The 72,089-nt window shown below is 36.1% G+C and overlaps 1 protein-coding gene across 1 annotated transcript; it reads left to right on the top strand.

The window, feature by feature from the left end:
- The first annotated feature begins 45,773 nt into the window (after positions 1 to 45,773).
- LOC131837868 (olfactory receptor 6C6-like) lies at positions 45,774 to 46,745 on the top strand. The gene has a single exon (XM_059183531.1). It carries the CDS (start codon positions 45,807 to 45,809, stop codon positions 46,743 to 46,745), a length of 939 nt encoding a protein of 312 aa, XP_059039514.1. The 5' UTR covers positions 45,774 to 45,806.
- The last annotated feature ends 25,344 nt before the right edge of the window (positions 46,746 to 72,089 follow it).

The raw sequence follows: 72,089 nt of genomic DNA, 5'->3' as shown, positions 1-72,089 counted from the left end.
AAGGATTATATTGAATCTGTGGGTCAGTTTAGAAACTGTTATCATCTTAATTAACAAGTTAAGGTCTTCTATCAAATAATATGAGGTTTTTTAAAATTTATTTAGGACATCTTTAATTTCTTTTCAGTTTTGTTATATTCTTGGATAGAATGTGGTACTTCAACAGTTAAATTCACATAAAATAGCTCCTACAACTGAGCAATTAAAAAAAACCCACTCAACACAATATAGACAAAGGACTTAAAGAAGATATACACATGGGTAAAAGCACATGGAAAAAATGTTCAAGAATAGTAGTATTGGGGCGCCTGGGTGGAACAGTGGGTTAAAGCCTCTGCCTTTGGCTCAGGTCATGATCTCAGGGTACTAGGATCGATCCCCACATCAGGCTCCCTGCTCCGGAGGGAGTCTGCTTCTCCCTCTCTCTGTCTCTGCCTGCCTCTCTGCCCACTTGTGATCTCTGTCTCCCAGATAAATAAATAAGATCTTAAAAAAAAAAATGAATAGTAGTATTTAGGAAAATGTAAGTCAAAACCACAGTGACATACCACTTTACAATCACTAGGACAGTTACATATGTGTATATTTATGTGTATGTGTGTGAGCCTGCACATATATGAGTACATATATGTTGGTTATATATATATATATATATATATCAAAAAAACCTAAGAAGTGCTATTGTACAGAATAACAAGTGATGATGGACAGAATTTGGAATCCTCATACACTGCAGGTGGGAATGTAAAATGTGTAGCCATTTGGAAAAGTCTGGTATCTCATCAAGAAGGTAAATATAGAGTTACCATATAACCCAGAAATTCTACTTCTAGGAATTGAAAAGAAGTTCACACAAAAATTTCAACACACATTTTCATAAACACATCATGCATGAGTCAAAGAGTAGGAAAAACATAAGTAACTTTCAAGTGACGAATGGATAAACAAAATGTGGTACAGGTGTATTTTATTCATTCTCATTTTATTGTGCTTTGCTTTGTTGCACTTTGCATAACTGTATTTCCTACAAGTTGAAGGTTTATGACATCCTGCATCAATCAAGCCTACTGGCGCCATTTTTGCTACATTTGTTCATCTCTGTATTGCACTGTAGTAATTTTCACAATATTTCAAGTTTTTTCATCATTATATTTGTTATGGTTATCTGTGACCTTTGATGTTACTATTGTAATTGTTTTGGAACACCATGAACACTGCCCATATAAGACAGCAACTACAATCAGCAAATGCTATGTGTGTTCTGACGGCTCCGCTGACCAGCTCTCCCCCCTTCTCTCTCCCTCTCTTTTGGCCTCTCTATTCCTTGGAATACACAAATATTGAAATTAGGCTAAATAATCACCCTAAAGTGACCTGGAAGTGTTCATGTAAAAGAAAGAACCATGTTTCTCATTTTAAGCCAAGCTAGAAATGATCAAGCTTAATGAGGAAGACACAGTAAAAAGCCAGGATAGACCAACAGCTATTTCTCTTGTACCACTTAGCCAGGTTGTGAATGCAAAGAAAATCTCTTGAAGGAAATTAAAGTGCTACTTCACTAAAAGACATGAATGATAAGAAAGTGAAGCATCCTTATTGCTGATAGGGAGAAATTTTTATTGGTCTGGATAGGTCAAATCAAGCACAATATTCCTTAAGCCAAATCCTAATCTAGAGCAAGGCCCTAATTCTCTTCAATTCTATGAAGACTGAGAGAGGTGAAGAAGCTACAGAAAAAAAAAAAAAAATCTGAAGTAAGCACACGTCATGAGGTTTAAGGAAAGAAGCCATCTACATAACACAAAGTACAAGGTAAGCAGGACTGATGTAGTAGCTGAAGTAAGTTATCCAGAAGATCTAGCTAAAGTAATTAATGAAGGTGACTACACTAAACCATACACTCAATGCAAATGAAAATGACTTACAGTGGATGAAGATGCATCTAGGACTTATAGATAAAGAGTAGCTAATGCCTTGCTCTAAAACTTCAAAGGCTAGGCTGACACTTGTTAAGGCTATTGCAGATTGTGGTTCTAAATTGAAGCCAATGTTCACTGACCATTCTAAAAGTTCTAGGCCTCTTAAAAATTATGCTTAATGTAGTCTTCCTGTGATTTATTAATGGAATAACAAAGCCTGAATGACATTACCTCTGTTTATAAATAAACATGGCTTATGAATATTTTAAGTTCACTGTTGAGACCTACTTTTCAGTAAAAGATTCCTTTCAAAATATTGTTGTTCATTGACAAGCACCTGACCGTTCCAGAGCTCTAATGGAGATGTACATCACAATTAATATTGTTTTCATGACTGTTAATACCACCATTCAGCAGTATGTGGATTAAGGGTTAATTCTGGTTTTCAAGTCTTAGAGTCTTAGAAATACATTTCATAAAGCTAGAGATGCTATGGATACTGATTTCTCTGATGGATCTGGGCAAAGTAAATTAAAAATTTTCTCATAAGGATTTACCACTCTAGATGTCACTGAGAACATTTTTTGAAACATAGGAAGGAGTAAAAAAGGGTCAATATGAACAGGACTTTGGAAGAAGTTGATTGAGATATATAATATTTATAAATTTTATCAGTTGTTCTGTGTAGAAATAATTAAAGCTCAGACTTTGATCAAAATCACTTATATTATACAAATGTTAGTGAATCTTGGAAGAAATTCAAGGTATGATATATTTATGTCTGTGTTTGGAGGTCTTCCCATACTTTAAACCATCTATAAATTAAATATTATTGATTCATTATAGTTATGTCAATGTAATGAAATACATTAATGTACATTATACCTTACATAAAAACATGTGCAATAATTTTAATCCAATATATTCAGACAACTACTGACAAAGCATATTTAGAATATCCACATCATATTAAATAATCCCCTTTGTGTCTTCAGAGCCATTCCCTGTACTCCCCATGCCAGCCATTGGATTCAGGTATCCATTGATGTCCTTCGGCCATACACATTACTTTTGCTTTTACTGGAATTTTTATAAAAGAAATTAGAAATTGTGAGATTTAAAATATGGTTTCTCTTGTTCAGCCATATTTTGGAGGCCCACCCAATTTATTGAGTGCATTCTTAATCTCTTTCATTTTTTTTCATGCATAATATAAGTGATTTTGATCAAATTCTGAGCTTTAATTATTTCTACACAGAACAACTGATAAAATTTATAAATATTATATATATTATATATCGCAATCAACTTCTTCCATGCAAATCTAAATTTGACATATTTGATTTAGGAAATTTAGAATCTTTAGCATCCTTTGTCATAACCAGCTGCCCCTCCCCCATTCCCATGTTCTGGTGTTTTTATTCTCTGAAGAATCTCTCCACAAGACTGAATCATTTGATTTGATCAGTGTAATATCAAGTACACACCATATTCTGAAATGCTAATCCCTAAAAGCCTGTATCCTCCCAAATTATCCTTCTGAAATAAGTGTCTGCCAAGGGAAAATTAACTGGAGCAGGGAGGTTAGTCCCCTATGCCTTGGTGACTCTACTCCTCAATTCCCATTCTCCATGGCAGTCAGAATTACAGAATTACAAGAACTGTCTTGAGAGAAAAGTAAGAATGATGCACGAAGAGGAACACCATTCACCATTTTGTTGCTCTTTTTGGCATCTAATCCTAGCTTCCTTTATTTTAAATTAAATTTATTTTTTTTCAGTGTTCCAAGATTCATTGTTTATGCACTACACCCAGTGCTCCATATAATAAGCATTCTCCTTAATAGCCACAACAAGGCTCACCCAAACCCCTACCCTCCTCCTTCCTAATTAAAATCTTCTACTCTCCTTTTGGATGTAGCATGTTGCAAGACAACCTACTTTTCTCCTTTGTGCTAGTAGCTACTGTCTGATCTTTTGGGGTTTATACCTGCAAAAAGTTAGTGAGGAATAATACACTGACCTCCTATCTTTGCCAACCTCTCATGAATCAGCATATTTGGATAAGGCTATACTGTCATTTATATATGGAATCACAAAATTTTGTAATTATAAGAAATCATAAATTTGCAAATTCTTACAGCATGGGTCTTACATCACTCAGGGTTCAAGCGAAGGCAGGATTTCTGTAAGGACTCTGGAAAGAAAGGAGATAATAGAGGAATTATAGCTTTTAAAAATAATAAAAGGCATAAGGAAGGAAAAGGTTGAGGACCAGAGAGAATGTTGAGGAAACAAACACCAAAGATCTCATGGTGAAGCTCTGGAGAATGGTTCAAGAATGTTTAAGACATGTGTTGTAGTGGCAGGGAGAGAGCCTGCTTACAGAGGTACCAAGCAATTGTAAGGATACAAACTGGGCTTGAAAAAAGCTCAGAAGACACTAGAGAATCCCTAACTACAGAGATAGAATAACTAAAATGTAGTCAGGCCAAAATTAATAATATAATAACCGCAATATAAGCACAAATGGAGGGCATGGAAAGGAGAATTGATGAAGCAGAGGAGCAATTCAGTGGTATAGAAGATAAAAGTATGGAAAATAATGAAACAAAAAAGAAGAGGGAAAGAAAGATACAGGACTATGAAGGTAGACTTAGGGAATACAGTGATTTAGTGAAACATAATAACATTCATATCATAGGACTCACAGAAGATGAAGAGAGAGAGAAAGGGGCAGAAGCTTTTTTTTTGAAGAAATTATTGCTGAAAACCTCAATAATCTGGGGAAGGACACAGACATCAAAATCCAAGTACAGATGAATTCCATTAAGCTCAACAAAAGCCAGCCATCATCAAGGCATATCATAATCAAATTCACAAAATACATAGATAAGGAAAGAAACCTGGAAAGGACAAGGAGAAAAATGTCCTTATCCTACAATGGGAGACAGACCAGGTTCTCAGCAGATCTGTCCACAGACATTTGGCAGGCCAGAAAACAATGGAAGGAAATATGCAATGTGCTAAATGGGAAAAACCTGCAGCTAAGAATTCTTTATACAGCAAGGCTTTCATTCAGAATAGAAGGATAAATAAAGAGTTTTCCAAGCAAAAACTAAAGGCATTCTTAAACACTTATCTATCTTGCAATATATTTTAAGGGAAATTCTTTGAATGGAGAAAAAAATACCAAAAGCAACAAAGACTAGAAAGGACTTAAAAACATCACCAGGAATACCAATTTTACAGGTTACACAATGGTACTAAATTCACATCTCTCAATAATCACTCTGAATGTAAATGGACTAAATGCTCCAATCAAAAGACATAGGGTATAAGAATGGATTAAAAAAATCCATTTTTATACTTCCTACAACAGATTCATTTTAGACCTAAAGGCACCTGCAAATTGAAAGTGAGGGGATGGAAAACCACCTATAATGCAGATGATTGTCAGGAGATAGCTGGAGTAACCATGCTTATATCAGACAAACTAGATTTTAAAATAAAACCATAATAATAGAAGAAGAAGGGCATTATATCCAAATTAAGGGGTTTAACCATCAAAAAGATCTCACAATTGTAAATATTCATGCTCCCAGCTTGGAAGCACCTGAATACATTAATAACAAACATAAAGAACCTCATTGATGATAATACAAAAATAATAGGGGACTTCAATACCCCACTTAAAATAAGAGATGGATTGTGTAAGCAGCAAATCAACATGGAAACAATGGCTTTGAATGACACACTGGACGAAATGGATTTAATAGATATATTAAGAACGTTTCATCTTAAAGTAGCAGAGTACACATTCTTCTTGAATCCATATAGAACATTCTCCAGAATACATCACATACTGGCTGATAAATCTGCCCTCAACAAGAACAGAAAGAATGAGATCTTACCATAAATATTTTCAGATTACAGCACTATGAAACTGGAAATCAACCACAAGAAAAAATTCAAGAAGAACTCAATTACATGGAAATTAAAGAATACCCTACCAAAAAATAAATGGGTTAACCAGGAAATTAAAGATGAATTAACAAAATATACAAGGGACACCTGAATGGTTCAGTCAGTTGAGCATTCAACTCTTGATTTTGGCTCAGACCATAATCTCAGGATCCTGGAATCAAAACCTAAATCAGATTCCACAGTCAGCAGGGAATCGCTTGAGGATTCCCTCCCTCTCACTCTGCCTGACCCCCCTTGAAATAAACAAATGAATCTTAAAAAAAAATATGGAAGGAAATGAAATTAAAGGTATGAAAGCCCAAAACCTTTAGGATGTATTAAAATCAGTTCTTAGAGGGAAGTGTATTACAGTATAGACTTACCTTGAGAAGCAAGAAAAGTCTCAAATATATGAAGGAACCTTACACCTAAAGGAACTAAAAAAAGCAACAGCAAATAGTGCCTAACAGTAGCAGAATGGACATAAAGATTAGAGCAGAAATAAATGGTATAAAAACAAATAAATGAAACTAAGAGCTGGTTCTTGGAAAGAATTGATAAACTGCTAGCCAGACTTACCAAAAAGAAAAGAGAAAGGATCCAAATAGATAAAATCATGAATAATAAAGGAGAGATCGCAACCAACACCACAGAAAAAACAATTAGAACACCATGAAAAATTATGTGCCAACAAACTGGGTATCCTGGAAGAAATGGACAAAGTCATGAAAGTGGCTGAGTTGTGTTTTCCTTTAAAACTGTCAGTTTCATGTTAGTGACCTATAATAGTGAATATAAAACAAGTGGTTTTGGAACACAAATCACTTTGCTTACCATTGTAAAAAATAAAAATATTTTATCAAAAACACTATTCCAAAAGATATATGCACCCACCCCTACATTTTTTACGCCGTTATTTGTAACATCCAAGGTATGGAAGCAATCCAAGTGTATGTTGATGGATTAATAAAGAAGAAGATATGTGTGTGTGTGTGTGTGTGTGTGTGTGTGTGTGTGTGTGTGTTATACGCACACACACAATGGAATACTACTTGGCTATAGAAAGGGTGAGATCTTGCCATTTACAACTTTGATGAACATAGAGGACACTATGCCAAGTGAAATATACCAGATAGAGAAAGGCAAATACCATATGCTTTCATTTATAGTAGAATCAAAAAAGCAAAATGATCAAGTAAACCAGCAAACAAAGCAGAAACAGACCCATCAATACAGAGAAGTAATTGATGGTTGCCAGATGGGAGCTTTTGGGGCAATGGGCAAAATGGGTGAAGAGGATTGGGAAGTACAGACTTCTACTTATGGAATAAAAAGTCAGGGGAATAAAGGGTACAGCAGAGGGAATGTAGTCAATGCTATTGTAATCCTGCTGTGTAGTGACAGATGGAGTTTACTCTCATGGTGAACACAGCACAATGTATGTATAGACTTACTGAGTTGCAATGTTGTACACCTGTAGCATTGTGTGTCAGCAATATTCAACAAAAACAAACAAACAAACAAAGTGTTATGGATGAATGAGTAGAAATGAATTGAATTGCCAAAGGGAAAAGACCATATGTGACTATGAACACCCTAAAGGAGAAGAAAAAGTTTGATTATTAAAACAAATAAGGAAAGAAAACCACAGGTATTCTGGAATGGAAAGGGTGAGGGTGGATGGGGTGAAGTAAAATTGCAGAAAAGGGTCAAATACTACTGTGCTTTGGCTAAAATTAGACTCTTATATTGAGGATACTAAGAAACCTTTTTTCTTTTTCCTGAAAAATAAGAAGTATTAATTTCTCAGACCCATGTTCTCTGAGCTAAAAACATTACTTGCAGGGGATACCATGGCTTTGATGCTCTAAGTGACTTAGTGTCCAAACTCTCATGTTGTCTCTAGCCTAATGATATTAGAGAAGTTGATTATTTATTTAAAATAAACAAAAACAAATTCATATCTTATATAAGAAAAAATTCTGGGTGGATTAAAGAAGCAAATGGGAAGAACAAAACCATATAAATAGTAAACATGAATGAATATTTACATGATTTTGAAGTTGGTGTAAAAAAGTGCTTTAAAAAGAATAGGTCACCATGAACTCATGATACAATTTTTTGAGTGGAAGCACCTCATAAATAAGGTAAGGAGAGGTTCTAAAAACTTGATTCAACAAAAGAAATTCACCATGAGTTTATATTCAAATGCATAAATATCTCCAACTAGTAAATGAGAAGGCATAACCCCCCAAAGTGAACAAGAGTTATGAATAAGCCATTCATGGATGCGAAATACAATTATTAAAATGTTGAATCTCTCTAAGTATTACGCAAACAGAAATAAGTGTGTCAGAGAAAGAAAAATACCATATAATTTTACTCATGTGTGAAATTTAAGGGAAAAAATGAGCAAAGGGGAAAAAAAAAGAGGGAGAAAGAAACAAAGCAAGGAACAGACTCTTATAATACGGAACAAACATGGCTACCAGATGAGAGGTGAGTGGGTAGGGGGACGAGGTGAATAGGTGATGTGGATTAAGGAGTGCACTTGTGAAGAGCTCTGGGTTTTGTACAGAAGTTTTAAATCACTATAGTGTACACCTAAAACTAACACTACACTGTGTGTTAACTAACTGGAATTGAACTAAAAAACTATTTTGGAAAGACAAAAGTGTTGTAAACTTAAGTATAGAAGTACATGAGAATATTGCTGTGCTTAACTCATTGAAACTCCACTGTTCATAATCTTTCTTTCAAGCAACATCTTCTTTTATTAAGCTATAAGTGTATGTAAATGTAAGTGTAGAAGCATATTTTGCCTTGTGCTTAAGTCATTGAAATGAACACTGTTTGATCCACCAGTCAAGTAAAATCTTCTTTTGTTACAATATATGTGTTTCTAAACATATGTATTGGAGCATATGGAATAGCCCTGTGCTTAACTCATTAAAACTACATTAGGTTAAAAAAAAACAAAACAACAAAAAAAAAAACCTCTCTAACAATTGGAGAATATGAAATATAAAGGAGTCCATAACATTCATCTACTAAGAACTTCCTGTATCCTAACTAGTCTTTAAGTGCTTTCATTCATTATCTCCTTTAATCTTTACCATATCCTAGGAGGGAGGACGGTTGGTCTTCTCATTTTATGAGAAGAGTAATTGATGCTAAGACAGGTTGGATAAGTTTTGCAAGTTTACAAAGTTACTGGATCTCTTTAACCTCAAAATCTAGGCAATGTGATCTGTTCTTTATAATAGTGTCTTTATTATTAGGTGAGCTATGACATCATTTTTGCTTTTCCATTTTAAAAATGTGCAAATGATCTTTAATATCCATGATGGTTAGCATGCAAGGAAATGTCTTTATTCTTGTCTGTGGAAGAGAAATTCTAAAATATCTATCAAAATTTAGTACTCACTGGGATACCTGCGTGGCTTAGTGATTAAGCATCTGACTTTTAGCTAAGGTCATGATTACATCATGGTGGGATTCAGGCTCCTTGCGCAGGGGGAACCTGCTTCTCCATCTGTGAGCTGCTCCCCCTGTTTGTACTCTCACTCTCTCATTCTTTCTCTGAAAATAAATAAATAATATAATTTTAAAAAATTCAGTCCTCACATAAATGCTGTACACATACTTATATACTTGCAAATGAATGCATACAAATGACTTTAGCACTGCAGCTAATAATGTGCATTGGTACCAACCTGATTTCCTCAAATATAACCAACAATGAAACCACTTAATTATACAGAAATCTCCTCTGTTATTCTATGCAATTATAAATGGATGATAATTTGACCATGAATGATATCTACTGCACTTTGTTAACTAAAAAAAGGAAACTTACAGAATATTTTCTATAGTAAATATGTATTACCATATTATATAAGGAAAAAGACAAGTCTGAGTGTATGAATGTGACTGTGTGAGGGAATATATATATATATATATAAACATCTGACAGAAAGAAAACTCTGGTAGAATATACCATAAATATTTAATCCCAGTTATACTGAAAATGTGAGTGAGGATTGGTCAAAAATCAAAGGGCCATTCTATATTTCCCAAATACTACTGATTTGATACTTCAGTCTTTGACATTATTTTCTCATTACATTAGGCATATATTATCCTTAAATTTAAAATGAAATGCTAAAGTTTCAAGTACTCTTGAGGCTTTTCAAGATGTTAAAATGTTCTTTTGAATGGAGAAGATGATGAGATAGGAAGACCCTGAACACACCTCCTCCATAGATCACACCAAATTACACCTATTAGCAGTACAATTCCTCCTGAAGAAGAGCTAGGGTTGACTGAACAGCTTCTGAACAACCAAAGACAAAGAAAAAGGCAAGAGCACAGAATAAACAGGGAGACACAGTAAAAAAGGGAGCTCCCCCCACTCCTTTACTGGAAAAATAAGTGAGGAGGGATAGTACTGAGGGACTGGGAATAGATTCCTCTTTCCTTGGGCACAGAAAAAAAGCCACAGTTTTAAAAAACTGAAGAGTTGCAGGCACACTCTCTCCCCATCTATCCAAGAAGCAAAGACTAGAGTAGGATCTGGGTCCAGTGGCTTGAGACCTCAATGAGCAGTCCTTATGAAAATACCAAAGCATTGTTCACAAAAACAAATAATCCTAATATGTGTAGGGACCTACAGAAGACCCAAATAGCCAAAGAAATCCTGAGAAAAAAACAAAGCTGGAAGCATCCCAATCTGAGATTTCAAGATACACTACAAAGGTATAGTAATCAAAACAGTATGGTACTGGCACAAAACTAGAAACATAGATCAATACAAGAGAATAGAGACCTCAGAAGTAGAAGCTATGATTCTAAGGTCAATTAATCTATGACAATGGTGACAAGAAAATACAATGGGGAAAAAACAATATTTTCAAACAGCAGTGCTAGGAACCTGGACAGTTATATGTAAAACAATGAAGTTGGACCACTAACACCTCACATTCAATCTAAAAAAACATGATAAAATCAAAACAAAAAGGCAAACTCAAAATGGATTAAAAACCTAAATGTGTGACCTGGAACCATGAATACTCCTAGAAGAAATCACAGACAGTAATTTGTCTGACATCAACTATAGCAACATTTACTAGATATGTACCCTAAGGCAAGACAAACAAAAGCAAAAATAAATTATTGGGACTACATGAAAATAAAAAGTTGTTGCACAACAAAACAAAAATAATATGTACTGAAAGGGGGAAGATATTTGCAAATGATATACCTGATAAGGGGTTAATATCCCAAATACATGAAGAACTTACACAACTGAACACCAAAAAACCCAATCTCATTGAATGGACAGAGGATCTGATAGACATCACTCCAAAGAAGACATATAGATGGCCAACAGACATATGAAAAAATGCTCATCATCACTCATTATCAGGGAAATAAAAATCAAAACCATGCTGGGATATCACCTTATACCAGTTAGAATGACTAAAATCAAAATGTCAAAAAGCAACACACGTTGACAAGCATGTGGAGAAAAAGGACCCAAATGTACTTGGTGAGAATCTAAATTGGTACAGCCATTGTGTAAAACATTATGGAATTTCCTCAAAAAATTAAGAATAGGAATGCATTATGATCTAATGATTCCATACTGGGTATTTAGACACACCCCCTGGGAAAAAAAACAAACAAATAAACAGTAAATTGAAAAGATATTTGCACCACTATGTTTACTGCAGCATTATTTATAATAGAAGCCAACATTATTATAATAGAAATCAATATTACTAGAAAGATAGAAAGAGAAGAGGTGAGATATAGATGGATACATGAATTGTATGCAGCAATAAAAAAGGATGAGAGGTTTTTTTTGTTTGTTTGTTTTGTTTTGTTTTGTTTTGCAAAATGTGACAACATGGGAATACAAAGAGGGTATTATTCTATGTGAAATAACTCTGAGAAGGACAAATACTATATGATTCTCCTTATAAGTGATTTCTTTAAAAAAAGATAATAAATAAACAGAAAGCAGAATCAGATGTGTAAATATGGAGAACAAACTGATGGTTACCAGAGGAGAGGTGGGTGAGGGGTTGGGTAAAATGGGTGAAGGGAGAGGAAGATATAGGCTTTCAGTTATGGAATGAATAAGTCATAGGAGTAAAACACACAACAGAAGGAATACTATCTATGATACTATAATACCAGTGTAACGGGATAGATGTAGTTACACTTGTGGTGAACATAGCATAATGTATAAACTTGTCAAATCATTAAGTGGTACACCTTAAGCTAACATAACATTGTGTGACAACTATACTCCCTTTTTTTTTTTTTTTTTTTAATAGTAACTTAAAAAAGAAAGCATAGGAAAATAAAAAAAGAAAAAGAAAGCAAAGTTTGTTGAGCACAGAACAGGTATTTTTCAAGGGAATAATGATATTCAGATTGGTCACATGGAGTGTGGATATACTAAGTAGGTTGGGGCTGAGAGTTGACAAGATAAAGGATTTTTGATGAGACTTTTAGTTCTGGCAGAGGATTTAATCTTGAATGGTTTTTTGAAAGAAAGTGGACAACAGGTCTAATGTGGTTTTCATTTGAAGCTCCCTGATGGCTAGTGATGATTAACAATTTTCCATGCATCTGTTAGCCATTTGACACCACTTAGAATGGCCAAAATTAACAAGATAGGAAACAACATATGTTGGAGAGGATGTGGAGAAAGTGCAGCCACTTGGAAAACAGCATGGAGATTCCTTAAGAAATTAAAAATAGAGCTTTCCTATGACCCTGCAATTGCGCTACTGGGTATTTACCCAAAGATACTGATGTAGTGAAAAGAAGGGCCATCTGTACCCCAATGTTCATAACAGCAATGGCCATAGTCTCCTGTGGAAAGAACCAAGATGCCCTTCAACAGATGAATGGATAAAGAAGATGTGGCCCATATATACTATGGAGTATCATGCCTCCATCAGAAAGGATGAATACCCAACTTTTGTATCAACATGGAAAGGACTGGAAGAGATTTTGCCAAGTGAAATAAGTCAAGCAGAGAGAGTCAATTATCATATGGTTTCACCTCTTTGTGGAGTATAAGGAATAACATGGAGGAAATGGAGAGATAGAAAGAAGGGAGTTGGGGTAAATTGGAGGGGAAGGAGAACCATGAGAGACCATGGACTCTGAGGAACTGAGGGTTTTGTAGGGGAGGGGGTGGGAGGTTGGGTGACCCTGGTGGTGGGTATTGTGGAAGGCACATATTGTATGGAGCACTGGGTGTGGTGCATAAACAATGAGTTCTGGAACACTGAAAAGAAATTTTAAAAATAAATAAATTTTTTTTTAAAAGAAAGAAAAGAAAAATTACCACAAAAAAAAGGAAAGAAAGAAAGAAAGAAAGAAAGAAAGAAAGAAAGAACGAACAACAGCCTAACACTGAAGTTTGAAAATGTTTTTTTTTTTTTTTGTTTTTTGGGGCAATAAATTTGGTAACTGTTTGGAACATTTTCATTTCAAAGATCTGTTTTCACTTTAAAGATAATACTAAAAATACACAACAAAAATGAATTGTTTATTTGTTCACTCTATTTTATAATGATGGAGATGTATAAATTTAAAAAGCTTGGGCACCTCCTTTGGTGGAGGGTCCACTACTGTGCAGCTCAGCCCTGTATTTAACCAGTCCCAAAGGAACTGAGAATAACCTGTCTCCTGAGTGTAGACTGAACTCCATGGTCATATCAGGAAAAATAAGTACAGACAAAGGGAAACCGTGTTGATTGGGTTGCTGGTAAATACACTTCTGCTTTTACTTCACTATATTTTAGCTGTCTGGAAAGATACCTGTTATGGCATCACTATGCTTCTTGAGTTTATCTCTCTTTGCACTTTTTCCTTTCTTACTCTGGTCTTTTCTCTCAGGGATTTATACCATGACAAGAGAAGGTAAAATTATTTTGTCTTTGAATAGTATTCAATCTTTGTCTTATTCAGGGAGCTGTGAAGTGTTTTACCTTCCAGTCATAGGGTTTTAACCCTGGCAAATCTCTTAGAATTCACAGGTTTACAAAAGTACTTCTTGGAGTTTAGTTCAGAACAATGTTTATGGTAATATGGAAAGATAAGAGTGATGAAAAGAAATTCCTTTGCTTAGAGCAGAGGCTATAGAAAGCTCCTGTGCAATCAAGCCTGCATTTTCTCAGTGTGAGAGGCTTTTACATGACAGAGGCAAGGGTAAACTCATGACAAAAGCCTCCTGAAATAGATTATGAGTGAACTGCCTCTCACATTTTAAGTAAATTAAGAAAATTTGGGGTTATATATATATATAACTTGAATCATTAAAATAGCAAAAAGAAAGTATGCTTCATATTGTCAATGAATGTGTTTATCTCTCCTCCGTTCCAAAGGTTATTTTGCTGAAATAAATTACAGAGGTCTCCAAGTTATCACATCAGTATATTTAGGATCACTAATTTTATAATTTAACATTTCAGTCATTGTTTAGATACACTGATAATCTGCCTTTTGATCTGCCATTTTACTGGTGTCTAATAACAAATATGTGTCTATTCCTAACTGAAAAGAATGCTAATCAGAAAAATACAGAAGAAAAAAAAAAATAGTCACAATGCAAGTTTGACACTTAGCCCCTACTTACTTGCCAAGTTCGTCCCACAGGAAGAAAAAAATACAGCAAATATTATTAAGAACTTAGAGCATAGACAAAATGCTGTTGCTAAGAATGAAGAAAGAACATGACAGATAAATGTCATATAGATTACATTTTAACAATTTGTGGTTTTTACACAGTTAATTTTAGAGAGATTTTTTTATTGATTCTATGTTTTAGTATCTTAGAAAGAAGATATTGAAATATTTTGTCATCAAAAACTCCCTTATTATAGGGCATCTAGATGGCTCAGGTGGTTAAACATCTGTTTTCAGCTCTGGTCATGATCCCAGGGTCCTGAGATCTAGCCTTGGGTGGGGCTTTCAGCTCCTCAAGGAGTCAGCTTCTCCCTCCCCCTACTTCCCCTGTTCTCTCTCTCTATGTCTGTCTCTTTGTCTCAAGTAAAAAAGTAAAATCTTTTTTTTTAAGGTTTTATTTATTTGAGATAGAGAGAAAGCGAGAGATCACAGAGCAAGAGGGAGAAGCAGGCTCCCCGCCCATCCAACGTGGGGCTTGATCCCAGGACCCTGAGATCATGACCTGAGCGGAAGGCAGAAGCTTCACCCACTGAGCTACCCAGGCACCCCTAAAAGTAAAATCTTAAAAAAAAATCTCCTTCATGAATTTCTTGTCTTCAGGGAAATTTGAGAGTAAAAAGGCAAGATAAACATAGTAGAAAAAAGAAAGAAAAAACAAAAAAAAAGGCAATTGTTATTTTAAATAAGAAATATAAAAATGATATAAATGGACCAGCATGCTGTACAAATTATATATTGATATAGATCTATCTATGTGAATATTCGTATCTCTGGCTTCTGTTTTCTTTCCCACAAAACAAGAACTTTGTATTTATTTATAACCAAGGCAATTCTAGTCTTATATTTCGAAGACAGGAAACACGTTTATTTCTTCTGGTCACATTTAAAAGAATATATATTAAGAATAGCAATAATCATAGCTCTTACTAAGCTCATGAATAGTGACTGGGTCATCAGCTTCCACCAAAATCTAGGAGGAAAATGAAGTCTGTAAATAGCATCAAACTTAAAACTCAGAATTAGGCATTTCAGCCCTAAGAGCACACAATCCTGGAAACTGGAGAGCAGTGTCTGAATGTCTAAATTATAGACATGATAACAATTGTTGCGGAAAAATATTTCCTTTGCTTCTGGAGACATATCTAGAAAAATGTTGCTTTGGTCAGTTTCAGAGAGATTACTGCCTGTGCTCTCTTCTAGGATTTTTATGCTTTCAGGTCTCACATATATATTTTAATCTATTTTGAGTTTAATTTTGTGTGTGGTATAATTTCATTCTTCTGCAAATAGCTGACCAGTTTTCCCAACATCAGTTTTTGAAGAGACAAAAATATATACAGTTATAACTACCCCAGTAAAACCAAAATAGTAGAATTAAAATGAATATTTACTTATAGATTTTTGAACCATAGATCATAATCTAGGATTTCAATCTAGGATTTTCAGAAACTTTCTATGTCATGAGCAGAGTGTTATAATTGTTGGGTTGGGGGCTCCCGGAATGCAGGAGGAACAATGGAAATGACCATTGGGGCCCGCTATCTTCCAGCCACCCTCCCCCTTCCTTAACCCTTGACTCTCCTGCCAAAAGGATGTATGCCCAGGTCATGTCTCCATAGGTAACCTGATACCTATGCAGGAAACAGGAGCATCAGGATGCCCCCACCCATACCCTCTGATCACCAAATACCTTTCCATGTATGGATGTGAACCCATGCCCTGCCTTGGCCTGATAAAAGACCCCACCCACTCCCTCCCAGCACAAACTTCCCTGGCTCCCCTTTCCAGAGTCCAGGAACCTTGCCTGAGAGTGCCAACCTCCTCCCAGAGCGACTTTCTTGGCTCCCCTTCTCCTGACCACCAAAACTTCATAGGAGAGTGCCCTTAATAAATTTTGCCTTGCGCCTACCTCCTCTGGTGTTGTGTTTACCTCGCCTGTAAAACTTTATGATAATATTAAGTATAATAAAAAACATCTTCATACATCTATATCATATTTCATTTTAAATAAAAATATATGTATATTTGGCCATTTTAAATTTCTCTTTATCTTAACTATGGGTCTTGATTTGAATATGCTTGAAAATGATTATCTAAATACTCTGTATAGAGTTCATTAGTGGACTAGATCTTAAAAGATATTTGAATCATGAATGATTTCAGGAATAACAGATAAACCATTGATTACATTTTTCCATGATCCTTTATATGTGTAGTTTTTATATTTTGAGAAAATAAATCTAATGATCCAGGAACATTATCTAATTTTAGAAATTTTTTTAAAAAGCACAGAAAAGAATACAAGATTCATATATTGAGACAATTTAATAAGATTTAAACCTAAGGCTCTCAAAGTATTTTTTGTTGTTGTTGTTGTTTTTGTTTTTATTTTTGTTTTTTCAACCCTGCTATGGGTCAACCCAAATGACTTTGCTTTAAGCATACTTCCAAGTTAAGCTATTATTTTATCATGAAGCAATCCAAAGATGCTTTAGTGTCACCATCCCTCAGAACAAAGTACTGCTTAAAATATAAACTGTGAGAAATTATACTAGTTACCAAGCATGCTTAGATACATCCTTAAGAAAAACATGTACTGGCAACAGGCCTCTGGGAGAGAGGTCTATATCCATCCTTGAAGCCCAGCAGCTGGGATGCATGGCTCACTCAGGACAGATTAAGGCCTGCTTCATGGAAGCCTAGCAGCTGGGAATGCCTGGCCCCTCAAGGCAGAATGCCACCTGCTTCATTTTTCTGTTATGTCCCCTGCCCCAGAGAGCATCAGCAGTTAGACAATCCTTTCATTTGGGCTTGCTCACTATAGGTCATGTACTATGTAACCAGACATATTTTGCCTTTCTTCTAATGTATTTACAAGACTGATGATCAATGTGTAATCTACTCTGGCTTTGTTGGTTATTACCCACATTATAATAAATATGAGACTGAGGAGTTGTTTGGGGTGACAGTCTTTTCTACTGTAATCCCCTGCTCTCATTCTCTTGCAGCTGACTTGTTTGTGCCCCATTCTTCTCTTTTGTGCCATCAGGAAGAAGCACTTTAGTTATATAACTACTAGTAGTTATTTACCATAGAAGATTTTTTTTTGTTCAAGTTATTTTATTTTTTTTTTACCATAGAAGATATTAATATTATTATTCATTATAGTTATTTACCATAGAAGATATTAATATTATTCATTCAGTAGAAGAGCTAGAACAATGAAGCTAAAATCAGTTTGAGAGATGTATAGCTCAAAAGATTAGTGAAAATGTAAACTCAGGAATGATTAGTATTCATTACTCCAATGAGTAATCTTAGTATCTTCTAAACCTATGTTTTAAGCCTAATCTGGACAATCCTGGGATGTGGGTTACATTTTGAGCACTCTGAATACAAAGTAAGAGTACTAACAGTACTATTTTACCCCTGCTTGTAGACATCCTTACCTAAAGTTCCTGTAATCTTCTGGTTTTTTTAATACCTTTTTTGGCTTACAATTACTAAGGTTGTGCCAAACTTACTAGTTGGTTTGCCCATGAGTTTAGTAGGTTTAAATTAATTTTTCCAAAATAAATTATAATAGTATGGACTTCTTGTTCTTATTATAGTCTTAGTCTTACTTGTGTTCATTTATCAATTTAGTCTTCCAGAATATAAGTAAAATTCCCATGACTGGAAAGTTTTTATTTGTTATTCAAAAGAATCCATGGAAACTCCCATGCTTTATCTCAAGAAACATCTCAAATTTTGGTCAATTAAAAAATGGTATAAAATCCTTTCTCCAATAAAAATGTTTATCATTGCTATACTATGAATATGACATCCATATTATTAAGCTCAACATTATTTTAGGTTAAGTGATTATGGCATTAACCTGTGATTAGAGTCTCTAAAAGGTACAGATAATTCTCCTATAATAATAAATTCTTTGCAGAAATGTTTTTTTCTTTTTTTTCTAAATATCTCAAATGGAATTTTCTAATTACAGACTCTATTTCTCATCTTTAGTGCTCTCTTTTTCCAAGTATGACATAATCAGATTTTCAGGTTGTCTAACAAATCTCTGTTATTTATTTTTAATTAGCTGGCCATGATTTGAAAGTTGTAGTAGCAAATACACTTTTATTTATTAGGCCTTTTAAATTGTTCATGATATTATTGACTAAAAGTTGGACTAGTGTTTCCATTGAGATAACATTCCTAAAAATATGCTATTCCTACTAAATGTTTCCTTGCTTGTTTCTTAATCTGAATTTGAAAAAGCATCAATTTTTGCCTACATTTAGCTATTATTACCAGCACTACTTTTTTTACTTTTCATTCTCTCCTCAACCCTCTTTCATTGGTTTAAAACACAACTCAATAACCTGTTTCTTTCAAACTCTCAGCTTTCCAAAGACATGAGACTTTTTAAAAAACATTTTATTTATTTATTTATTTATTTATTTATTTACCAGGAGGAGAGAGAGAGAATGCAAGCAGGGGGAAGAGCAGTTAGAGGGAGAAAGAGGTTCTTCACTGAACAAGGAGCCAGATGCAGAACTGGATTTTAGGACCCTGGAATCAGAACCTGAGCCAGAGGTAGACAGACACTTAACCAACTAAGCCACCCAGGCATCCTTGAAACTCTTTTTTTTTTTTTTTTTTAATGTTTCGGAAAAGTAGGACTTATGAAATGGGAGTTAAATAATTCAAATGTAATTTTATGTATACTTTAAACCACTGATTGATGTATTCAAGGGATTAATGTGTCAACAGGAAAATACTTCTAATTGAATTGTTTTGAATACAGTGTAGAAAGGCAAAATAATATAAATAAGAAAGAGTTCACAAAACAATGTACATATGAGATGTTCTGACATATATTTGATTGGATATTAGAAGGAGAAATTACCTAGAATAAGGGAAAAAATGTTATTATGACAATGTGGTTCAAAAGGGAAGAAATATGCCAGAGTAGGAGGATTCTAAACTCACCTCATTCCATGAATATAGTTAGATAGCACTGGCATCATGTAACTAATCCAGAATGAACCCAAGTCTGGCAGAACAAACTCCACAACTAAAGGTAGAGAAGAGACCATATGGAAGAGAGTAGGAAGGGCAAAGACAGGCGGGGAGCTAAACAGACCCTGGGCCCCATAGTTGGGGAGAAAGGAGAGAAATAGACTATCACTATCAATTAGCCCTACAGATTAGCAACAGTTTGAAAAATGCCAGGGTTGAGGTGGGTGGCTGTTCAGGAGTTAGGATGGCAGAGGAGTAGGCAGATCTGGGCTTTTCTCATTCCTGGAACACAGCTATATTGAAGTCAGATCACTTGGAACACTCATGAAAATTATTTAAGGATTGAAAGAAAGATTTCCATAGTTGGAGGGAAACAGCAGGGCAGGCATGAGGTGAGTGGAAGTGAATTGCTGGAGAGAAAACCTGTCCTGCTACAGAGGGGAGGGAACACTTTCCATAGGAAGAGAAAAGAGAGAGAGGGGTATTGAGAGAGTGCATCATTGTGGTTTCACAAGAAGAAACCCCTCAGACCACAGATTGGGAGCTGGGGGAACTGAGTAACACAATTTTTTTGTTTGTTTTGTTTTTTGTTTTTGTTATGTTTTGTTTTGTTTGCAAACAGTGAGCATAGCTCAAATTCTGAGTTTCTGGAAGTGCTAGGCTTTTACCAGAGCAGAGCTGTATCTTCTGCTCCTGGAAGAAAGAACTGCTTTGGCCAAGGAGAGTGCACAAAGTGATGTAGGGATCTCAAGGGTCTCACTGGGAAAGATCATTCCCCTTCCCAGAGTACATTTGGAATACAGAGGAGGGAGTCGTTGGGATTTGGAATTTTGAACCCCATCCACATCAGAGACAAATGCAGGAGAGCTGTATCTTTGGACAAAATGGCCCTTGCTTTAGTGTGAGTGCTTCCTGAACAGAGGGGATTTAAGAGCCCCTGTTCAGGACTAGACAATGGAGTGTCACCATTTTAACCCTGCTACCACACTGTTGTACATCAGAGAGCAGCACAGCAGTCCCCACTGGAGGTGGAAGCTTCTTACATCAAACCGTGCTGCCCTGTGCTTGATTAAGTCCTTTCACTACTGGAGCAGGATTGAACACCAAGCCACGCTACAGAGCCTGAGATGCCTGCGCCCCTAACCCTCTGCTGAGAGAAGTGCGCAAAGTCTCAGCCCAACACTCTTAAACCTGCGCCATTGTTTCAGAGCCTGAGAGGCACACGCACCCCAAGCCCTTCCCTGAGAGAGGTGCACAAAAGCCCAGCCTGGTGCTCTTGGACGCGCGACCTGCTCTCAGAGCCTGAGACACCCGCAGGACCCACAGCCTTCCCTGAGAGAGGTGAGCACAAGTCCTGCGCTCTTAGACCCAGAAAGACTACGCACTCCCACCTCCGGCCAATGGGAAAAACTCAGTGGGAAAATCTCAGTGTGCAGTCACTGCTTGGAACCTCTCTGGTGGTCTGGAGCTGCCCAGACAGCCGCTGCTGCCATGGTTTTGGGTACAAGCAGAAGATCCTGCACCCCTAGGGACCGCAATTAGGAACCTGCTCTGCCAGCAGCCAAGGGGGAATTTATATGGACTCTGCAACACCCACAGGGGACCAGACTGAGGCTTCTCTCTGAGAGGGAGGTCAGGGTGCAGGTTGCTTTCTTCTAAACCTACAAAAACCTTCAAAAGCGGTCAAGGCGAGTGGGAAAAAAAAAAAAAAAAAAGTGAAAAAACATAAAATCCTCCAGAGACCAAAGCCTGAAAAAGACCGATTTCATCTGAGCTCACCCACTTGAGGGGCGTGGGAAGATTAACTCAGCGAACATCATTGAATGAAAACCCAGGTGGCAGGCCCCTCCCCCAGAAAACCAACCAGGAACGAAAAAAAAAAAAAAAAAAGACAAGAGAACAACCACCACTATGACATAGGACAACTTTTATTTTTAACTCATTCCCACTACTCTGGATCTTTTTTTTTTTTTTTGTAGATAATTTTTTAACCTATTTACCATCACTTGAGATGTCCAATAATACATCAAATTCCATAATAACATTCTAACCTGAACTTTTTGATACATACATACACACAACTTCTTGTTTTTCTTTTGCATTTCTAGTTTTTATATTTTTCCAAATTTTAGTTTAGTGTAGTCTAGTTTATTCCTTTTTAATTTTATTTTTTAATATTCATATAGAGTTAAACTTCAAGGTAATCCCCAATCAATGCTAACCCTATAGGTAAACCAATTTTTAATCCCCCTTTATCTTAGGAAAGTTGAGTCCTTTAACAAAGATATTAAGATACAACCAGGAAGAATAAGAACACCATCCTTGCCCACACTGAGAATTTATACCCACCCTCCCATCTTTTTCTTCCACCAGTGTTTCTGTGTTTTTGTGTTTGTCCTGATAGTATGTTAATCTTATACTTGGGGTTCTTTTTGACGAGGTTCTTCCTTTATTTGCATATATATGCATATTATTTATATGCATATTTATATATTATATATATGCATATTTATAAATGCATAAATATATATATATTTTTTTCCTCTTGTCATATACTTTTATCAGTCTTTTTGTTTGTCTGTTTTTGTTTGTATACTTCATCAATCTTACCTTGGGGCCCATTTGGGCTGAACCTTCTCTTTTATCTTCCCTTTTTTCCTGTCTCTCTCTCTCTCTTTTTTTTCTTTTCTTTTTTCTCTCGTTTGGGTGGGGAACCTCAATTGCTCAGAAGTGTTCCAGGGTTCACGTTGAATGCGCCACAGTCGATACATCCAGCTTCATCCATTCAGTCATCTCTCACCAAAATGACTAGGAGGAGGAATGCCCAAAAGAAGGAAAATACAGAGGATGGGCCTTCTGCAACAGAGCTAACGACTATCAACATCGACAATATGTTGGAAAGAGAATTCAGGCTAACAATTATCCAGGCAATAGCTAGGTTGGAGAAAGCCATGGATGAACAAACAGAATTGATTAGGGCAGAACTGATAGCGACCAGGTATGAGGTTCACAATGCTCTCAATGAGTTCCAATCTAATCTAAATTCTTCAAAGCTAGGGTAACTGAGACAGAAGATAGAATTAGTGATCTGGAGGACAAACAGATAGAGAGAAAGGATCAGGAGGAAGCCTGGAACAAACAGCTTAGAAGCCACAAAAACTGAATCAGGGAAATAAATGATGCCATGAAACATTCAAACGTCAAAATTATTGGAATCCCTGAAGGGGAGGAGAAAGAAAGAAGTCTAGAATATATAGTGGAAAAAGTTCTTCATGAAAATTTTCCCAATCTCACGAATGGAACCAGCATTCATGTACTAGAGGCCGAATGATCCACCCAAGATTATACATTCAAAAAAAAAAAAAAATCAAGGCACCTCGTAGTCAAATTGAGGAATCATAATTATAGATACAATCTCTTGAAAGCTGCTAGGAAAGAGGCTCCTTATTTATAGGGGAAAGCCCATCAGAATAACGTCATACCTGTCCACATAGAACGGGCAAGGCAGAAAGGGCTGGCGAGATATATTCAGGGCACTAAAAAAGAAAAATATGCAGTCAAAAATACTTTATCTAGCAAGACTGACATTCAAAATGGATGGAGAGATAAAGAGTTTCCAAGACCAGCAAGGCTTAAAAGAATATGCAACCACCAAGCCGACACTACAGGAAATATTAAAGGAAATATTAAATCCTAAGAATAGCATTGAAAGAAATATAGAGACAATCTACAGAAAGAAAGACTTCAAAGGTAACACGGTGTCAATATAAACGTATCTATCAATAATCACTCTCAATGTGAATGGCCTAAATGCACCCATAAAATGGCACAGGGTTGCAGATTGGATAAAACGATAGGAACCATCCATATGTGTCTACAAGAGACCCATTTCAAACCTAAAGATACACCCAGACTGAAAATGAAGGGATGGAGAAGCATCTTTCATGCCAATGGGCCTCAAAAGAAGGCCGGGGTAGTGATTCTCATATCAGATAAATTAGATTTTAAACCAAAGCCTATAGTCAGAGATACAGAAGTACACTACAGCATTCTTAAAGGGACTATCCACCAAGATGATGTAACAATTGTAAATATCTATACCCCCAATATGGGAGCAGCCAATTACATAAGAAAACGGTTAATCAAGATAAAGAGTCATTTTGATATGAATACATTAATAGTAGGAGATCTCCTACTTAACACGCCTCTCTCAGAAATAGATCATCGAAGCAAAAAATCAATAAAGATACAAAAGCATTGAAGGACACATTGGACCAGATGGACCTCATAGATATATACAGAACATTCCACCCTAAAACATCAGAATACTCATTCTTCTTAAGTGTACATGGAACCTTCTCAAGAATAGACCACATACTGGGTCACAAATCAGGACTCAACTGATACCAAAAGACCAAGATTATTCCCTGCATATTCTCAGATCACAGTGCTTTGAAACTGGAGCTCAATCACAAGGAAAAGTTCAGAAGGAACTCAAACACCAGGAAGCTAAAGACCACCTTGCTTAAGAATGCTTGGATCAACCAGGAGATCAAGGAAGAACTGAAACAATTTATGGAAACTAATGAGACTGAAGACACATTGGTCCAAAACCTATGGGATAGAGCAAAGGTGGTCCTAAGGGGGAAATACATAGCCATCCAATCCTCCCTCAAAAAAAATTGAAAAATCCAGAATACAGCAACTGTGTCTACACATTAAAGAACTGGAGAATCAACAACAAATCAATCCAACTCCACACATAAGAAGGGAAATAATCAAGATTAGAGCAGAGATCAATGAGGTAAGAAAACAGAGATACAAGAGAGCATATCAGTGAAACTAGAAGCTTTTTTTTTTTTTAAAGAATCAATAAGATCAATAAACCATTAGCCACACTAATCCAAAAGTAAAGAGAAAAAGCCCAAATTCAGAAAATTATGAATGAAAAGGGAGAGATCACAACACCGAGGAAGTAGGAGCAATCATCAAAAGTTATTATCAACAGTTATATGTGAATAAGTTAAGCAACCTAGATGAAATGGATGCATTCCTGGAAAATTATAAACTCCCAAAATTGAACCAGGAAGAAATTGAAAACCTGAAGAGATCAATATCTAGTAACGAGATTGAAGCAGTGATCAAAAACCTCTCAAAAAACAAGAGCCCGGAACCTGAAGGATTCCCTGGGGAATTCTACCAAACTTTCAAAGAAGAAATAACACCTATTCTCCTTAAGTTGTTTCAAAAAATTGAAGCAGAAGGAAAACTTCCAGACTCTTTCTATGAAGACAGCATTACCCTGATCCCCAAACCAGGCAAAGACCCTACCAAAAAAGAGAATTTCAGACCAATATCACTGATGAATATGGATGTTAAGATTCTCAACAAGATCCTAGCAAACAGGATCCAACAGCACATTAAAAAAATTATACACCATGACCAGGTGGGATTCACCAATGGGCTACAAGGATGGTTCAACATTAGCAAATCAAACAATGTGATAGAACAAATTAATATGAGAAGAGAGAAGAACCACATGGTCCACTCAATCAATGCAGAAAAAACATTTGACAAAATCCAGCATCCGTTCCTGATTAAAACACTTCAAAGTATAGGGATAGAGGGAACATTCCTGAACTTCATCAAACCTATCTATGAAAGACCCACAGCAAATATCATCCTCAATGGGAAAAAGCTTGCAGCCTTCCCGTTGAGATCAGCAACACGACAAGGATGCCCACTCTCACCACTCTTGTTCAACATAGTATTAGAAGTCCTAGCAACAGCCATCAGACAACAAAAAGAAATAAAAGGTATCTAAATTGGTAATGAAGAAGTCAAACTCTCTCTCTTTGCAGATGATATGATTCTTTTTGTGGAAAACCCAAAAGACTCCACCCCCAAACTACTAGAACTCATACAGCAATTCAGCAACATGTAAGGATACAATGTCAATGTATAGAAATCAGTGGCTTTCTTATACACTAATAATGAAAATACAGAAAGGGAAATTAGAGAATATATTCCACTTACTATAGCACCAAGAACCATAAGATACCTGGGAATAAACCTAACCAAAGAGGTAAAGGAACTGTACTTGAGGAAGTACAGAACACTCATGAAAGAAATTAAAGATGACACTAAAAGATAGAAGACCATTCCATGCTCTTGGATCAGAAGAATAAACATTGTTAAAATGTCTATACTGCCTAAAGCAATCTATAGTTTTAATGCCATTCCAATCAAAATTCCACGGGTATTTTTCAAAGAGCTGGAGCAAATAATCCAAAAATTTGTATGGAATTAGAAGAGACCCCAAATAGCTAAAGCAATGTTGGAAAACAAAAATAAAACTGGGGGCATCATGTTACATGATTTCAAGCTTTACTACAAAGCTGTGATCACCAAGACAGCACTGTACTGGCATAAAAACACATAGACAAGTGGAACAGAGTAGAGAGCCAAGATATGAACCCTCAACTCTATGGTCAATTAATCTACAAAACAGGAAAAAATATACAGTGGAAAAAAACAGTCTCTTCAATAAATGGTGCTGGGAGAACTGGACAGCTATATGTAGAAGAATGAAACTTGACCATTCCCTTAAAACGTACACAGAGATAAACTCAAAATAGATAAAAGACCTCAATGTGACATAGGAATCCATCAGAATCCTAGAGGAGAACATAGACACTAACCTCTTTGATATCAGCCACAGCAACTTCTTTCAAGCTATGTCTCCAAAGCAAAGGAAACAAAAGTGAAGATGCACTTTTGGGACTTCATCAAGGTCAAAAGCTTCTGCACAACAAAGGAAATGGTCAACAAAATGAAGAGGCAACCCATGGAATGGGAGAAGATATTTGCAAATGACAGTACAGACAAAAAGTTGATATCCAGGATCTATAAAGAACTCCTCAAATTCAGCACACACAAGACAGACAATCATATAAAAAAATGGGCAGAAGATATAAACAGAGACTTCTCCAATGAACATACAAATGGCTATCAGACACATGAAAAAATGTTCATCATCACTAGCCACCAGGAAGATTCAAATTAAAACCACATTGGGATACCACCTTACACCAGTTAGAATGGCCAAAGTTTGCAAGACAGGAAACAATGTGTGTTGGAGAGGATATGGAGAAAGGGGAACCCTCTTACACTGTTGGTGGGAATGCAAATTGGTGCAGCCACTTTGGAGAACAGTATGGAGATTTCTCAATAAATTGAAAATACAGCTTCCTTATGACCCTACAATTGTACTACTGGATATTTACCCCAAAGATACAGATGTCGTGCAAAGAAGGGCCATCTGTACCCCAATGTTTATAGCAGCAATGGCCGTGGTCACCAAACTGTGGAAAGAACCAAGATGCCCTTCAACAGACGAATGGATAAGGAAGATGTGGTCCATATACACTATGGAGTATTGTGCCTCCATCAGAAAGGACAAATACCCAACTTTTGTAGCAACATGGACAGGACTGGAAGAGATTATGCTGAGTGAAATAAGTCAAGCAGAGAGAGTCAATTATCATATGGTTTCACTTATTTGTGGAGCATAACAAATAACATGGAGGACAAGGGGAGATGGAGAGGAGAAGGGAGTTGAGGGAAATTGGAAGGGGAAGTGAACCATGAGAGACTATGGACTCTGAACAACAAGCTGAGGGTTTTAAAGGGGCGGGGAGTAGGAGGTTGGGGTACCAGGTGGTAGGTATTATAGAGGGCCCGGATTGCATGGAGCACTGGGTGTGATGCAAAAACAATGAATACTCTTATGCTGAAAAGAATTAAAAATATTTTTTGTTTGTTTGTTTGCTCATTCATTTATTTTTCTTCATTTCCTTTTCTTTCTTTAATATTTTTTATCTTCTTAAAATCAAACTTTTTTTTTTCTTTTTCTTTCTTTCTTCCTTTTTTCCCCCCATTTCCTCTGGAATCAAACTGTATGGTTCTTTTTCTTTTAATTGTCTTTTTTATATTTTTGTTCCCTTCCCTTCTATTTTTGGAGCAGGCTTTTGTTCTCAGACAACCCCCCCTTCCTTTTCTTTCTTTCTTTTTTTTTTTCCTTTTTCTTCTAGACTTTGTTCAATGAACAAATCGAAGTTTGTCTAGATAAATTTCCAAGAAATCCCCACTGCCAGCATAGAGGAACTCTGCAGAGGAGTGAGCTTGGGAAAGAACAGCCAAAATTCAACATCTGAGTACACAGCATACACCAGAAACACCTCCTGACGTATCAGGCCCTGAACACTCTATGACCTCTTCTTAATTTAGCATTATCCTGAAGTATAGGAAATATAAATATAACAACCTTTCATAATATGCAAAAGATAGAATCTTGACCAAGATGACAAGTTGGAGGAATTCTCCCTAAAAGAAAGATCAGGAAGATATCACAGCCAGGGACTTGCTCAAAGCAGATATAAGCAATATATCTGAACAAGAATCTAAGACTACTAGCTGGACTTGGAAAACAAAACAAAACAAAACAAAACAAACAAACAAAAAAAAAAACAGAAGACATCAGAGAAACCCTTGATGCAGAGGTAAAAGACCTAAAAACTAGTCAGGCTGAAAAAAAAAAATGCTAAAGCAGAGATTCAAACAGAATGAATATAATCACTACCAAAACTGAAGAAGCAGAGGAAAGCCTAGGTGATGTAGAAGATAAAAGTATGGAAAATAATAAAACTGAACAGAAGGGGAAAGAATGCTATTAGACCACAACAGTAGACTTAGGAAGCTCAGTAATTCCATGAAACAAAATAATATATCCATAGCATTGGAGTACCAGAGGAAGTATAGTGGGAAAATGGGGCAGAAATTTATTTGAACAAATTATACCTGAGGGCTTCCCTAATATGGAAAAGGAAACAGGCATTCAAGTCCAGGCACCGAGAACTCCCCTCCAAATAAACAAGAACAGATCAAAACAATGACATAGCAGAGTGAAACATGCAAAATACAAAGATAAACAGAGAATTCTGAAATCAGTGTGGGAGGTGGCAGCAGACCTGTCCATAGAAACCTGGAAGACCATAAAGGAAAGGCATGATATATTCCACATGCTCAATTTAAAACCAAACAAACCAACAAACAAATGCTGCCAAGAGTACTTTATCCAGCAAGACTGTCCTTCAGAATAGGATAAATAAAGAGTTTCCAAGAAAAAGAAAAAAATAAGGAGATCGTGACCACTAAACCCGCCTTTCAAGAAACATTAAAAGGGAATGTTTGTGCAGAAAGAGAGACCAAAAATTACAAAGCCTAGAAAGGAACAAAGACAATCTAAGAAAGAGCAACTTTATATTTCATACAATGGCATTCGCTCATATCTTTCAGTAATTACCAATTGAAAATGGATTAATGCTCCAATAAAAAGACATAGGGTATCAGAAGGGATAAAAAAAAATTGTTATGTTGCTTACAAGAAAAGTACCTAGGGCATATGTGAAGTGCTATTTACTAATCTGGGAGCATAGTCTGGAGGGATATAGATCCTTGGGAGACTCTCCAGGAGCAAAGGAGGTGACAGGCACCGTTTCTCTCCCCTACCCTGCAGCATAAACACATTCTACCTGTGGGAACCTGTGCAGTGTCAATGTTCACTATGTAACGTGCTTACACAGTGCCCATACTGACCATCCTTCCATCTTCAGTAGATCTGCTCTTTTCAATCACAGTTGCCTCAGTCCCGGTGCTGCAAGTGCCCTTCCCCAGAGTACCACTACAATAGATCTTTGCACTTTACAGGGCAGTCCTACTGGTGCTGGTGGGCCCAGTCCCATGGAAGACTTGCACAGACCTTGCCAAAACCTTCCCTCACCAACCCAGCCCCAGTGATGGCAACATGTCCCCTCTCACTAGCATGCAAACTTTCCAGGCATTCTGTGCCCTCTTCTTCCAATATGTTCTTGGCCAGAGCCCATTCACTTCAGGCACAAGCCTGGCAGGGTGCAAGCAGCCCCGACAGGAGCCAGCACCACTCCAAAGTGCCCCTGGGATGAGGGGAAGATAACTACACACAAGTCAGACTGCAGCCCTAGCAGTGATATGGAGGAAGATGTTGGACTGATTGCACCTCCCACCTACCAATGAAAGCTTCTCAGGGGACAACATGGGAAAAGCACCATGCAGTCTGGTGCTACTGCATCTCTGGAAAATACCCAGTCTGACTAAACTCAGCCCAAGGCAGCCCCCAACTGATCCACTAATACCACAGGGACCCAACACTACCCATAAGAGGCAAAGAAAGCCACTAAGATGATCAAAATGACGGGAAAAGTGGCCAATATACAGTAGCAAGGCACACAGAGCACACATAAGAGTCACTCTTAAGTACCAGGTTCTGGTGAATAAGGGACACTCCCCCACAGGGTATACAGGATCTCTTCTTCATGAAGCTATTACTTAAAAAAGCAGGAGACATAGGTGATTTTCCTAACACACACACACACACACACACACACACACACACAAACACACACACAGAGTTAGAAAAAATTGTAAGTCAGAAGAATATATCCCAGAGGAATACCAGGACAAAACTGCAGCAAGAAACCTCAGTGAAATGGAGATAAGTAATATACCTGATATAGAATTTCAATTTATGATCATAAATATTTTCACTGGACCTGAGAAAAGAATGGAGAACCTCAGTGAGACCCTTAACGAAAAGCTTAAAAGGAAACAATTGGAGATGAAGAACACAATAAGTGAAGTTAAACACATGAGATGGAATAAATAGACAAGATGAAGTGCAACAACAAACTGGCAACCTGAAGGACAGAGTACAGAAAGTAATCAAGCTGAGCAGATGAGAGAAAAAAAAAATATGCAAAATGACAACAGACTTAGGGAACTCAGTCACTTCATCAATTGTAGTCCCATTTGTAGTATAGGAAACTCAGAAGGAGAAGAGAGAAAGGGGGACAGAAAATTTATTTGATGAAACAATAGCTGAAATCCTGAAATTCCTGAATCCGGGGAAAGAAACAGAAATCCATACCCAGGTGGCACAGAGATGCCCCAACAAAATCAACCAAAGGAGGTCTATAAAGGCACATACTAAATAAAATTTCAAAGAGTGGTGATAAAGGAAGAATGTTAAAAGCAACAAAAGAAGGCCATTACATACAAAAGGGCTCTTAAAAGTTTATCAGGTGATCTTTCAGCAGAAATTTTGCAGCCCAGAAATGGCATGATATATTCAAAGTGCTAAGAGAAAGCCTGCAGCCAACAATATTCTCTCCATCAAGGCTAAAATTCAGAACAAAGGAAGAGATAAATAGTTTGCCAGGTTAAAAAAAAAAAAAAAAAAGTTAAAGGAGTTCATGACAACTAAATCAGCCCTACAAGAAATGTTGAAGGGGACTCTTTGAGTGAGAAGGAAAAGTCGATAAGTAGGAGGAAAATGGTAGAAAGTACAAAAGCAATAAAAAAATAAGTGTATCTGGGGGCGCCTGGGTGGCTCAGTGAGTTGAGCCGCTGCCTTCGTCTCAGGTCATGATCCCAGGGTCCTGGGATCGAGCCCCGCATCGGGCTCTCTGCTCAGCAGGGAGCCTGCTTCCTCCCCTCTCTCTGCCTGCCTCTCTGCCTGCTTGTCATCTCTCTCTGTCAAATAAATAAATAAATAATCTTAAAAAAAATAAGTGTATCTGTAAACTTCAGTCAAGTCCCTCACAAACGAAAATTATGGTTTGATACCCTACACTTAAAACAAGGGAGAGAGAGGAGTGAAAAATAAGTTCAAACTTAAGCAACCATCAGCTTAATATAGGAGCTATATGCAGAAGATGTTATATGCAGATCTAATGGTAACCACCAATCAAAGGCCAGCAAAAAACAAAGAGGAAGGAATCCAAGTATATCACTAAAGAAATTAAGCAGACCATGAGAAAAGAGAATAAGAGAAGAATGGAACAGAGAAGAACTACAAATATAACCATCAGCAAGTAACAAAATGACAATAAGTGCATACCTATCAATAATTACTTTAAGTATAAATGGACTAAACTCTCAAATCAAAAACATAGAGTAATGGAATGGATAAAAAAGCAAGTCCCATCTATATGCTGTCCTTAGGAGAAGATTCCTTTCAGACCTAAAGAAACATACAGATTGAAAGTGAGGGGATGGGGAAATATTATGCAAATGGACGTGAAAAGAAATCTGGGGTAGCAATATTTATATCAGACAAAATAGACTTTTATTTTATTTTTTTTATTTTATTTACCTTTTAAAAAAAAGTTTATTTATTTGACAAAGAAAGATCACAAGTAGGCAGAGAGGCAGGCAGAGAGAGAGAGAGAGAGGAGGAAGCAGGCTCTCTGCCGAGCAGAGAGCCCGATGTGGGACTCGATCCCAGGACCCTGAGATCATGACCTGAGCCGAAGGCAGTGGCTTATCCCACTGAGCCACCCAGGCGCCCCAAAATAGACTTTTAAAAAAGACTGGAACAGGAGACAAAGGACACTATGTAATTCTAAAGGTAACAATCCCACAAGAAACAATAACAATGGCAAACATTATGCACTCAATATGGGAGCATCTAAAACATAAAGCAGTTAGTAAGAAATATAAACAAACTAATCAGTAGTAAGACAATAACAGTTGGGGACTTTCACAACCCATTTACATCAACAGATAGATCAGTGACAGAAAATCTACAAAGAAACACTAGCTTTAAGGATAATTTTTACCAGGTACTATGCAAATCACCAGGTGATTTTTAATAGGTGTATTCAGAATATTCCAACACAAAATACACATTGTCTTCAAGAGCACATTGAATATTCTCCAGAATAGGTAACATGTTAGGCCAGAAAACAGATATTAATATATTTAGAAAGATTGAAGTTATATCATGCATCATTTCCAATCACAATGTTATGAAACTAGAAATCAAACACAAGAAAAAACCTGGAAAGAACCTAAATGCATGGAGGTTAAATAACATGTTATTAAACAATAAATAGTACAATCAAGATATAAAACAAGAAATAAAAAAAATACAAGAAAGCAAATGAAAATGAAAACACTGTTTCAAATTTTGAGATGCAGCAAAACTAGTTCTAAGAGGGAAGTTAGATCAATACAGGCCTACCTCAGAAGTGAGAACAATCTCAAACAACCTAATATTCCATGTAAGGAAACCAGAAAAGGAAGAACAAGTAAAACTCAAACTCTGTGGAAGGAAATAATAAAGATTAGAGCAAACATAAAACAGAAATAAATAAATTCTGAAGAAAGGAAAGAAGAGAGGGAGGGAGGGAAAGGAAGGGAAGGGAAGGGAATGAAAGGGGGGAGGGAGAGGGAGGGAGGAAATGAGTAAAGGAAGGAAGATAAGGAAGGAAAGCTAGGAGCTGTGTTTTTTAAAAATCAATAAAGTTTAAAAAAAAATAAAACCTTTAGCCAGACTAATCATAAAAAAGAAGACTCAAATAAAATCACAAATAAAAGAGGATAAATTTCAACGGACACCACAGAAATACAAAGAAATACAAGGGAATATTATGAAAAATTATATGCCCCCAAATTGGGAAACCTAAAAGAAATGGAAAAATTCCTAGAAACATATAAACTACAAAAACTGAAACAGGAAGAATTAGAAAATTTGAACAGACAAATTAGAAGTAACAAAACTGAATCCATAAAATAAATCCCAACAAATGAAAAGTCCAGGACCAGATGGCTTCACAGGTTAATCCAGAAAATATGTAAAAAAGAATTAGGACCTATTCTTCTCAAATTTTTTGAAGAAACAGAAGAAGAAGGAAAGCTTCCACATTCAGTCTATGAGGCCAGCATTAGGCTGATAACAATGCCAGATAAAGACACTACAGAAAAGAAAACTACAGGCCAATATCTCTGATGAACATAGATGCAAATATCCTCAGCACAATATTAGCATATCAAATCCATAAATATATTTTTAAAATTATTTAACATGGTCAAATGAGATTTATACCTGAGATGCAAGGATGATTCAATATTCGCAAGTCAATCAAGCATCGTACATCACATCAACAAGGGAAAGAATAAAAATAAAAGATCATTTCAATAGATGCAAAAGAGCATTTGACAAAGTATAATATCCATTCATGATAAAACTCTCAACAAAATAGATGTAGAAGGAACATACCTCAACAAAACATACACCATATTCAAAAACCCACAGCTAACATCATACTCAATGGGGAAAAACTGAGACCTTTTCCCCTAAGGTCAGGATGATGTCAAGAATATCCAGTGTCACAATTTATTCTATATAGTACTAGATGTCTTAGCTATAGCAATCAGACAAGAAAAAGGAATAAAATTCATGTAAATTGGTAAAGAAGAAGTGAAACTCACTCCTTGGAGATGACATGATACTACACAGAGAAAACCCTTAGAACTCCACCAAAACATGACTAGAACCAATAAATGAATTCACTAAGATCACAGGATACAAATTCAATGTACAGAAGTATGTTGTGTTTCTATATACCAATAATGAGACAACAGAAGTAGAAACTAAGAAAAAAATCCCATTTACAGCTACACTGAAAATAATAAAATACCTAGGAAGAAACTCAACCAAGAGGAAATACAATGTGAGAGTGAAAGACCTACTCTGAAAACTGTAAAACAATGATGACAGTAATTTAAAATGACACAATCAATGGAAAGATAGTCCATACTCATGGGTTGGAAGAAAAATAATATTAAAATGTCTTATACTATGCAAAGAAATCTAAGGATTTTATGCAGTCACTATGAAAATAGTAACAGCATTTTCACAAACCAAGAAAAAAAAAAAAAACACACACAAAACCTCCCAAAAAACAAGAGCCCAGGACCTGATGGATTCCGTGGGGAATTCTACCAAACTTTGAAAGAAGAAGTAACACCTATTCTCCTGAAGCTGTTTCAAGAATTGAAGCAGAAGGAAAACTTCCTAACTCTTTCTATGAAGCCAATGTTACCCTGATGCCCAAACCAAGCAAAGACCCTACCAGAGAGAATTTCAGACCAATATCACTGATGAATATGGAAACTAAGATTCTCAACAAGATCCTAGAAAACAGGATCCAACCTCACACTAAAAAGATTATCTACCATGACCAGGTGGGATTCATCCCTGGGCTACAATGATGGTTCAGCATTCACAAATAAATCAATGTGATAGAACAAATTAATAAGAGAAGAGAAAAGAACCACATGGTCCTCTCAATGGATGCAGAAAAAGCATTTGACAAAATCCAGCATCCGTTCCTGATTAAAACATTTCAAAGTATAGGGATAGAGGGAACATTCCTGAACTTCATCAAACCTATCTATGAAAGACCCACAGCAGATATCATCCTAAATGGGAAAAAGCTTGCATCCTTCCTGTTGAGATCAGCAACACGACAAGGATGCCCACTCTCACCACTCTTGTTCAACATAGTATTAGAAGTCCTAGCAAGAGCAATCAGACAACAAAGAAAAATAAAAGGTATCCAAATTGGTAATGAAGAAGTCAAACTCTCTCTCTTTGCAGGTGATATGATTCTTTATATGGAAAACCCAAAAGACTCCACCCCCAAACTACTAGAACTCATACAATTCAGCAACGTGACAGGATACAAAGTCAATGTACAGACATCAGTGGCTTTCTTATACACTAATAATGAAAATACAGAAAGGGAAATTAGAGAATCGATTCCATTTACTATAGCACCAAGAACCATAAGATACCTGGGAATAAACCTAAGCAAAGAGGTAAAGGAACTGTACTTGAGGAACTACAGAACACTCATGAAGGAAATTGAAGAAGACACAAAAAGATGGAAGACCATTCCATGCTCTTGGATCGGAAGAATAAACATTGTTAAAATGTTTATACTGCCTAGATCAATTGATATTTTTAGTGCTCTTCCAATCAAAATTAAACCAGTATTCTTCATAGAGCTGGAGCAAATAATCCTAAAATTTTTATGGAATCAGAAAAAACACAAAATTAAACAAAACTTAAAATTTGTATGGAACACCACACACACACACACACACACACATACACACACACACAAACCTAATAGCCAAAGCAAACTTTAAATAGAACAAAACCGGAATTATCACAATTCCAGATTCAAGTTATATTACCAAGCTGTAATCATCAAAACAGTATTGTACTGGCAGTAAGTAGACATATGGATCAATGGAACAGAATAAAAAAACCCAGAATAAACCCATGATTCAATTATTCTTTCACAAACACATAACAGGAAAAGTCTTTTCAGGTTGGGAAAACTAGAAAGCCATATGCAAAAAAAAAGCATTTTCTTTCACCAAACAAAAAAATGAATTTGAGCCCTAAATGTGACACTGAAACTATAAAAATCCTAGAAGAGAGCACAGGCAGTAATTTTCTGACAGTGGATATCACAATATTTTTCCTGATGTGTTTCCTGAGGCACAGAAGCAAAAGCAAAAATAAACTATTGAGACTTCACCAAAATTAGAAGCTTCTGCCCAGTGAAGGAAATAATCAATAAAACTAAAAGACAATCTACCAAAGGAGATAAAATATTTTCAAATGACATATTAATAAAGGGTTAGTATCTAAAGTATACACAGAATTTACACAACTCAACACAGAAAAACAAGCAATTCGATTAAATAATTGGCAAAAGACATTTCTCCAAAGACATCCAGATGGTCCTCATACACCTGAAAGGTGTTCAACATCACTCATAATTAAGGAAATGTAAATCAAACTAAAATGATATCTGATCTCACACCTGTCAGAATGTCTAAAATCAAAAACTAAAGAAACATTGTGTTTGTGAGGACGTGGTGAAAAAGGAAACTTACTCATGCCTTGTTCGTTGAAATGCAAACTGGGGCAGCCACTGATGAAGACTGAAGGGAGGTTTATTAAGAACTTAAAAGTAGAGCTACTATATGATCCATTAATTCCACTACTGGGCATTTACCCAAAGAATATGAAAACAGTAATTTAAAAGGATATGTGCACCTCTATGCTTTTGCAGCATTATTTATAAAGGCCAAAATATAGAAGCAGCTCAAGTGTGCATGGAGAGGCGAATGGATAAAGAAGGTGTGCTGAAGAAGATTTGAATGGATAAAGAAGATTCAGAAGATGAATGGATTAGAAAAATACAATAGAAGATATAATGTGTGTGTGTGTGTGTAACTTAGCTATAAAAAAGAATGAAATCTAGCCATTTGAATCAACTTCGATGGATATAGAGTGTACTATGCTAAGCAAAATAAGTCAGAGACGGACAAATTCCATTTGACTTCATTCACATGTGGAATTTAAGGAACAAAACCAGTGAACAAAGGAAAAAAAAGAGAGAGGGATACCAAGAATCTGATCTTAACTTACAAGAACCAAGTAATTGATGGGTATCAGAGGAGATGTGGGTGAGGGGATGGCTGAAATAGGTGAAGGGAATAAAGACCACGCTTACCTTGAAGCGCACTGAGTAATGTATAGAATTGATATATCACTGTATTGTACACCTATAACCGATATAACAGTATATATATACTACACTGGATTTTAAATTTTTAAAAAACGTACTTAGAGTCAATTTAAAGAAGAAAACATAGAAAAAGGAAAAAAGAGGGACGCCTGTGTGGCTCAGTTGGTTAAGCAGCTGCCTTCGGCTCAGGTCATGATCCCAGGGTCCTGGGATCGAGTACCACATCAGGCTCCTTGCTTGGCAAGGAGCCTGCTTCTCCCTCTGCCTCTGCCTGCCTCTCTGCCTGTGCTCACTCGCTCTCTCTCCCTCTGTCTCTGACAAATAAATAAATAAAATCTTAAAAGAAAATAAAAAGGAAAAAAGAAAAAAGTAATTATTAACGAACGTTCTTGAAAATTAAGGAAAGACTAGGGAGTTTTCCAAATTAAAGGAGACTAAAATAGGGGGAGGAGTCAAGATGGCGGAGAAGTAGCAGGCTGAGACTACTTCAGCTAGACGGAGATCAGCTAGATAGCTTATCTAAAGATTGCAAACACCTGAAAATCCATCGGAAGATCGAAGAGAAGAAGAATAGCAATTCTGGAAACAGAAAAACAACCACTTTCTGAAAGGTAGGACCGGCGGAGAAGTGAATCCAAAGCGAGGGGAAGATAGACCCCGGGGGGAGGGGCCGGCTCCCAGCAAGCGGCGGTGCAACCGCGCACAAAATCAGGACTTTTAAAAGTCTGTTCCACTGAGGGACATCGCTCCATAGGCTACCCGGGGCAAAGCCCACACGGGGTCAGCGTGGCCTCAGGTCCCGCAGGGTCACAGAAGGATCGGGGGTGTCTGAGTGTCACAGAGCTTGCGGGTATTGGAATGGGAAAGCCGGCTACAGAGACAGAGCCGACAGTAAGCTCACAACTCGGTGTTACCTTGAACCGGTCGCAGGCTCAGTGAGCTCGGAGCGCGGCTGGAGGTCAGGCAGACGGGAGTAACTGGGCAAGGTTCTCTGAGCGCGCACTGAGGAGTGTGGCCCTGGGCTCTCGGCTCCAACAGGACGGAGATCAGGAGGCCGCCATTTGTGTTCCCGTCCTCCGGAACTCTACAGAAAGCGCTCAGGGAACAAAAGCTCCTGAGATCAAACCCAAGCGGATCACTCACCCCGGCCCAGGGTAAGGGCGGTGTAATTCCACCTGGGACAAAGACACTTGAGAATCACTACAACAGGCCCCTCCCCCAGAAGATCAACAAGAAATCCAGTCGAGACCAAGTTCACCTACCAAGGAGTGCGGTTTCAATACCAAGGAGAGCAGCAGAATTCTAGAGGAGGAGAAAGCAAAGCACGGAACTCATGGCTTTTTCCCTGTGAATTTTTTTAGTCTTGCAGATAATTTAATTTTTTTCTTTTTCATTTTTTGTTTTTTTATTCTCGCCTTTGGGTAAAATTTTTTTTTAACTGTTACCTTTTTCTTTTTTAACGATTTTTTACTAGTTTATCTAATATATATATTTTTTCTTTTTTATATTTTTCTTTGGTGTTTTCTTTTTTTTAAAATTCTTTTCTTTTTTTTTCTTCCTTCTTCCATTTTGAACTTCTTTTTATCCCCTTTCTCCCCCCTCACGATTTTGGATCTCTTCTAATTTGGTTAAAGCATATTTTCTTGGGGTTGTTGCCATCCTTTTAGTATTTTACTTGCCCCTTCATATACTCTTACTGGACAAAATGATAAGACGGAAAAATTCAACACAAAAAAAAGAACAAGAGGCAGTACCGAAGGCTAGGGACCTAATCAATACAGACATTGGTAATATGTCAGATCTAGAGTTCAGAATGAGAATTCTCAAGGTTCTAGCCGGGCTCGAAAAAGGCATGGAAGATATTAGAGAAACCCTCTCAAGAGCTATAAAAGCCCTTCCTGGAGAAATAAAAGAACTAAAATCTAACCAAGTTGAAATCAAAAAAGCTATTAATGAGGTGCAATCAAAAATGACGGCTCTCACTGCTAGGATAAATGAGGCAGAAGAAAGAATTAGTGATATAGAAGACCAAATGACAGAGAATAAAGAAGCTGAGCAAAAGAGGGACAAACAGCTACTGGACCACAAGGGGAGAATTCGAGAGATAAGTGACACCATAAGACGAAACAACATTAGAACAATTGGGATTCCAGAAGAAGAAGAAAGAGAGAGGGGAGCAGAAGGTATACTGGAGAGAATTATTGGGGAGAATTTCCCCAATATGGCAAAGGGAACGACCATCAAAATTCAGGAGGTTCAGAGAACGCCCCTCAATATCAATAAGAATAGGCCCACACCCCGTCTCAGTGACAAAGAGAAAATCCTGAAAGCAGCCCGGGAAAAGAAGTTTGTAACATACAATGGTAAAAATATTAGATTGGCAGTTGACTTATCCACAGGACATGGCAGGCCAGAAAGAGCTGGCATGATATTTTCAGAGCACTAAATGAGAAAAACATACATCCCAGAATACTATATCCAGCTAGGCTAACATTGAAAATAGAAGGAGAGATTAAAAGCTTCCAGGACAAAGAACAACTGAAAGAATTTGCAAACACCAAACCGGCTCTACAGGAAATATTGAAAGGGGTCCTCTAAGCAAAGAGAGAGCCTGCAAGTGGTAGATCAGAAAGGAACAGAGACCATATACAGTAATAGTCACCTTACAGGCAATACAATGGCACTAAATTCATATCTCTCAATAGTTACCCTGAATGTTAATGGGCTAAATGCCCCTGTCAAAAGACACAGGGTATCAGAATGGATAAAAAAAACAAAACCCATCTATATGTTGCCTCCAATAAACTCATTTTAAGCCCGAAGACACCTCCAGATTAAAAGTGAAGGGGTGGAAAAGAATTTACCATGCTAATGGACATCAGAAGTAAGCAGGAGTGCAATCCTTATATCAGATCAATTAGATTTTAAGCCAAAGACTATAATAAGAGATGAGGAAGGACACTATTTCATACTCAAAGGGTGTGTCCAACAAGAAGATTTAACAATTTTAAATATCTATGCCCCCAAAGTGGGAGCAGTCAACTATATAAACCAATTAATAACAAAATCAAAGAAACACATCAACAATAATACAATAATAGTAGGGGACTTTAACACTCCCCTCACTGAAATGGACAGATCATCGAAGCAAAAGATCAGCAAGGAAATAAAGGCCTTAAACGACACACTGGACCAGATGGACATCACAGATATATTCAGAACATTTCATCCCAAAACAACAGAATACACATTCTTCTCTAGTGCACATGGAACATTCTCCAGAATAGATCACATCCTCGGTCCTAAATCAGGACTCAACCGGTATCAAAAGATTGGGATCATTTCCTGCATATTTTCAGACCACAATGCTCTAAAGCTAGAACTCAACCACAAAAGGAAATTTGAAAAGAACCAAAATACATGGAGACTAAACAGCATCCTTCTAAAGAATGAATGGGTCAACCGGGAAATAAAAGAAGAATTGAAAAAAAATCATGGAAACAAATGATAATGAAAATATAACAGTTCAAAATCTGTGGGACACAAAAAAGGCAGTCCTGAGAGGAAAATATAGAGCGGTACAAGCCTTTCTCAAGAAACAAGAAAGGTCTCAGGTACACAACCTAACCCTACACCTAAAGGAGCTGGAGAAAGAACAAGAAAGAAACCCTAAGCCCAGCAGGAGAAGAGAAATCATAAAGATCAGAGCAGAAATCAATGAAATAGAAACCAAGAAAACAATAGAACAAATCAACGAAACTAGGAGCTGGTTATTTGAAAGAATTAATAAAATTGATAAAACCCTGGCCCGACTTAGCCAAAAGAAAAGAGAAAGGACCCAAATAAATAAAATCATGAATGAAAGAGGAGAGATCACAACTAACACCAAAGAAATACAAACTATTATAAGAACACACTGTGAGCAACTCTACGGAAATAAATTTGACAATCTGGAAGAAATGGATGCATTCCTAGAAACATATAAACTACCACAACTGAACCAGGAAGAAATAGAAAGCCTGAACAGACCGATAACCAGTAAGGAGATTGAAACAGTCATTAAAAATCTCCAAACAAACAAAATCCCAGGGCCAGATGGCTTCCCGGGGGAATTCTAACAAACATTTAAAGAAGAACTAATTCCTATTCTCCTAAAACTGTTCCAAAAAATAGAAATGGAAGGAAAACTTCCAAACTCATTCTATGAGGCCTGCATCAACTTGATCCCAAAACCAGACAAGGATCCCACCAAAAAAGAGAGCTATAGACCAATATCCTTGATGAACACAGATGCGAAAATACTCAACAAAATACTAGCCAATAGGATTCAACAGTACATTAAAAGGATTATTCACCACGACCAAGTGGGATTTATTCCAGGGCTGCAAGGTTGGTTCAACATCCGCAAATCAGTCAATGTGATACAACACATCAATAAAAGAAAGAACAAGAACCATATGATACTCTCAATAGATGCTGAAAAAGCATTTGACAAAGTATAGCATCCCTTCCTGATCAAAACTCTTCAAAGTGTAGGGATAGAGGGCACATACCTCAATATCATCAAAGCCATCTATGAAAAACCCACCGCAAATATCATTCTCAATGGAGAAAAACTGAAAGCTTTTCCGCTAAGGTCAGGAACACGGCAGAGATGTCCATTATCACCACTGCTATTCAACATCGTACTAGAGGTCCTAGCCTCAGCAATCAGACTACAAAAGGAAATTAAAGTCATCCAAATCGGCAAAGAAGAAGTCAAATTATCACTCTTCGCAGATGATATGATACTATATGTGGAAAACCCAAAAGACTCCACTCCAAAACTGCTAGAACTTATACAGGAATTCAGTAAAGTGTCAGGATATAAAATCAATGCACAGAAATCAGTTGCATTTCTCTACACCAACAGCAAGACAGAAGAAAGGGAAATTAAGGTGTCAATCCCATTTACAATTGCACCCAAAATCATAAGATACCTAGGAATAAACCTAACCAAAGAGGCACAGAATCTATACTCAGAAAACTATAAAGTACTCATGAAAGAAATTGAGGAAGACACAAAGAAATGGAAAAATGTTCCATGCTCCTGGATTGGAAGAATAAATATTGTGAAAATGTCTATGCTACCTAAAGCAATCTATACATTTAATGCAATTCCTATCAAAGTACCATCCATCTTTTTCAAAGAAATGGAACAAATAATTCTAAAATTTAAATGGAACCAGAAAAGACCTCGAATAGCCAAAGGGATATTGAAAAAGAAAGCCAACGTTGGTGGCATCACAATTCCGTACTTTAAGCTCTATTACAAAGCTGTCATCATCAAGACAGCATGGTACTGGCACAAAAACAGACACATAGATCAATGGAACAGAATAGAGAGCCCAGAAATCGACCCTCAACTCTACAGTCAACTAATCTTCAACAAAGCAGGAAAGAATGTCCAATGGAAAAAAGACAGCCTCTTCAATAAATGGTGCTGGGAAAATTGGACAGCCACATGCAGAAAAATGAAATTGGACCATTTCCTTACACCACACACTAAAATAGACTCAAAATGGATGAAGGACCTCAATGTGCGAAAGGAATCCATCAAAATCCTTGAGGAGAACACAGGCAGCAACCTCTTTGACCTCAGCCGCAGCAACATCTTCCTAGGAACAACGCCAAAGGCAAGGGAAGCAAGGGCAAAAATGAACTATTGGGATTTCATCAAGATCAAAAGCTTTTGCACAGCAAAGGAAACAGTTAACAAAATCAAAAGACAACTGAGGGAATGGGAGAAGATATTTGCAAACGACATATCAGATAAAGGACTAGTGTCCAGAATCTATAAAGAACTTAGCAAACTCAACACCCAAAGAACAAATAATCCAATCAAGAAATGGGCAGAGGACATGAACAGACATTTCTGCAAAGAAGACATCCAGATGGCGAACAGACACATGAAAAAGTGCTCCATATCACTCGGCATCAGGGAAATACAAATCAAAACCACAATGAGATATCACCTCACACCAGTCAGAATGGCTAAAATCAACAAGTCAGGAAATGACAGATGCTGGCGAGGATGCGGAGAAAGGGGAACCCTCCTACACTGTTGGTGGGAATGCAAGCTGGTGCAACCTCTCTGGAAAACAGCATGGAGGTTCCTCAAAATGTTGCAAATACAACTGCCCTATGACCCAGCAATTGCACTATTGGGTATTTACCCTAAAGATACAAACGTAGTGATCCAAAGGGGCACGTTTACCCGAATGTTTATAGCAGCAATGTCTACAATAGCCAAACTATGGAAAGAACCTAGATGTCCATCAACAGATGAATGGATCAAGAAGATGTGGTATATATACACAATGGAATACTATGCAGCTATCAAAAGAAATGATATCTTGCCATTTGCGACAACATGGATGGAACTAGAGCGTATCATGCTTAGTGAAATAAGTCAAGCAGAGAAAGACAACTATCATATGATCTCCCTGATATGAGGAAGTGGTGATCCAACATGGGGCCTTAAGTGGGTACGAGAAGAATAAATGAAAGAAAATGGGATTGGGAGGGAGACAAACCATAAGTGACTCTTAATCTCACAAAACAAACTGAGGGTTGCTGGGGGGAGGGGGTTTGGGAGAAGGGGGTTGGTGTTATGGACATTGGGGAGGGTATGTGCTTTGGTGAGTGCTGTGAAGTGTGTAAACCTGGCAATTCACAGACCTGTACCCCTGGGGATAAAAATATATGTTTATAAAAAATAAAAATTTATATAAAAAGGAGACTAAAATATTATGGTAATTAAATAAACATGTACTTTTAAGATTTTTTTCTATAAGGAAAATTTTTAGTCACGGGTGAAACATAAATAGGATTGGAGAACTTCATGTTGATAACGTATCATTGTTAATGTCCTGACACTAATGGTTATAGCATGTTTTTCTAGTAGAATATACTTTTTTGATATAAACACATACTACTATGCTGACAGAGCATCAAATGGTGCAGGAATAAAAGATGTTCATTGTCTATTTGTTGTTTTTTTTATTATATTTTATATTGTTTCAAAATTTAAAAAATAGCAAAACATTTAAGTATTATCGACCTCCAATTTGGGGCATAAGTCACAAGTTAGTGAAATCCTAAAATTGACTAAGAATGCAAGAGAGAGTTTCCTTTTGGGATAAACCACTTTAATGTGTAGAAATGATCATACTGTCCCAGGGAACTGGAACATCTGAAATTCTTTTGGCATTAAGTATAGAGTTTAAAATATTTCTAGTTCTCTTTTGGGAGCATATCTGTTTTGTTTTATAGTTTAAGAAATTCAGTTCTGTGCTTAAAGCAATTCAGTTTTTCTTTCTTTCCTTTTTTGTTTGTTGTTTTGGTGGTTGTTTTATTTCTTACATAACTGATATTCCTGACATGAGTCTCCAGAGGTCATTTATTTTTCTTTTCTTCTTCTTCTTCTTTTTTTTAAAATTAATCCCTTGTGTGTCTTTTGAGAAAAGTGATAAAACTGTGCCTTTTGTTAGTGCACAATATGAAGCAAGAATTCTTTGTTTCAAAATTTGGGTTCCTTTCATATGAGGGATTTTCCAAAAAGTCTTTTCATTTACAGCATTACATTTCCATTTAGAATTTTTATGGAAACATAAGAAAAGAAGACAGAAAATGAATCTTACCTAGCCTGAAAGAGGATTCTAATTATATGTAATATCTGGATTCTGTCATTTTAATGAGTAGCAGTGGAGGTGAAAGTAATTAACAGATGCATATAATTTTGAGAATGCATATGTTTTTAGAATCCTTCTTGAGAGAGAATAGTCATCATTTATTTTTGACCACAGTTTCTACCATATTACTATAAGGGAAAAAATTATATGAATGTATTTGAGATATGGTAAGTCACTTAAAATTTGCAATAAATATCTAGATCATAAATGAAAGCATTCTCACAAGTAAAAGTCAGGTAATCCAGGTAACTTTTGAACTGTCATTTACTTTTCTGTTTTTATGTAGATGCAATAGTCAAAGCTTCATGATTAAATTCAACTGATATGAGAAGACTGATGCATTTGAAACCAAAGAAAAGAATAATTAAGTGAAATGAGATAAAGAAACAATGCAGAAGTACTGCATCAGAACAAAATAATAATATATATCAGAATATTTCAATCATAGAGAAAATATGTAACTGTGATTATTTCTATATATTAAAAATTATTAAGTGTTTTAATGAGCTAAGAATTTTTGAAGAATATTACATATAAACATTGGTATTAATTTTCTAAATGTTACAAGAATTTTTTCAATAATTTTAAAGATATACATAGAAAATACATTTAAAGTCAAGCTTAATTCTATGTAGAACACTGAAACTAAATTCAGCTCATTTGGAAATGATCAGCTAAAATTTAAGTTATCTTTTAAGTTCCAATAGAAAAAAGAAAAAATTAAGTAGTTTTGTTACCATAACTAAGATTTAAATGGAATAATCTGTTAGAGGTTCCTAGGTTGATCAATGCTCTAGTTTTAAGTATCAACTCTCTTATGAAATCAGATCATTTTTTTAAACTTATTTACATTTCTGACTATGTGTTTTTGGTTTTGTTGTTTGTTTGTTTCTGTCTGTACCTTTTTAAAAACTCCTCTTATTTCCACTTCTGGAGTTGTTTTCCTAGATCTATTTCATAATATTCAAATCAGAAATGAGGAATCAGTCAAGAGAGATCAAGTTTATTCTCCTAGGATTGACTGATGACCCACAATTGCAAATTGTGATTTTTATATTTTTCTTCCTAAACTATGTGTTGAGCGTGATTGGGAACTTATCCATCATCCTTCTTACCTTGCTAGATCCCCGCCTCAAGACTCCCATGTATTTTTTCCTCCGAAATTTCTCCTTCTTGGAAGCTTCATTGACAACAGTCTGTATTCCCAGATACCTGATAAGCATCATGACGAAAAACAAAATAATTTCCTACAATAGTTGTGCATCTCAGTTATTCTTTTTCCTCTTATTAGAAATTACAGAATTTTACCTACTGGCTGCCATGTGTTTTGACCGGTATGTAGCAATCTGCAAACCCCTCCATTACCCCATCATTATGAACAACAAAGTGTGTTACCAACTACTATTCAGTTCATGGACAATTGGCTTTCTGTTTACATTTCCACCAGTGGCCTTGGGACTGACATTGGATTTCTGTGCTTCCAAAGTAATTGATCATTTCATGTGTGACACTTCCCCCGTGCTGCAGCTTTCCTGTACTGACACTCATTTACTGGAATTGCTTTCATTTGCCTTAGCTATTGGAATACTCCTGATCACATTGCCTTTAGTAATTCTTTCCTACACATATATTATCAAGACCATTCTAAAACTCCCCTCTGCTCAGAAAAGAACAAAGGCTTTTTCTACTTGTTCTTCTCATATGATTGTAGTCTCCCTTACTTATGGTAGCTGTATCTTTAATTACATAAAACCAACAGCAAAGGAAAGGGTGACTTTATCTAAAGGTGTAACTGTTATTTACACCTCAGTTGCCCCTTTATTAAACCCTTTCATTTACACTCTCAGAAACCAGCAAGTGAAAGAAGTGTTCAAGGATATACTCCAAAAGATTTTCTCTTTTTTCAAAAAATGAAGAGGAAATTTAATTTTAAAATCTTAGCTAAAAAGTAAATAAAAATTTTGACTCATTTTATAAGCTTACGTAATCTATTCTTCAAATAGTCCATCTAACATTTATACCTCATAATATTTAACCACACCTGTCACCACAATTCACCTTTTCCCTCCAACTCTATGATTAACAGTCCTGCGCTAAAGTATGTGTATTCACTTGAGTTATCAACACAAATGTGAAATTTCTTTTACTCTACAAAACATGGTTCTGACCTCCTCAGAAAAATGATTTTAAATAGATATCATTATAAAAATTTTAAATAAGTATACAGACATCAATATAATAACATGAACTACTATTGGAACTCTAGGAAATTCTTCAAATGTCACACAAATGTTTTCAACAAAACAAAAAAAGAAGGTAGGCCGCAAGTCATAAATAGCTCATATGTTCTAAAATGTAGCAACTTTATCTGGTATGTCAGTAGACCTGAAAATTTGGAGTGAGTAACAATCACACACCTGGTTGGCTTATTTAATGGCAAATACAATATTCTCATCCTTAAACTGTCTTTTTTTTTTAAAGATTTTATTTATTCATTTGACAGAGAGAGAGAAAGAGAGAGAGACAGAATGAGCATAAGTAGGGGAAGAGGCAGCAGGAGAGGGAGAAACAAACTCACTGCTGAGCAGGACATTAAGCTGGATCCCAGGATCAGGAGATCATGACCTAAGCTGAAGGCAGATGCTTGACCATGTGAGCCACCACGTGCCCCCCTAAAATGTCTTTTTAACTTAGCTGGAGTAAAGTATAGAAACATGGACTACAGGTGATTCTGTTGTCGGTGGTTCCTATGAGAGTTTTCTTTTTTGATATAAAAGCCTATGTGAGCAGATTTTTATTTTATTAAGATTATTATGTTAAATTTATTGAGGATGGGTTCTGGGATGTTAGAGTCAGGAAGACAAGTTAAATGGCTAATACTTCAAACTAAATGAGTTACTTGAGAATTGAAATGCAATAGTGTCCATGAATCTGAAGCTCTGGGAAAAGGTTCCATAGATATTAGGAAAACAAACTGAAAGGGATGGTTGAACATTTGGCTATATGGGATAAATGGAAAAGATTTTCAAAACTAAAATGTAGCTTCCTTAAACCTTCATTCTACCCATTCCTGCACATACTCCCTTATATATTCAATATTTTTAAAGAAGGCAGTATTACTGGTATCTGGTCAGATTAAAAAAAAAAAAGTATCTACAAAGAAATCCATGAAATAAATAGAGTTCCATATTGGGTATATTATGCCACCTGAGAAATATGAGTGCAAAAATCATTAAGGTATTTAATGCTGTACCTCCTATCCATTTGACTCTGAGAAAAAACAATCTAAGTTCAGGTTTTTGTCCTCATTTATTTTACTATTTTAAGCCAACACTGTTAAGCATCTTCTTTGCTAAGATAACTACAAGGGAATAAGTTCATGTTATGATATTCAAGTCCCCAAAGCTTTCCAGTAAGCTCTTTAAAAACTATTAGACCTTTATTAGATAATGTTTGAGAATATGTTCCTCATTTTTTGTGTTGTCTTTTCATTTTTCTTACAGTGTCCTTTGGTTACAGAATTTTTAATTTTGATGAAATCTTTTTTTTTTAGTTTTTATTTTGTTGCATGTGCTTTTGGTATCATATATAAAACACCATTACTTAACCCAAAGTTGCAAGGAGGTACACCTACCATTTATTCTAAGAAATTTCTAGTTTTGTATCGGACAATCTAGGTCTTTGGCTTCTATTGAGTTAATGTTTCTATACAGTTTCAGGTAGAGATTAAAGTCATATTTGCATGAAAATAGTTATCACATCATGACTTGCTGAAAAGGCTATCATTTCCCCATTCAATAATCTTGGGGCACCTGTTAAAAATCAATTGACCATAAATGTATAGGTTATTATAGGACTCTCTGTTTTATTCCTTTGTGCTATTGGTCAGTTGCTCTGTCAGTATCACACTCTCTCTGTCACTGTACTTTTATAATAAGTTATGAAATTCGGAAAGATGACTCAACTTTCTTCCTTTTTCACTATTGTTTTGGCTATTCAGAGTACCTTGCAATTCCATATGAATTTTAGGATCCAATTGCTCACTTATGCAAAAAGAGCAGCTGAAAATTTAATAATGATTGTGTTGAATCTGTGGATTAGTTTGGGAACTATTACCATCTAATTCAATGTCGGGTCTACTCTCCAATACATACACACACACATACATAGCTTGTCGTTATTTATTTAGGACTTTTTAATTTTTTTTACTTAAGATTTTATTTATTTATTTGTCACAGAAATAGAGATCACAAGTAGGCAGAACAGTAGGCGGGCGGGGAGGGACCAGGTTCCCTGCTGATCAGCGAGCCCAATGAGGGACTCAATCCCAGGACCCTGAGATCATGACCTGAGCTGAAGGCAGAGGCTTAACCCACTGAGCCACCCAGGTTCCCTAGGACTTTTTAATTTTTTTTTAATTTTGTTAATTTCTTGGTACAATGTTGCACTGCCCTGGTTAAAATCACATAAAATAACTGTTACAATTGAACAATAAGAAAAAACAAACACTCAACAAAACATAGACAAGGGACCTAAGGAAGATATACAACAGGAGGAAAAAGCACATGAAAAGATGTTCAAGAGCAGTACTACCACTTTACAACCAGTAAGACACTTATAATATGTATTTGTATGGGTGTCTGCCTGTGTGTGTGTACATATATGTATATGTACACCATGTATACTCTACGTAAGTGCTACTGTACAAAGTAACAAGTGATGATATACAGAATTTGAAACTTTCATACACTGTTACTGCATATGTAAAATGTGCAGCCACGTAGAAAATTTGGCAGGTCATCAAGAAGATAAATATAGAGTTACTATATAACCCAGAAATTCTACTTCTAGGAACTGAATTTTAACACACGTTCACACAAGAACTTCAACACACATTTTCATAGACACATTATGCATAAGAGCAAAAAAGTAGAAAAAAAAACAACAACAAGCAAACTTCAAGTGATGAATGTATAAACAAAATGTGATACAGGTAAATTTTATTCATTTTCATTCTATTGTCTTTTGCTTTGCTTTGTTGTACTATTCATATACTATGTTTTCTACAAATTGAAGGTTTGTGATAATCCTACATTAAGCAAGTCTATTAGTGCCATTTTCCAACAGCATTTGCACACCTCTGTATTATATTGTGGTAATGCTCATGAAATTACAAGATTTTTCATTATTAGTATATTTGTTATGGTGATCTGTGATTGTGATCTTTGATGTTGCCATTATAATTATTTTGGGATACCATAAACACTGCCCACATAGAACAGCACCTCTAATCACCAAATGCTCTGTGTGTTCCTACTGCCCCACTGGCCAGCTGTTTCCCCTTCTTTCTCCTTCTCTTCTGGCCTCTCTATTCCTTGACACACCCACCAATATTGAAATTGGACTAAATAATGACCCCACAGGGCCTATATGTGTACAAGTGAAAGGAAGAATCACCTGTCTCACACTTTAAGTCAAAATCTAGAAATGATTAAGCTTAATGAGGAAAGCATACAAAAAGCCGGGATAGGCCAAAACCTGATTCTCTTGCACTAGTTAGCCAAGCTGTGAATAGAAAGGTAAAGTTCTTGGGGGGCCTGGGTGCTCAGTTGGCTAAGTATCTGACTCTTGGTTCCTGATCAGGGCATGGTCTTGTGGTTGTGGGATTGAGACCTGTGTCTGACTCTCAGCTCAGTGTGGAACCTACTTCAGATTATTTTTTCCCTTTGTCTCTCCTGATCACTCTCTCAAACAAATAAATAATCTTTAGAAAGAGAAAAAAAAGAGAGATAAGAAAAAGCTCTTGAAGGAAATTAAATGTGCTATTCCAGTGAACACTTGAGTGATAAGAAAGGCAGAAGCAGTCTTATTGCTTATAGGGAGAATGTTTTCATCTACTAGATAGAAGATCAAACAAGCCACAGTATTTCATTAAACCGAAGCCTAATGCAAAGCAAGGACCTAATTCTCTTCTATTCTATCAAGATTGAGAGTGGTGAGGAAGCTATAGAAAAAAGGCAAAGCAAGCAGAGGTTTGCTCATGAGGTTTAAGGAAAGAAGCCATCTACCTAACACAAAAGTAAAAGGTGAAAGCAGCAAGGACTGATGTAGTACCTGAAGTGAATTATCCAGGAGATCTAGCTAAGACAATTAAAGAAGGTGACTACACTAAACCACATATATTCAATGTAGATGAAAAAGATTTATAGTGGATGAAGATTCTATCTACCACTGTTATAGCTAGAGAAGAGTAGCCTATGCCTGGCTTCAAAGCTTCAAAGTCTAGGCTAACTCTTTTGTTAAGGCTAAGGCAGCTAGTGACTCTAAATTGAAGTCAATGTTCACTGACCATTTTGAAAAACCTAGGTCTAAGAATTATGCTAAATCTACTCTTCTGGAATTCTATAAATGGAATAACAGAGCCTGGATGGCAGCAGTTCTGTTTATAACTTAGTTTATTAAAGATTTTAAGCTCACTGTTAAGACTTACTGCTCAGTAAAAGATTTCTTTCAAAATATTGTTGTTCATTGATAATGCACCTGACCATTCCAGAGCTCTTATGGAGATGTACAATATGGTTAATGTTGTTTTCATGACTGCTAACACCACTATTCTGCAGGCCATGAATTAAGGAATAATTCTGACTTTCAAGTCTTATACTTTTAGAAATAACATTTCATAAGGCTAGAGATGGTATGGATATGAATTTCTCTGAGGGTTCTGGGCAAACTAAACAGAAAATTTTCCTGGAAAGGATTTATCACTCTACATACCATATAAGACATTTTTTGAATCATAGGAAGGGTCAAAAAGAGTCAACATGAACAGGACTTTGGAAGAAGTTGATTATAACACATAATATTTATAAATTTTGTCAGTTTTTCTTCTGTGTAGAAATAAGCGAGTGCCAGACCTTGCTTAGACTCATTTATATTATAATAATGAAAGTGATTCTTGGAAGAAATTCAAGGCATGAGTTATTTATTTCTGTGTTTGGGGAATCTTTCCATATTTTGAACCATTTATAAATTAAAGGTTTCTGATACATTCTAGTGTCAATGTAAACAAATGTATTAAGTATGTCTTACATAAAAGCAAATATAATCATTTAAATCCAACAAATTTATTGACAAATTTGACAATGCATGTATAGAATATCTGCATCATACTTAATTAGTTCTTTGGCCTCTTCCCAGCCATTCACTCTGGTCTCCATGCCTGCTAGTGGATTCAGATAAACACAGACATCATTTGGCCACAGAAATCACTTTTCCTTTTCTGGAATTTCTTATAAAAGAAATCACAAATTGTGAATGTTGAAGTCTGGTTTCTCTTGCTCAGCCATATTTTGGAGATTCACCTATTTTATTGTCTGCATCCTTAAGTTCTTTCCTTTTTGCTCATGCAATTTGACCAAATCTACATTTAGCATATTTGGCTTAGCAAATTCAGAATCTCTGGTATCCTTCTGTCTTAGCCGGCTTTCCCTCCCCAGTTCCCACACATTGGTGTTCTTATTCTCTGAGGAATCTCTCCACAAGATAGAATCATTTGATTTGATGAGTGTAATATCAAGTACACACCATATTCTGAAATGCCAATCCCTAAAAGCCTGTATCCTCCCAAATTGTCCTTCTGAAATAAGTGTCTGCCAAAGGAGAATTAATTGGGGTAGAGAGGTTCGTCCCCTATGCCTTGGTGACTCTATTCCTCAATTCCCATTCTCCATGGCAGTTGGAATTACAGAATTACAGGAATTGTTTTAAGAGAAAGGTTAGAAGGATACATGAAGAGGAACACCATTCACCATTTTGTTTATCCCAACTGCTAATTAACATTTTCTGCTCTTCTTTTTGATGCAGCATGTTGCAAGACTCAACCTACTTTTCTCCTTTGAGCTAGTAGCTACTTGATCTTTTTGGGTTTATACCCACAAAGAGTTGCTGTGGAATAATACACTATCTTACCTCCTGTCTTTGCTAACATCTCATGAATCAGTATATTTGGTTTAAGGCTATACTGCCAGTTATATATGGAATCACAAAATGTTGTAATTATAAGAAATCATAAATTTGCAAATTCTTACAGCATGGATCACTTGTCAGTCAGGATTCAGGTGAAGGTAGGATTTCTGTAAGTCCTTTGGAAAGAAAGACGATATTGGAGGAATTTTAGCTTTTAAAAATAATGAAAGAGATAGCTATGGAAGGAAAACTTTGAGCACCAGAGAGAATGTTGAGGAAACTAATACCAAAGTATGTTGCAGCCCTGAGAGAATGCTTCAAAAAGCTTAATGGGAAATCATAGTGACCCAGTCATTTCTAAGAAAGCATCTACTAACAGTGTTAGCAATAAAGTTGGTAGTTTTCAAGTTCTTTTGAAAATCCACTATGAATTTAGGTTATATGCACCAATCTGGGTACAAAGTGGAAAGCAATATCCTCTGCTTCCCTTCCAACCTCCAAATTTTTCACCAAGTCCTATCACTGACAAATCATAAATTAGAAAAATAGAGGGAGGGGAACTCTCAGAAATAGCATCCCAGTTTTCTCCACAGCACTGAGAACAACTGAGAGAATATAATGTGATGTTCAGTTGGCAACAGACAGTTCAATGCAGATACTTTGAAAATAACCAAAAAAGGAGTCTCAGAAATTGCAAATGAGTGTTTTTTTCACTGGCTCTACCAAAGTGTGATATCAATATTAGGGGCAATGTAGCAGAAATGAGATGCAGACCCCTGGTGTATCAATCAATTAAGCAACCAACTCTTGGTTTTAGCTCAGCTCATGATCCAATGGGTCCTGGGATCAATCCCCATAGGATCTGCTCTCAGTGGGGAGACTGCTTGAAGATCCTCCCTGTCTGTGCCTCCCACAACTGTGCTCTCTCTTTCTCTCCCTCTTTCTAAATTAAATAAATAAACCTTTAAAAAGAAAAAAAAAAAGATGAAGAGAAGAGATTAGTCTTGCACCCTTTTGTTCAATTTACCCACACTATGTAGGATACTATGTCAAGATCCTGACATTATAAATGCTTATATGCATGTAACCTCCTCTTGTTATTTCTAATACATTTGGCAACTTGGTTGAAAATTACATTATAGTACAGGATAAAATATATCCTATATATATAGGATATATTCAAGAGCTTCTCCTGAAGAAGAAAATGAAAAAGTTGGTAACAAAATATAATATATCCTATATATATAGGATATATTCAAGAGCTTCTCCTGAAGAAGAAAATGAAAAAGTTGGTAACAAAATATAATATTAATAAGTAGTGTAACTGGGTCTTATCCTTTGATTTCTCTTTCTGCTAATGCATTATTGGTTTGTAGAAATGTAACAGTTTTGAGGGCATTTATTTATTATTTTTTTATTATTATTATTATTATTATTATTATTATTTTAATCCTGTGACTTTGTATATCAGTTCTACGAATTTGTGTATCAGTTCTAGGAAGTTTTTCATGGGATCCTGCAGGTTTTGTACATAGAGCATCTTGTCATCTGTGAATAGAGAAAGTTTTATGTCTTCCTTGCAGATTTCAGTTCCTTTTATTTCTCTTGTTGTCTGATTCCTGTGGATAGGATTTCCAGTACTATGTTAAATAAAAGTGGTGACAGTGGACATTCCTTCTTGCTCCTAACTGTAGAGGAAAAGCTCTCAATTTCTACCCATTTAGGATGATATTAGCTGTAGGTTTTTCATACATGGCTTTTATTAAATTGAGATATGTTCCCTGTAAACATTATTTGTTGGATTCACACTTAAATTTAAATAACCACATGTGTAACCTGAAACTTATTCTAGCAAGAATGACACTCATTAACAATTAAAATACATTTACTACTATGAAGATGTAACACAGGGATTTACATACGTTTGAGAAAACCAGAGAATCAAGAAGGCTGCATTAAAGGGTACAATTTAAATACTATTAACAAAAAACAAATGAACAAACAAACAGACAAAAAGCAGAAACAGACCATAAATACAGACAACAAACATATGGTTGTCAGAGGGGAGAAGGTACAAAATTATGTGTATTCTGGTTATGGAATAAATGAGTCACAGGAATAAAACATACAGCACAGGGGCGCCTGGGTGGCTCAGTGGGTTAAGCCGCTGCCTTCGGCTCACGTCATGATCTCAGGGTCCTGGGATCGAGTCCCGCATCGGGCTCTCTGCTCAGCAGGGAGCCTGCTTCCTCCTCTCTCTCTGCCTGCCTCTCTGCCTACTTGTGATCTCTCTATGTCAAATAAATAAATAAAATCTTTAAAAAAAAAAAAACATACAGCACAAAGAATAGAGCCAATCCTATTGTAATAGGATTGGTAACAGATCATAACTACACTGTGGTCAACATAGCATAATGTACAAGCTTGTCTATTTCTTATGCTTTCTTCCTGAAACTAATATAACAATGTAACTAATGTACTAATGTAACTAATAGTTGTGTGTCAGTTATACTCAATATAAACAAACAAATAAATTAGCATTCATGAGTGATTAGAAGTGAGTTAAGATGCCAAGGAAACAACTTCCAGCAAGGAAAATAACATATGTGAGAGTGAATGACTTTCATTTATGATTTCACTTAATCTTTAAAAGAATGAGTCCCAGTGTATAAGTTGACAAAAAATGATACCCATTACATATTGTTAACTGAAAAAAAAGGGGGTGGGGAGAAAAATTGCTGAATATTTTCTGTAGCAAAATTGTATTACTATATTAAAAAAATTGTGTTCCCATTATGTGGATATTGAGTGTGTATGAAATTTCTGATAGAATGTACTATAAATATTTGATACCTGTTAATTTGAAGATTTGAGGGCAAATGGAGGATGACTTAGAAACATGAGTCAGTCCATCTGTCATTATATACCACTGATATGGTAATTGATTCTCTGACACTTATTTCTTATGGCATTAAGTAAACATTTAAAAACTGAGTTTCAAATACCCTTCTGATTTTTAAAAAAATATTACAATTTTTTCTTGAATCATTCATTCTTTGTGTTGATAGGGATATATAAATGAATAAAACCTGAGTGTTACCCTCAATGAAATTTTGGAGCTCAGCTCTGTATTTAATGAACCTAAAAGGAATTGAGAATAAATTATCTCCTGAATGAAGACCGAGTGCTACAGGCATACTACAAAAATTCGATATAGCCAAGGGGCAACTAAGTTGACTGGACACGTTGGTAGGTATACTTTTGCTTTTATCCCACTATATTGCCTTGCTTTCTGGAATGTATACATCATGAAATCACTATACCTCTTGGGCCCATCTATCCTGCACCCGGCCTTTCTTTATTCTGGCCTTTCATTCATTTATATAGTGACTAGAGAAGGTAAATTTGTTTCATCTTTGGATAGTTTTCAATCCTCATCTTACTGAGAGAACTTTGAAGTGGTTTACATTTCAGTCATGAAACAGTAGTATTCCCTGGAAATTTACATAAAGAAATCTCAGGATCACAATAGTAGCTTTTTAGAATTTAGGTCAACAATGATTATGATTATATGGGAAGATGAAAGAGATAAAGAAAAATTCTTTAATTATAGGAGAGGTTATAGAAAACTCAACAACAACCAATCGACACAATCAAGCCTGCATTTTCTCTGTGTGAGAGGCATTTATGTAAGAGAGGAAGGCTGAATTCCTGACAAAAAGTCTCCAGAAGTAGCTTATGAATGCATTTCTTCTCACATTTTGAGTAAATTGAGAAAATATGGGATTATATTTCTTTTTTTTTAAGTTTTAATTTTTTTATAAACATGTATTTTTATCCCCAGGGGTACAGGTCTGTGAATTGCCAGGTTTACACACTTCACAGCACTCAGCAAAGCACATATCCTCCCCAATGTCCATAACCCCAACCCCCTTCTCTCAACACCCCTCCCACCAGCAAGCCTCAGTTTGTTTTGTGAGATTAAGAGTTACTTATGGTTTGTCTCCCTCCCAATCCCATCTTGTTTCACTTATTCTTCTCCTACCCCCTTAACCGCCATGTTGCATCACCACTTCCTCATATCAGGGAGATCATGTGATAGTTGTCTTTCTCCACTTGACTTATTTCGCTAAGCATGATACCCTGTAGTTCCATCCACATTGTCGCAAATGGCAAGATTTCATTTCTTTTGATGGTTGCATAGTATTCCATTGTGTATATATACCACCTCTTCTTTATCCATTCATCTGTTGATGGACATCTAGGTTCTTTCCACAGTTTGGCTATTGTAGACATTGCTGCTATAAACATTCGGGTGCATGTGCCCCTTTGGATCACTACGTTTGTATCTTTAGGGTAAATACCCAGTAGTGCAATTGCTGGGTCATAGGGCAGTTATATTTTCAACATTTTGAGGAACCTCCATGTTGTTTTCTAGAGTGGTTGCACCAGCTTGCATTCCCACCAACAGTGTAGGAGGGTTCCCCTTTTCCCGCATCCTCACCAGCATCTGTCATTTCCTGACTTGTTAATTTTAGCCATTCTGACTGGTGTGAGTGATATCTCATTGTGGTTTTGATTTGTATTTCCCTGATGCCGAGTGATATGGAGCACTTTTTCATGTGTCTGTTGGCCACCTGGATATCTTCTTTGCAGAAATGTCTGTTCATGTCCTCTGCCCATTTCTTGATTGGATTATTTGTTCTTTGGGTGTTGAGTTTGCTAAGTTCTTTATAGATTTTGGACACTAGCCCTTTATCTGATATGTCATTTGCAAATATCTTCTCCCATTCGGTTAGTTGTCTTTTGGTTTTGTTAACCATTTCCTTTGCTGTGCAAAAGCTTTTGATCTTGATAAAATCCCAATAGTTCATTTTTGCCCTTGCTTCCCTTGCCTTTGGCGATGTTCCTAGGAAGATGTTGCTGCGGCTGAGGTCAAAGAGGTTGCTGCCTGTGTTCTCCTCAAGGATTTTGATGGATTCCTTTCTCACATTGAGGTCCTTCATCCATTTTGAGTCTATTTTAGTATGTGGTGTAAGGAAATGGTCCATTTTCATTCTTCTCCATGTGGCTGTCCAATTTTCTCAGTGCCATTATATAGGGAAAATTGGATATTCTTTCCTGTTTTGTCAAAGATTAGTTGACCATTGAATTGGGGGCCCATTTCTGGGTTCTCTATCATGATCCTTGATCTGCTTTCTTTCAGTACCATACTTTTTTATTGATTACAGCTTTGAAATAGCGCTTGACAGCAAGAATTGTTTTGCCAGAGCTGTGGTTTATTTTTTCAACATACTTTTGGCTATTTGGGGTCTTTTCTGGTTTCATACAAATTTTTGCATTATTGGTTCCAACTCTGTTTAAAAAAGTTGATGATATTTTGATAGGGATTGCACTGACTGTGTAGATTGCTCTAGGTAGCACAGGCATTTTAACATCATTGGTTCTTCTAATCCATGAGCATGGAACGTTTACCAATTCTTTGTGTCTTTCTCAATTTCTTTCAGGAGTACTCTATTTTTCTGAGTACAGATTTTTTGCCTCTTTGGTTAGGTTTATTCCTAGGTATCTTATGGTTTGGGGTGCAATTGTAAATGGGATCAATCCTTACTTTCTCAATCTCCTGTCTCTTTACTAATGTATAGAAATGGAACTGTTTTTTGTACATTAATTTTATATCCTGCCACATTGCTGAATTACTGTATGAATTGTAGCAATATTGGGGTGGAGTCTTCGCAAATGATATGATACTCTATGTGGAAAACCCAAAAGAGTGAGCATTTTAATATTTTACTTTGTTCAAAATATGTGTCCATTTCTAAAGTAAGAAAATGCTGATCATCAGAAAAAAATTAAAATAGGAAAATAAGACACAATACAGCACTGACACTTATCACCTACTCACCTGACCTGTTCATGTTATAAAATAAAGATCAGCAAATATTGGGAACCTATACAACAAAGGAAATTCCGGTTACCACAATAAAAAGAGAACAACACAGGTGAAAGCCATATAGATTAGTTTTATAATTTGTGTTTTCTATAAAGTAAATCTTAGAATTTTTTTTATTCTACCAATTTATTCTTCTAGAAAGAAGGCAATGAGACACGTTAGAATTTAAAAACTCCTTTATGAATTCCTCCTTGTTCTCAAACAAGTTTAAGATAGAAAAGATCAAGTGAACATAGTTGCAAAACAAAATTAATTGTTAATTTACAAAAAGAACATTAAAATGATAAAAAGGGATCAATATGTAATATGAACTATATTATTGATCTAGGTCTATCTATGTGAGCATTAATTAGTATCTCTGGCGTCACTAGTGTTTCCCATAAATTAGGAGATTTACTTTTATTTACAACCAAGATTATTCTAGTCTTATATTTCTGTGATTGGAAACACATTAATTTCTGCAGAACATATTTAAAAGAATGCACCTTGAGAATAAATAATTAAGCTATTCATAAGGTCTCTAATTGTGTTGGGTCTTTAATTTCCATCAAAGCTTTACAAAACAAGAAAGGATTTTAAAAGTCTGAAAATTAAAACTCAAAATTAGATATTTCACTCCTAAGAGCACACAATCTTGGAAACTGGAACATGGTGTCTCAATATGTAAATCCAAATATAATTACTGTGTTGCTGTAGTAACATAATTAAGAGAGCTACTGCACTTATTGACAATTTGGGTAGAGGTACGGGTCTTACATGAAGGCACTGAAAAGGGGACTTTTAACATAGAACTGTGAATACGATTTTACTTATCAAGAGAGGTTGTGTAAATTATTTGTGACAGACTGAGTGCATATTACAAAAATGCACACAAGAAAAGTTCCATTGCTTCATTTCATGTGGACTACTAATATAAACATTAAAATTTTTAAATCTTCAATTTCTTTACTATTAACATAAACTTTTTTTTTTTTTTTTTGGTCTTGTTTCCCAATAGTAGAGTAGATTTTGCTTAAAGAAAATAAAAGCAGCATGAAAAACCATACAATGATAACAGAGTTCATACTCGGGCATCTCACAAGACCCACAGCTTCAGGTTGTAATCTTTCTTTTTATTTATAACTTATGTATTAAATATCACTGTAAAAACAAAAAAAAATCATCATCCTTATCTGGATAGAATGACATCTCAAGTCTCCTGAGTTTCAGTTCCTGCAGAATTTCTCCTTAGAGATCACATTCACCAGTGTCTCTGTCCCCAGATTTTGGGGGTCAATCATTGTAAATGCCAAGACAATTTCCTGTAACAATCGTTTAGCTCAACTACTTTTCTTCATCTTCATGGGTATTTCTGAATTTTTTCTTCTCACTGGTGTGTCTTTTGGTTGATACATTGCCATTTGCAAGCATTTTCATTATACCACGATCGTGAGCAAAAAAATATGCACCCTGCTTGTCTTTGGGTCCTGGCTAGGAGGATTTCTTATCATTTTCCCAACACTCATGTTCATCCTCCAGCTAGATTTCTGTGCTTCCAATGTAATTGGTCATTTCTCTTGTGTGATTAGCTGCCAATTTTACAACTCTCATGCTCAGAGAGTTGATGGCTTTTAGAGATGATTGGTTTTACTTTCCTTTTGTCACTCTGCTCTTTACTTCAGCATTAGTGATTCTCTCCTACCTGTACATCCTTAGCATGATCCTAAGAATCCCATCTGCTAGTCAGAAGAAAAGGGCTTTCCCATGTACTCCTCTCACTTGATCGTCATTTACATCTATTATGGGAGCTGTATAGTCATGTATGTTCAGCAAAAGAAGGAGCATCACTAACCAAAAAAGCAGCTATTCTCAACACCTCAATTGCCCCCATGTTGAGCCCTTTTATTTATACCCTGAGGAACCAGCAAGTAAAACAAGCTTTCAAAAACTTACTGCATAAAGTACTGTTTTCTAGAAACCAATGAAAGTATTATTAACATGAATAGATGTTATCGTGAAGATTCAATAAAGGGCAAATAAAATTTCAACTTCTAGAGTATCCTCCAATATCCATCTCACAGATACTGCAATGTTGTGTTCATTTCCTTAAGCTTACTATGAAACCTGAAGTAACTTTGTTGTGTCTTTCTTTTAAATCCTCTATAGGTTCCATTTCCTTATTGATTTACAATACCAAATAGAGCATTAGTGGCTATAAAGCAAGAATCATTTTCCTGAGTGTTCCAAATAATAAAAATACATATTTTTACCCTAAAGACTTGAGTAAATTCTCATTTCATTGATTTAGTCTTAAATTATTTGTTGTTCCTAATATCACATTTTCTTTTTTTCTTACATATTTGTTCTTACAGCTATAAAAAGTATGAAACAAATTATGTAACAACCATATTTTGTGCACACTAGCTGCATATCTGGCCAGTTCTTCCCACTCAGTTGAGTGTTTATTTCACAGCTTATAGGTTATTTTGTAGTCACACATCTTCTGCCTTCTAGTTATGTTTAGGGCATGTGTTATGCCCTTTTTAAGTACTACCCTTGTTTCACTGTATTATTATTATTTTTTAAAGATTTATTTATTTATTTGAGAGAGAGAGAGAAAACATGAGCAGGGAGAAGAGGAGACACAGAGGGAGAGGGACAAGCAGACTCTCTGCTGAGTGGGGAACCTAATGTTGGGCTGAATTCTAGGACCCTAAGATCATTACCTGAACTGAGGCCAGATGCCTAATCAACTGAGCCACCAGACACCCCATTTCTGTGTAATTTGTTTAAATATGCAACAAATGAAGATACAAGCAGCCACCATTACACCTATGCCATGTGAGTGTTTGATAGGAAATTTTAAATAATAATATCTCTTCTATAGAGAACAATTATTCTGTGCCATATGCTCAACCATATATGTCCTAAATAATATCATGTTTAATCTTCACAGATATATGGCAACATAGACTTATTATCTCTGTTACAGGTGGGCAAAATGATGCTTCGAAAGGTTGAGTAATTTTCCAGAGGTCTTGAAGTATAATAGCCAATGTGATAACTGGCTTGTAAAACAAAATAAAGAGACAAAAAGTTGTGTTTCTTTTATGCATATTTAAAATTGTGAGAACCTGAAAATATCTATAGCTTTTACTTAGGATCTGTACAATTTTATTGGTGTTTTACACTCACATTATATCATTTAGGCATGATTATATTATTATAGTCGTGTTAGGAATGGTTCTAATTCCTAATATTATACTTGGCATATAAATTAGAATTTTATTTTGTTTTATTTTAAGATTATATTTATTTATTTGAGAGAAAGAGTAATGAGTGTATGAGGGGCAGAGGGAAAACTAGGCTCTACACCGAGAAGGAGAGACAGATGCAGGGTTTGATCCTGGGACTCTGGGATCATAACCTGAGGTGAAGGCAGACACTTAACCGACTGATCCACCCAGGCACCCCTACATTAGAATTTTAATCAATCAAAAGAAGAAACTCTTCAACATATATTGCTGGTGAGCAACAGAGCAAGGAGAAAATATATAAAGTGTTAGTAGTAATACTAAACATTCCTATTGGAAGGCAGATGAAAAATATGGAGTAACGAATGGACTTAGTAGGGCACCTGGGTGGCTCTGTGGGTTAAGCCGCTGCCTTCGGCTCAGGTCATGATCTTGGGGTCCAGGAATCGAGTCCCGCATCGGGCTCTCTGCTCGGCAGGGATCCTGCTTCCTCCTCTCTCTCTCTCTCTGCCTGCCTCTCTGCCTACTTGTTATTTCTCTTTGTCAAATAAATAAATAAAATCTTTAAAAAAAAAAAGAATGGACTTAGTACTATGAAATAGATGTCTATTTTAAAAAATGGCATGGGGTAGATACACATTCAGTGGAGATATGCATTAGGAGCTAGATTTTATCTATTAATCTCTGAAAAATAATATCAAGGGAAACAAACTTTACCAAGTGTGGTTGCTTACTTGCTTTTTTTTTTTTTCTGTCTCATTGGACACTGTCCCACAAGCTTAATTTTCAAATTCAATATTATTGTGTATGATGTTTTATATTCCTTAGTGTTTTGTGTTTAGTCCTATTCTAGCAATTTTGATTCACTGAATTATTCCCAGTGAGCCAGCAGCAGAGAGAACAGATAAAACAATAAGTAGTTTATGCTACATAAAGTCTATGTAGAAACCATGCCAGACAATTTTAAAATACCTTTTGATATTTTTTCTTCCTCATCTATTTGCTCCTTTCTCATTCTCTGTACTCATAGAAATATACTTCCTCTAGATAAAATGGAAAATTTAAGACAAAAACATTAGCAGTAGAAAGCAAAATGGCTCACTGAGAAGAAGTGTGTCCGGGAATGCTGGGTTTCCCTGGATTACAACAATGACAGCTGCTAATATTTTTTTATGTTCCAGCCATTCTGCTGGAGCCTGTTCGTTTTCTTGAGCCTGTATGAAAATCAGAGGTAAGTCAGACATATAGAAAGCAATGGAGTCTCCCAAACTATATCATTGCATCATTACAAACCAGCTCAACCTTTAACTAGATTAAATAGGGTATACTGGAGTTCTATTTTGCAAGTGGGTATAGAAGTCCATGTTTTGTTTTATTAATCAATTTATTCATTCCCTATTAAATAAAAAACAGGAAATTACCACCTCTGTGCCTGTTTTTTAAAACAGGCTAGGTAGTACCTTCTTTGAGAGAATAGATTTTAATTTAGGTAGTCCCTGATTACACTGAACAGTTGTTAGTTATATTAAAATATTTAAGGTACAAAACTAAACTGACCCCAGTTCTTCATTTGGGAATAAAGATAAAGTTGCATAAGGGTGTCATGATGAAGATTGAATGAGATAGAATATATAAATCATTAGTATGTCATTGGAATACATAATGCCTTTCTTTAAACACAGTTACTAAGAATATTCTGCCCAAAGTTGGAAATCAATTCTAACTATAAAAGGACAAATAAGCCAGCTCTCCTTAAAAATATTTAGTACCACATGGTTTATATAACACTTTCATTTATATTATTTCAATTAATTCCCAAAATATGCTTGAAATTTCATGTACAAGGTAAGAGAGAAAATTAATGCCTAAGGAAATGAAGTACCATTCAAAATCTCAAATCTATTAAGTGGCCCATTTGTATTTTTAACCCACATTTTTCTAACTGCAGAGCCCATATACTTTCTGCAATAGCAATTTACCTTAGAGTGTTATAATAAGAAATTAATAGGATTTTTATACCATGATCTTATTATGAGTTTATGTATTTTTCCTTTTTTATTTGATTATTGATGACTAAATAGGGAATGGAACAGTGGTGTTTTCAGAATGAAACCTTGAAGGTACTTGATGGCCATCTTATTTAACAAATGTGAAGTATTATTGCTAACTTTCATTTTGAATAGCTCAAAGAGTATCCCTCAGGGGTCCTTAGAAGTGGTCCTTGATTTTGACCAAATGGGTGGAAGATAATTTAAGCTGAACCTAAACCATGTTCTTCCAAGGGTAATATGGATCTGTGTTCAGAAGTAAAAAGATGGGCGAAATCTTAGAGATATCCTTCATACTCTACATGAGTACATCCTTGGTATGTCTTCAGGTTTGAGGAATCATATGCACCTTGTTAAACATTGAGGATTTTTTTCTCCCCAAAGCCTACTGAATAAAAGAATGAATAACATCCACCAGGCTTAGTTGATGTTGGCAAATGAATACTGTCCATTGAATTTTCATTAACATTTTTACACAGAAGTGTAGTATACCTCCCCCAATTCTGTGATATTGGACCATTTTCTCTGACAGTTTCTTTAAGTATGTTCTCTGCTCCTACAAAATTGACCTATTACTACTGATTTTCAGTGTTGTTCACATGAACCTTTCCTTATCTATAATACCTTCTTTCTTAGCTTTTCATTTATTCCCTCAAAGGTTTAATCAGTAGCAAAAATATGTAAGTCAGTCATGGTATTATTTTTCAGAACAGTCTTAAAATTGATAGGGAATCTAAAAGGAAAAATGAATATGAAAAAAAAATGAAATAAGGGTAAAAATACAGTGAAGTGGCACATTATTACCTATGGAAGAGTAATAATATACTTTTTTAAACTGGATCTCCAATTTCAATAAAATAGTGCAGAAATTTCAATCTTGAGATTTAAACCAAATATTGCTTATTTATTGGAAATGTATTTTAAGACTTTCAGGTGTTATGAAAAGCTAATGCTATCAATGATAAACCATGGTGAAGGAAGAGAGCTGCGGGTGAGCAAAATACAGTTAATTAAAGGAATGAATGCTAAAGAAATTTAATGAAAGTAATTTTAAAATAATGTCTTATAATTTTTTAAAATTTTATATAAAAAATGGCTTCTTCTATATGTCCTTTGTCATAATTTACTTGATATGGGGATTTTAGGCCCAGTGAGTACATATATCTTGAAAAGTAGGTAAACTAAGAAAACACATCTTGTTTTTTTTTTTTAATTGTGTTTTGTTAGTCACCATGCAGTACATCATTAGATTTTGATGTAGTGTTTCATGATTCATTACTTTCGTATAATACCCAGTGCTCCATGCAATCTGTGCCTTTCTTCATACCCATCACCAGGCTCACCCATCCTCCTACCTCTGTCTCTTCTAAAACCCTCCATTTGTTTCCTGGAGTCCATAGTCTCTCATGGTTCATTTCCCACTCCATTTTATCCCCCTTCATTTTTCCCTTCCTCCTCTTAATGTCCTCCATGATATTCCTTATGATCCACAAATAAATGAAATCATATGGTAATTTACTTTCTTTAATGACTTATTTCACTTAACAAAATCTCCTCCAGTCCCATCCATGTTGATGGAAAAATTGGGTACTCACCCTTTCTGATGACTAATATTTCATTTTATAAATGAATAGATCTTGTAAAACAAAGATTCAACCTATATACTATACAGCCAAGAATTGGGCATACAATAAAGAACTTCACATGATGGGTGTCTGTGATGCAAGAACAAACTCAAAATGAATGAATGAATGAAGAAGACAAACATTTATTTTAAGCCTCCTATGATATGACTCTTCCAGACACTGGACTGTGTTGTAAAGGCTTGAAGACTCTGTCCTAACTTTCAGACATGCACAACATAGTGGAGGTATTCACAGGAAATTTCAGCACAGATGTGTCGTGGACTAGGAAGAATTTCTGAAAGATTTTTATGAGACTCATACAAAGAGTAATAAACATATTGTCATGGGAATAAGGAAGAAGGTGATTTGGAGTGTTCCTGAAAACTGCTACCCATAAGGCTACTTACATACACATATTCTATTTAACGCAAGTTTCACAGTCATTGTCAGAAAGGTTACTCTTACTGAGGAACAGCAGAGAAACAAAGTGGATATCAGTAGCCTTTGGTAGCAATGATAACGTATTACAAATATCCAACATGCCTCAAATGAGGTGACCATATCTTAGCTGAAGAAAAACAGTGAATTATTGAGGGTGTGATGGAGTATAGGAGAGAAATAAACCATGGTGGGGAGAAGTCACCATGTTCACAAAGTGGAAAAGCAAAGCTAAAATTCACTTCTCAGAGCCTCCCAGATACTGTACAACCAGATGATTCCACCTCAATTTTTGTTGTTGTCATTGCTCCTATGTGATTTTCTTGCTGTTACTTTATTCATTACTATCACTTTAAGGGATAAAGCTTTTAATATAGGACTCCATCTTAATCCTGAAATTTTTCACCAAGGGATTTCTCCACTGAGCAATCCTTATATAGCTTTTTTTTTTTTTTTAAATTTATATATTTGACACAGAGAAGGAGAGGGAGGGAAAGAGAGAGCACAAGCAGGGGGAGAGGCAAAGGAAGAGAGAGAAGCAGGCTCCCCATTGAGCAAGAAGCCTGATGTGGGGCTCGATCCCAAGACTCTCGGTCATGGCCTGAGCTGAAGACAGATGCTTAACTGATTACTGATTGAGCCACCCAGGCACCCTAATTCTTATATAGCTTTTTTTTTTTTTCATGTAAAGCACTTTCCCAAATGCTTCAATATTAACTCATTTAATACTCACAATAACTTTTTAAGAAAGGCCTGCATAGAAGACATGAACAGACATTTCTGCAAAGAAGACATTCAGATGGCCAACAGACACATGAAAAAGTGCTCAACATCACTTGGCATTAAGGAAATACAAATAAAAACCACAATGAGATACCATCTCACACCAGTCAGAATGGCTAAAATTAACAAGTCAGGAAATGACAGATGTTGGTGAGGATGCAGAGGAAGGGGAACACTCCTACACTGTTAGTGGGAAGGCAGGCTGGTGCACTGTGGAAAATGGTATGGAGGTTCCTCAAAAAGGTGAAAAATAGAGCTACCCTATGACCCAGCATTTGCACTACTGGGTATTTACCCTAAAGATACAACGTAGTGATCTGAAGGTGCATGTGCACCCAAATATTTATAGCAGCAATGTCCACAATAGCCAAACTATGGGAAGAGGCTATATGTCAATCAACAGATGAATGGATAAAGAAGTGGTATATATATATACAATGGAATACTACATACAATGGAATACTATGCAGCCATCAAGTGAAATGCAATCTTGCCATTTGCAAAGACATGGATGGAACTAGAGGGTATTATGCTGAGTGAAATAAGTAAATCAGAGAAAGACAATTATCATTTGATCTCTGTGATATGAGGAATTTAAGAGGCAGGGAGGGAGGTTGTGGGGGGCAGGGAAGGAAAAAATGAAACCAGATGGGATCGGGAGGGTGACAAACCATAAAAGACTCTTAATCTAATGAAACAAACTGAAGGTTGCTAGGGCGGTGGGGAGCTATGGATAGGATGGCTGGCTTATGGACATTGGGGAGGGTATGTGCTATGATGAGTGCTGTTAAATATGTAAACCTGATGATTCACAGACCTGTACACCTGCAGAAAATAATACATTATATATTAATTTTAAAAAAAGAAGGAAAGGCCTGCATGCAGAAGAATAAATTATATTTATAGAATAAATGCAGACATGGTTTCAGGCCTAGTAATAAGCTTGGACTCATGCCCAGATAGCCTCACTCTTACTAATGGAAATAACTATGGTAATATCATTTAATATAAAAAAAAAGAAATTAAAATGTACTATCTTAAAACCACATACAAGTAAAGAAATTAAACTATTTACCTGAGTTTTATTGGGGAATGTTTACTGAACTCTTTAGCTGGAGTATATACTTCAATAATAATAGTAATAATTATTATTTTCAATAGAAAGAGAAGTCATTTGTACATATACAGGTCATAATAATTACATATAGTCTGAAACATTAAAAACTATGGCAAGGATTCAGATGGGATTAAACTCAGTTCTACACTCTCCAGCTTAAATTATTTCCTGCCTCTTTCTCCCCTCTCTAACTTCTAAGGTTGCTGGTGGCAATGGCAAGGATATTTGACTGGAGAGATAGGAAGAGTTGGAAAAGCTGAGTGTTACCAAAAGTTGATCAATGTCTAAGGACAAAACATTCACAAGTCATTAAAAAATACAGGCTCTTTCCTATTTCTGAGGATTCTCAATGTAATTAAGCTTTAACTTACAGAGAATGGAAAACTAGTAAACAATCAGAGCAAGAGCACAAAGATGGTCTTCGATGGGGAAAAAAACCTCATAGGCATCCTTGTCGTGTTCCTGATCTCAACAGGAAGGCTGCAAGCTTTTTCCCATTGAGGGTGATATTTGCTGTGAGTCTCTCATAGATAGATATTATGAAGTTCAGGAATGTTCCCTCTATCCCTATACTTTGAAGCATTTTGATCAGGAACAGATGCTGGTTCTTTAAGGTGTAGAGACAGCTGGTGTGTTCTGGATATTTCAGTTTTTTTGTAGGAGGCTTGGATGGCTATGTATTTTCCCCTTAGGACCACCTTTGCTGTATCCCATAGTTTCTGGACCAAAGTGTTTACATTCTCATTGGTTTCCATGAATTGTTTCAGTCCTTCTTTGATCTTTTAGTTGATCCAAGCATTCTTAAGCAAGGTGGTCTTTAGCTTCCAGGTGTTTGAGTTCCTTCTGAACTTTTCCTTGTGATTATCTTTTTTTCTTAAATAATTTTTAATTTTTTTAATAAAAATATATTTTTTATCCCCAGAGGTACAGGTCTGTGAATTGCCAGGTTTACGCACTTCACAGCACTCACCATAGCACATAAGCTCCCCAATGTCCATAACCCCATCCCCCTTCTCCTGACCCCCCTTCCCCCAGCAACCCTGTTAGTTTTGTGAGATTAAGAGTCTCTTATGGTTTGTCTCCCTCCCAATCCCATCTTGTTTCACTAATTCTTCTCCTACACACTTAACCCCCCATGTTGCATCTCCACTTCCTCATATCAAGGAGATCATATGATAGTTGTCTTTCTCCACTTGACTTATTTCGCTAAGCATGATACCCTGTAGTTCCATCCACGTTGACGCAAATGGCAAGATTTCATTTCTTTTGATGGCTGCATAGTATTCCATTGTGTATATATACCACCTCTTCTTTATCCATTCATCTGTTGATGGACATCTAGGTTCTTTCCATAGTTTCGCTATTGTAGACATTGCTGCTATAAACATTTGGGTGCATGTGCCCTTTCGGATCACTACGTTTGTATCTTTAGGGTAAATACCCAGTAGTGCTATTCCTGGGTCATAGGGCAGTTCTATTTTCAACATTTTGAGGAACCTCCATGCTGTTTTCCACAGTGGCTGCACCAGCTTTCATTCCCACCAACAGTGTAGGAGGGTTCCCCTTTTCCCGCATCCTCACCAGCATCTGTCATTTCCTGACTTGTTAATTTTAGCCATTCTGACTGGTGTGAGGTGATATCTCATTATAGTTTTGATTTGTATTTCCCTGATGCCGAGTGATATGGAGCACTCTTTCATGTGTCTGTTGGCCACCTGGATGTCTTCTTTGCAGAAATGTCTGTTCATGTCCTCTGCCCATTTCTTGATTGGATTATTTGTTCTTTGGGTGTTGAGTTTGCTAAGTTCTTTATAAATTTTGGTCACTAGTCCTTTATCTGATATGTCGTTTGCAAATATCTTCTCCCATTCTGTTAGTTGTCTTTTGATTTTGTTAACTGTTTCCTTTGCTGTGCAAAAGCTTTTGATCTTGATAAAATCCCAATAGTTCATTTTTGCCCTTGATTCCCTTGCCTTTGGCGATGTTCCTAGGAAGATGTTGCTGCGGTTGAGGTCGAAGAGGTTGCTGCTTGTGTTCTCCTCAAGGATTTTGATGGATTCTTTTCTCACATTGAGGTCCTTCATCTATTTTGAGTCTATTTTAGTATGTGGTGTAAGGAAATGGTCCAATTTCGTTTTTCTGTATGTGGCTGACCTATTTACCCAACAACATTTATTGAAGAGGCTGTCTTTTTTCCATTGGACATTCTTTCCTGCTTTGTTGAAGATTTGTTGACCATAGAGTTGAGGGTCTATTTTTGGGCTCTCTATTCTGTTCCATTGATCTATGTGTCTGTTTTTGTGCCAGTACCATGCTGTCTTGATGATGAGAGCTTTGGAATAGAGCTTGAAGTCCGGAATTGTGATGCCATCAACTTTGGCTTTATTTTTCAAATTCCTTTGGCTATTCGAGGTCTTTTCTGGTTCCATATAAATTTTAGGATTATTTGTTCCATTTCTTTGAAAAAGATGGATGGTACTGTGATAGGAATTGCATTAAATGTGTAGATTGCTTTAGGTAGCACAGACATTTTCACAATATTTATTCTTCCAATCCAGGAGCATGGAACTTTTTTCCATTTCTTTGTGTCTTCCCCAATTTCTTTCATGAGTACTTTATTGTTCTCTGTGTATAGATTTTTTGCCTCTTTGGTTAGGTTTATTCCTAGGTATCTTATGGTTTGGGGTGCAATTGTAAATGGGATTGACTCCTTAATTTCTCTTTCTTCTGTCTTTGTTGGTGTAGAGAAATGCAACTGATTTCTGTGCATTGATTTTATATCCTGACAATTTACTGAATTCCTGTACAAGTTTTAGCAGTTTTGGATTGGAGTATTTTGGGTTTTCCACATATAGTATCATATCATCTACGAAAAGTGATAGTTTGACTTCTTTGCTGATTTGGATGCCTTTAATTTCCTTTTGTTGTCTGATTGCTGAGGCTAGGACTTCTAGTACTATGTTGAATAGCAGTGGTGATAATGGACATCCCTTCTATGTTCCTGAAATTAGTGGAAAAGCTTTCAGTTTTTCTCAATTGAGAATGATATTTGTGGTGGGTTTTTCATAGATAGTTTTGATAATATTGAGGTATGTGTGCTCTATCCCTACACTTTGAAGAGTTTTGATCAGGAAGGGATGTTGTACTTTGTCAAATGCTTTTTCAGCATCTATGGAGAGTATCATATGGTTGTTGTTCTTTTTTTACTAATGTATTATATCACATTGATTGATTTGTGGATGTTGAACCAACCTTGCAGCCCTGGAATAAATCCCACTTGGTCATGGTGAATGATCCTTTTACTGTACTGTTGAGTGCTATTAGCTAGTATTTTGGTGAGAATTTTCACATCTGTGTTCATCAAGGATATTGGTCTGTAGTTCTCTTTTTTGATGGGATCCTTGTCTGGTTTTGGGATCAAGGTGAGGCTGGCCTCATAAAATGAGTTTGGAAATTTTCCTTCTGTTTCTAGTTTTTGGAATAGTTACAGGGGAATAGGAATTAGTTCTTCTTTAAATGTTTGGTAGAATTCTCCCGGGAAGCCGTCTTACCCAGGGCTTTTGTTTGTTTGGTGATTTTTAATAACTGTTTCAATCTCCTTACTGGTTATGGGTCTGTTCAGGCTTTCTATTTCTTCCTGGTTCAGTTGTGGTAGTTTATATGTCTCTAGGAATGCATCCATTTCTTCAGGATTGTCAAATTTGTTGGTGGAGAGTTGCTCATAGGATATTCTTATAATTGTTTTTATTTCTTTGGTGTTAGTTGTGATCTCTCCTCTTTCATTCATGATTTTATTTATTTGGGTCCTTTCTCTTTTCTTTTTGATAATTCTGGCCAGCAGTTTATCAATTGTATTAATTGTTTCAAAGAACCAGCTCCTAGTTTCATTGATTTGTTCTACTGTTTTTTGTTGTTGTTGTTGTTGTTGTTTCTATTTCATTGATTTCTTCTCTAATCTTTATGATTTCTCTTCTCCTGCTGATTTAGGGTTTCTTTCTTGTTCTTTCTCCATCTCATTTAGGTAGGGTTAGGTTGTGTACCTGAGACCTTTCTTGTTTCTTGAGAAAGGCTTGTACCACTATATATTTTCCTCTCA

The sequence above is a fragment of the Mustela lutreola genome, chromosome 8 (genome assembly GCF_030435805.1).
Source record: "Mustela lutreola isolate mMusLut2 chromosome 8, mMusLut2.pri, whole genome shotgun sequence".
NCBI lineage: Eukaryota > Metazoa > Chordata > Mammalia > Carnivora > Mustelidae > Mustela > Mustela lutreola.
The sequence above is the reverse complement of the archived record's forward strand: the minus strand, read 5'-3'. Positions and strand labels throughout refer to the sequence as shown.

Excerpts from the sequence above, each read along its gene's own strand:
- LOC131837868 (XM_059183531.1), top strand. The coding sequence starts at position 45,807 with ATGAGGAATCAGTCAAGAGAGATCAAGTTTATTCTCCTAGGATTGACT.